The following is a 72,089-nucleotide window of genomic DNA, read 5'->3' on the forward strand; positions in this document are numbered from 1 at the left end:
CGCAAGCATGCATGGACAGACCATGCAGCAGCTCAGAACATGCATCGTAATAACCCGCGTTGGTGCAAAGATTGCATATCATATCGGTTAAAACGAGCCGGGCCTTTCTCGTTAACCGTAGAATTATCATTTTAATTGTTGTCTAAAAGTCACAGAAAAGTACCTTGGGTCTCACGCGACAAAAACTTGAAAAATTCATATGTGACTTATCACGTGACCTTCTATTAGTGTACGCACTTTCTGGTATTTTTCTCAGTATTGAAATGAAGTTCACTTTTGTTTCTTTTATAAGTTTTTCAAACTTACAATCTGCAGATAAGCCTTCGTTTGTAATGAATAAATAAGTGGCGCTGCCTTCGCCTTGGTTTCTGATGAGTTGGCTTGACTCGTCTGTCGTCGAAATAACAACAATGAAGGCCAGCCCGCCATGACGTAGGTGTGTACTCGGGGGAAAGTGTGGCGCAAATTTAATGAACATTTGTATAATAATAATATTTGGGGTTTTACGTGCCAAAACCACTTTCTGATTATGAGGCACGCCGTAGTGGAGGACTCCGGAAATTTTGACCACCTGGGGTTCTTTAACGTGCACCTAAATCTAAGTACACGGGTGTTTTCGCATTTCGCCCCCATCGAAATGCGGCCGCCGTGGCCGGGATTCGATCCCGCGACCTCGTGCTCAGCAGCCCAACACCATAGCCACTGAGCAACCACGGCGGGTAACATTTGTATAGGAACACAGAGTTATTTTACCAGTTTTTGTATTTTCAAAACTGGTTGAAAAGGTAAAAATTGAAGGGCGGTTAACCACAACTCCCCTCACATCTGTGAAAGCAACGCGATGGGCGGCTTTCCCAATTTGCGAGGCGGGCCATTGGCATCCCTCTCACTTCTCAGCGTTGCTCGAGGAGGGACTCTTACTTCCTTAGAGGCTGCTCATATGGAAAGATTCTGCTTATGGAATATCTGTAAGCTTTAGGAAATAACCGCTGCAGCTGTAAACACTATCGAGTGTGAGTTTTCGTTGCGCCATAAAAAAGACTAGATCCTGATGAACCGGTTGTCAGACCCTTTAAGGAAGGCATTGTAGTGAAGTAGAGGCGGCACTCTCGGAACTGTAGCTAGTGTCAGAATTCATCAATCATCAACATCAATCATGATCAATCATCAACATCTGTTCGTGAATGGCAACATATCCGACATATAAGCGATTCTAACAATTGAAACGATTGTACCTACGTGACGCTGTGTAATGTGCATGGTCGCGGCAGTTCCGTACACCCTGTGCTGTACGCGGATTTACACCTTTACGGGCTTTATGTGTCTATAAATACCACCCTTAAACACTTCGTAGTGTAAGGGTGTTAGTTGGGGAAAAAGTTGCACCCTTAGAGGCTAACTGCAACGAAATTCTGGATTGCTTAAGAAGCCCAGTTTTAGATAACTTGTACGTGCAGCAACCTCTTCGGAACATTCACGCTTCAAATTAGAACGAATGCTTCAGAAAACTCTCGCAAAAATGGACGATTTTCATACCAAAAGCTTTAAGAAAAACGCCGCCCCGATCACTCTCCGGAAGTGAAGCACATTTTGATTGTAGAGAACCAGCGCCTGGGTCGTCTGCTTCCCTTGCTTTTATATCGTCCCCGTGTACAAGCGAACGGGTCCCGCAAGACTGCTATAGCCACAGAGTTAGTGTACACTGCTATAGCTGCTTCACGCGCTGCGCCCACGATGTTCGTTTAATGCGATGTATTCCCGTTGTCTAGCCGGTTTCCTGTATCCGGTTGTCTACCTTCAAAGCGCGTGGAGCCTCGACGCGTTCTGTCTCCGCTCGCAGATCGAGAGTGCATTGGAGCGACCAAGCTAAAGGCGCGCATTTAGTACGGCGTAACGCGCCCGTGATCCGTGCGCGTCGCAGTTACTCTACGGCAGCGAATATTGCAAGCTCTACAGTCTAGCATGGCCGGCGCGGCAGTAGAACAAGTCCTGTCTCACGCCGGAGCCGCTGGAGCAGTGTGCGTCGCCCACTAGCTTGGCTGACCAGCAACAAGCACTGAAGCGAGCAAGAAGAATTCGCACGTTCGACAAACAATACAGTGCTCCCTCCCCACGCATTTCTGCGCTTGCGCTGTGTCCACAACTGGTATCCGCGGCGCTGCGGGCCGCGTTTAACGTGCTGGACTATACAGACGGTGAAAGTCTGGCGATCTTAACATGGAGGAAATGCACTAGAAGGAAGTTTCACGTGGCAATCTTGACGCCTAGTATTAAAAAATATAGAGGAGAAATACGCCATAGTCACGTGATAGGCAAGCGGTATATTCCAGGCGGGCTCGCTTTGGTTGCATCTGCTGCGGGGATTTCGGAAGAGGCGCACATGGTAGGCATGACAAACGCGCACGCCGCGGTTAGTGTAAGCTCAAGCGTGTGACGCAGACGAGTTTGTGTTGTGTCAGTCACGTAACGCACCGAACCACCATACGCTCCGCAGACGCTGCTCACCGCTTAAGCAGCAGACAGGAGCCAAGGCTTTATGTAGCCAAAGAAGGCCTCGGTTAAGCGCCATTGTGGCAAACAAACCGAGGACCACCTCAAGCAGGGCCCGTCGCGCTTCGGGGCGGTTTCAGCGAAACGCGGACACCTTTCGTGCCCGCAAACATGTACAGGTGATCAAGCAAGAGCCTAGATTCCGCAGCGACTCCTTTCCCGTGGGAAAAAAATCACAAAGAAAGGTGACGACAATCAAAGCTTCCAAGCGAAAAGCAAAGTGCTTTCGTTGCCATTCGATCTTCACCGAGTGGAATGGTTGTCATTTTTTGCGTTGCAAGTCTGGCGTCGTTGCTCGTTTGGAGGTGCCCGAGCTTGCGATTGTCGTTTTCGTTTAGCATCGCGGGAGGGTTCTTCATCGGTGGTCGGTTCGCGCCGTTTAGATTCTCGTTGTTGTTCCCTCCGGCGCTCCTCGTACGCATTTTGTTCTTCGCGTGCACGAAATATACATGTCCGGCCCATCGATAACGCAACTGTTTTTTTACCGCCGATACCTCTTCTGTTTATATGCTGCGATAACCTTGACGTCACGCTATTGTTCACGGCGGGTGTTCTAATCTGTCCGCATTTTGACATCTGCGCCGCCACACTTCACCCGCATTGGTTTGTTAAAAATTGCTAAGTTCGTTTCTGTTGGCGGACGCCGAAAAAAACTACGGAAGGTCAGTCATATATAGCTTTCGCTGTAAAATTCTTTCCTTCTTGTGCCCAAGGATGGACCGCTGAGCCGGATACCCCTAACATATTTAAGGCCGTGCAGGCCCATTGCTAAGGCAGGCGGTCCCAGTCGACGCTGTCATTCTGTACAAAGTCTTCGGCCTCTTAGCAGATCGCCAACAGCAGGCGCTTCTCAACAGCGAAACGACGTCGCACCACACAATATAACAAAATATTGCACGTAAATCTGCAGGAAACGCGACGACTTCAGCGTTTCGAGTGCAGACTAATGCTATCGATTTATCTCACAACGAAAGACGCACAGCATATCATTGTAGTAAACGAAAACGCGACAAGTATACTGCAAAACATCTCGTCTTTTCAGAGGTGCGAGACAGCGAGACAAAAATTAGCGAGAAAATACGCAACGCGTTTCAAGGTGCACAACAGCTGATTAGACGGAACAGTAGACCACGCTCGGCCATTCTGAACGGGGGTTTCAAGGCCAGAGCGCTGTAGACTCCAATAACCGCGGGTGTAATGGCAAGTGATGCTTTGAAAATTTTGTCGTCATGCGTAGGGCGCCTCAGTCTTCCTCCACATTTCAAGGCAGCGCATTTGAAACGAAGAACGACGGGCGCGATAGGAGAAAACCGCCCGTTACTTTCTGCTTGCATCCATGCTTGTGTCGGCACGCACCACTAAATGCTACCACGTACTAAACGATCTCGAATGCTCCGGCAACCATGTGGGCCGATTCGTACTCATTAGACACAGCGCACAAGGCCCCGAGAGTGGAAGGGGGAAATCAGAGGAGGTTATCTTGCCCTGGCTAGCAGAATAACGTGATGCTTTCTCTCAGTCTTGTAATAAAACTGAAATAATCAGTATGACAGGATAATTATCCTTGCTTAATGTAACTTCTTCCTCTTCTCTCTCAACCTTTAAACGACCACGACTAAGATTATTTTGACATACTCATGAGTGGAGTTTGCTCGTATATGTTTCTATATATGGCTGCAGTGTCATGAATTTCAGAAGGCAATATGCTTAGAATGACAGAAAGTTGAGCTTGTTGGGAGAGATTCCTCTTAGAAAGAGGTAAGGCGTGCAGATACGGCCACAAGTGAAAACGACAGAACAAACGCCGTACATATCTTTACATGGCGCTTGATCTGTACTTTTCTCTTGTGTCTCCGTCTGCACGCCTTACCTTTTTCTTCCATGAGGGCAACCTACTGCTCTTTCGTTCATGCAGTTAGCAGGCGATCCTGTCGGGCAAGTTTGTTCATTTGCGTTAAAAATTGTTCTCTACCATGAGTACAACTTATATTAAGTTTGCGCTGGCAGTCTCTATTTTATCTCCCTTTGCTTTATGATTACCTACCTGTCTGAAAAATTGCTGCTAGTCTTTAGTTAATGCTATATGTGCAAACTGAGCCGCGTCATGTGCTGTGCAGGCCATCAGTATTTCGTTTCACTGTTGTAACAGTTACAAATCAATAAACGTGAAGCTTATACACCTTAAGCTTATTATTTTCAACCCACTGTATATATCTTAAAAAGTAAACCAATCAGCTGGGGTTACAAGCATGCAGAGTTACTTTGCACATATCTTTGGACAGCAGCACTGTGTACTAAAGCATAAATCAACACAGGATCAGCCAAAATATTGTAGTGATTAAGCAATGCTAAACGAGAAAAATTTGAAATGACTGAAGAACACAATACAGAAACAAATACAGCCTCGTGCAATATTCATACTAAAAAGAGGCAAGAAAAAATTGAGAAACCATTCCACTCTGTGAAAGTGGATGACCAACGAAGCTGAAGCGCATCACGCAAGGTTAGACAAGGGTAATGTATTTATTTTCATCATTTGCTAATGGTTGTGACGATACCGTTGTGATTACTGTGATGTGAACTGGTTGGATTGTTAGAAGCTTAGTGAGATCCTTGGCTAACATAAATTTATGCACGATCGTTCTTGAGTAGCTGAATGGCTTGGATTTGTGTGCCACTCCAAGGGAAGCCCTTCTAGAACAGAGTTAGCCCTTTCTTGTCTGGTGTTTAAATGGCCACACTTAAATATCCAACGATGATCACAGGGGCACGGCTGATCTATCGAAAGTACGTGGTCATGAACTTGTGGATGTCACACTTGCGTTTGCCTGGAGATTCATACAAAGGGCATATGCAAATTCCGTCTTTCGTTTGTACGGCACAGACTTACCCACATTTGGTGGGACTCCTCTCTTGCAATTCAAGGGCGCATGGTTGTACGTACATTCGTGAGTGTGTGCGCTGTTCGCAAACAATTCTCATATGCCCATCGACTTGAAACAACGCATCTTAATTTATTGTCTCATTTATCATTCTTTATTATTATTATTATTAGGGGTGGAGTACTTGAAGCCTGCTTCACCACCGCTGCGTGTCGGCCAGGTACCGCGCCATCTCCGTGATCGGCCACGCTCACCCAGGTGTATTTTTATTCTTGACGCACAAACACGAAAAATGGACACGCACTTTCGCTGTAGTACAGTACAGACACAAAAAACGTCAGTTTCATGAGAACAATCTAATTTTGCGAGACGCTCTTATTATAGAAAAGGCTATGTACAAAATAACGAGATATCCAGGAAATAGTCAGCTTCGCCTAATTATCTTAACCTGCCGTAGCGCAGAGCTTGCTGCAGAAAATAATATGAAATTTGGTCTCTGAGCGCCGCGGCTGCAGGAGGTCGATTACTGCTGGACACTGCATTTGCTCCAGCCTTTGTGATGGCATGCCTCCAATACCAATCCTGCATTTCTCGCCGCACACTGCGTCACCATAGCTTACAGGGCAGTACGCCCAATCGACCATTAAAAAATTGAGCAGGCACACTGATGCGTTCACCAGCTCAGTGAGCAGCTCAAGTTGTCCCGCGGCAGTGCCAGGAAAGTCCTCCATTGTGACACTATGATTCTGAATGGTTTCCCCGCGCATCTTCACTCCTGATAATTCAATATTCTTTTACTGTCGTTAAACTACCTCCCTGGATACGGACACATTAAATATGTGCGAAACGGAAATGCTGCGTCGCCTACCATTAAAAAATTATGCAGAATCTCCCCTGGCGTTGTCTAAGTATTCGAAAGCGTACCCCAAAATTTAAGTTGGCCCACCCCCAAATTTCAGTTATGCCGTTCCTAGATTTGAAGCTGGCTCACTCCCAAATTTCAGTTGATCCACCCCTCAATCTAAAGTTAGCCCACACCTAAATTTCAGGTTGGCCGACTCCTAAATGATAAGTTCGTTCACCCCCAAATTTAATTTGGGCCACCCTAAAATTCAAGTTGTCCCACCCCCTAATTTCAATTTGGCCCACCCCCAAATTTCAGTTATGCCAACCCTAAATTTCAAATTGTCCCACCCCCATATTTTATGGGGCCAGCCCTCAATTTTAAGTTCACCCAACCCCAAATTTCAGTTGGCCCACGCCTACTGTAAGCCTTTCCATGCATATTTTATGCAGCCCTATGTACCCCCATGGTTTTCCATAAATCTGATTATATCTGTATTCTCTCTGACCAATCTTATTATTATTTCTTGTTTAAATTGTTCCTTGTCACTGATAAAGGTACCAGTCAACTACATTTACAATATTATGACGAATAATATCTTAACTTCGTAAATTACGCATTTTTACGCAGTACACTGTAAGGGCGCTCAATAAGCTGTGTAATATTGTTTCTGTGCCTAAGGTTATCTTTTGAGAAAAGCATTGCGCCAGTATTTAAAAAGGAGAGACACCAAACTAAGAAAAAAGCTGTAAAGAAATAAATGTTAGCTGGGCGATTTGCAGAAGTCGCAGGAAATTTCCATAAATTATTTTAATGCACGTGAAAGGGCAGAACTTCTCAGAAGCCTTTTGGTTTGATATTCGTGTACGTGGGGTAAATATGGTTTAGAATCATGCATGCACTAGCGAAACTTACGTGAATTCACCTGACACGCTTTTCCTCCTGATTTAACGTTCACTACGTGGGTACCATCGTATAGCTTTTGTGATTCCCATTTGTTTGATATCCATGTCTGCATGGTTGTGAATGACCCATAGGTCTGGCGAAAGTTACTTGAATTCATTCATGTGACACCCTTTTCTTCGTGGTTTGACGTGCACGACGTGCGTCCACCATCGCAGAGCTCCTTCGAAGCCCGATCGTTTTATATCCATGGTCATATGGTTGGGAATCAGGAATAAGCTGGCGAATGTTACCTGAGATTCCGTGACACTTTCTTCCACGTGATCTTCGATGCTCTACGTAGTTATAATAGGAGAGATTGTTCGAAGCTCGTTCATTTGATATCCGTCTCAATGGGGCTTGTAGAAAACAAAATTATGAGATGTCCCATGACGCTGTTTTCAGCTTGTTTTTATCAGATTTAGAAACCAATGGCTTGTTGGTGGAAGCCCCTTTCTTTCAATGCATGTCAGCAAAGTCATCGAACCGCTGCCTTCTCAGGACCTGTTCATGGCAATAACATAACGTGCATTATTGCAGTGCATTATTGGGATGATGTATCGCGTAGAAAAGCCATTTTCGTTGCTACATCACAAAGCTCTTCAAGAAGATTCTTCAGTTATTTATGGCCGCGCGAAATTATATGATTTCGTCGTGATGTTGAAGTGTCTACGACACCTCCGAAAGTGCATATTCACTTTGTATTAAATTCCAAAGTAAATATTTGAATTCATTTGCGTTAGATTAAAATATGTGGCGCGCACATTAAATTATTTGGCACTGGGATTAAATGCGTGACACCTGTATTAAATTGACTGGCGCTTGGTCTAAAATATCTGGCGCTTGGACGGTAAATTGCCGAATGGTCAAGCACGATCGCTTGTATACAAGCACGATCGGCTTGTTTTAGTCGGGCTATGGCTCTCAAAGTCGGCCTACGTTGCTTAGGCTGTAACGCGCAACTTGCGTTTTTTTTATACACAGTGCCCTGCATCGCATCCTTCAGAGCCATTTCACGACGGCTGTCAAGGAACATCCTGTGCAGCCCGCCAACGATACAATAATACAAACAGCACGGTCGGTGGGACGTAATTAGGCCACGCGCAACGACACAGTTACGCACAGCACATGCGAACTCATCTTGAATTACCCGGTATAGAAGCTTTGTTTAACTGTTTTCAACCGGCATTTATCGTGCTCGTCTGCTTTATTTTTCACTCGATACAAAGAAGATTCCTTCAGATGTGCAAGGAACTGTTGTGTACATTGTGGTCCTCGCCTTCTGCTATAATTTGCACTTCAAATTTATAAAAATGTAGCACACGAATAACCAAGTCTTAACCCTAGACCATGACTCCCAAAACAAGGCACGGTAACGCAGACCCGCGGCGAAACCAATATATATATGCTAGAACTCGAAGTGCACACGGCGGTAATAGCAGCATTTAGCACTTAAATTGCTGATGTACTAACATCTCTTAATTTTTCAGGAAACATATTACTGACAAGCCCTTCGTGAGGCATAGCTCTGGGCCACTTAATCGCCAAGCAAGAAGTTCCCTTATAAACAGCTCCTTAAACACGTAATTACGCTTTCTGCATAATAAAAATCATATTTCTTTTCAACAATACACGTAATTTGGGGTACTGTGTCATTTCTATAGATTGATAATTTCTCACTGAGCAAATACCTGAGCATCGCTTCTTTTAAGTCTTAGCAATATGGGAGAACTATGAGTCGCTGGGGTGATATGGTGTTTGGGCTGGCATTTCAGTTTCGTATGTTGGTGTAATCATAACTGTTGCTGCAGGTTTTTCCGGCTATAGAACTTACGCTTGAGAAGGTAACGCGGTCGACTCCATGCTGCAAGGATAATCAGAAACAAAAGCACACAATATAATGCAAAACTCCTAAAGAGCTATGAATGTTTGCGTGCACTTATCGATCGATTGACCGCCGCAGCGGAAACCTAGCTAGGTCACAAACAATTAACAGTTGTTTCTTTTACCTGCAAAGAGGCTTTATAATGTTTCCAAAAGTGTATTATCACGAGAGCCAATGTTATGGAGAAAGAAATCGATAGCATTTACGTCTACCTTAGCGTACTTATTTTAGTTTCACTTTCATTCCACCTTTATTTCGATTTTGCTTCATCGTCATCATCATCATCATCATCATCAGCCTATTTACGCCCATTGCAGGGCAAAGGCCTCTCCCATACTTCTCCAACTACCCCGGTCATGTACTAATTGTGGCCATGTTGTCCCTGCAAACGTCTTAATGTCATCCGCCCACCTAACTTTCTGCCGCCCCCTGCTACGCGTCCCTTCCCTTGGAATCCAGTCCGTAACCCTTAATGACCATCGGTTATCTTCCCTCCTCATTACATGTCCGGCCCATGCGAATTTCTTTCTCTTGATTTCAACTAAACTATCATTAACTCCCGCTTGTTGCCTCACCCAATCTGCTCTTTTCTTATCCCTTAACGTTACACCCATCATTCTTCTTTCCATAGCTCGTTGCGTCGTCCTCAATTTCAGCAGAACCCTTTTCGTAAGCCTCCAGGTTTCTGCCCCATATGTGAGTACTGGTAACACACAGCTGTTATACACTTTCCTTTTCAGGGATAGTGGCAACCTGCTGTTCATGATTTGAGAATGCCTGCCAAACGCACCCCACCCCATTCTTATTTTTCTGGTTATTTCAGTCTCATGATCCGGATCCGTGGTCACTACCCGCCCTAAGTAGATGTATTCCCTTACCACTTCCAGTGCCTCGTTACCTATCGTAAACTACTGTTCCCTTCCGAGACTGTTAAACATTACTTTAGTTTTCTGCAGATTAATTTTCAGACCCACCCTTCTGCATTGCCTCTCCAGGTCAGTAAGCATGCATTGCAATTGGTCTCCTGAGTTACTAAGCAAGGCAATATCATCAGCGAATCGCAAGTTGCTAAGGTATTCTCCATCAACTTTTATCCCCAATTCTTCCCACTCCAGGTCTCGGAATACCTCCTGTAAACATGCTGTGAATAGCATTGGAGAGATCGTATCTCCCTGTCTGACGCCTTTCTTTATTGGGATTTTGTTGCTTTCTTTGTGGAGGACTACGGTGGCTGTGGAGCCGCTATAGATATCTTCCAGTATTTTTACATATGGCTCATCTACACCCTGATTCCGTAATGCCTTCATGACTGCTGAGGTTTCGACTGAATCAAACGCTTTCTCGTAATCAATGACAGCTATATATAAGGGATGGTTATATTCTGCACATTTCTCTATCACTTGATTGATAGTGTGAATATGGTCTATTGTTGAGTAGCCTTTACGGAATCCTGCCTGGTCCTTTGGTTGACAGAAGTCTAAGGCGTTCCTGATCCTATTTGCGATTACCTTAGTAAATACTTTGTAGGCAACGGACAGTAAGCTGATCGGTCTATAATTTTTCAAGTCTTTGGCGTCCCCTTTCTTATGGTTTAGGATTATGTTAGCGTTCTTCCACGATTCCCGTACGTTCGAGGTTATGAGGCATTGCGTATACAGGGTGGCCAGTTTCTCTAGAACAATCTGACCACCATCCTTCAACAAATCTGATGTTACCTGATCCTCCCCGGCTCCCTTCCCCCTTTGCATAGCTCCTAAGGCTTTCTTTACTTCTTCTGGCGTTACCTGTGGGATTTCGAATTCCTCTAGGCTATTCTCTCTTCCACTATCGTCGTGGGTGCCACTGGTACTGTATAAATCTCTATAGAACTCCTCAGCTACTTGAACTATCTCATCCATATTAGTAACGATATTGCCGGCTTTGTCTCTTAACGCACACATCTGATTCTTGCCTATTCCTAGTTTCTTCTTCACTGTTTTTAGGCTTCCTCCGTTCCTGAGAACCTGTACAATTCTATCCATATTATAGTTCCTGATGTCCGCAGTCTTACGCTTGTTGATTAGCTTAGAAAGTTCTGCCAGTTCTATTCTAGCTGTAGGGTTAGAGGCTTTCATACGTTGGCGTTTCTTGATCAGATCTTTCGTCTCCTGCGATACCTTACTGGTTTCCTGTCTAACGGCGTTACCACCGACTTCTGTTGCGCACTCCTTGATGATGCCCATGAGATTGTCGTTCATTGCTTCAACACTAAGTTCCTCTTCCTGAGTTAAAGCCGAATACCTGTTCTGTAGCTTGATCCGGAATTCCTCTAGTTTCCCTCTTACCGCTAACGGATTGATTGGCTTCTTGAGTACCAGTTTCTTTCGTTCCCTCCTCAAGTCTAGGCTAATTCGAGTTCTTACCATCCTATGGTCACTGCAGCGTACCTTGCCGAGCACGTCTACATCTTGTATGATGCCAGGGTTCGCGCAGACTATGAAGTCGATTTGATTTCTAGTCTCACCATTCGGGCTCCTCCACGTCCACTTTCGTCTAACCCGCTTGCGGAAAAAGGTATTCATTATCCGCATATTGTTCTGTTCTGCAAACTCTACTAATAACTCTCCTCTGCTATTCCTAGAGCCTATGCCATATTCCCCCACTGACTTCTCTCCAGCCTGCTTCTTGCCTACCCTGGCATTGAAGTCGCCCATCAGTATAGTGCATTTTGTTTTGACTTTACCCATCGCCGATTCCACGTCTTCATAAAAGCTTTCGACTTCCTGGTCATCATGACTGCATGTAGGGGGATAGACTTGTACCACCTTCAATTTGAACCTCTTATTAAGTTTCACAACAAGACCTGCCACCCTCTGGTTAATGCTATAGAATTCCTGTATGTTACCAGCTATTTCCTTATTAATCAGGAATCCGACTCCTAGTTCTCGTCTCTCCGCTAAGCCCCGATAGCACAGTACGTGCCCGCTTTTTAGCACTGTATATGCTTCTTTTGTCCTCCTAACCTCACTGAGCCCCATTATATCCTATTTACTACCCTGTAATTCCTCCAATAATACTGCTAGACTCGCCTCACTAGATAACGTTCTAACGTTAAACGTTGCCAGGTTCAGATTCCAATGGCAGCCTGTTCGGACCCAGGTATTCTTAGCACCCTCTGCAGCGTCACAGATCTGACCGCCGTCGTGGTCAGTTGCTTCGCGGCTGCTGGGGACTGAGGGCCAGGGTTTGATTGTTGTATTCATATAGGAGTTTGTGGCCAAGTACTGCACCAGGGTGGCCAATCCTGCTCTGGTGAGAGAGTGCGTTACCGGTTCAGGTCACCGGAATCAGGCCGCACTCCAGGCCTGTTTGTGCAATGTTCCCAACACACGGTTTTTTTTGTATTTTCCGGTGGAGAATTGCGCGGCACCGGGATTTGAACCACTGTCCTCTTACACGGGAGGCGGATACTCTACCGTCCCCGCAGGAGTTAAATTAAAAATTAAATTATGGGGTTTTACGTGACAAAACCACTTTCTGATTATGAGGCACGCCGTAGTGGAGGACTCCGGAAATTTCGACCACCTGGGTTTCTTTAACGTGCACCTAATTCTAAGTACACGGGTGTTTTCGCATTTCGCCCCCATCGAAATGCGGCCGCCGTGGCCGGGATTCGACCCCGCGACCTCGTGCTCAGCAGTCTAACACCATAGCCACTGAGCAACCACGGCGGGTCCCGCAGGAGTTGTGCGCCTCATTTCACCTACAGTGGTGCCCTATTTGATCAGTCAAGGTGGACCAATCTGAGCTCGATTATACCGCACGGATGGCACTCGGCTAGAGAACCTGGTATTTATGACCTGCACATGTGTGGCCATATATAATTGACCATATATATCTTTTTTTAAGGAGGGTTCCCGTACAGTGATAAAAGAAAGGAAAAGACATTAGAAAGAAAAAGAAGAAAAAGATTTGGGGGAGAAAAAGCAACATAAGAGGTGATTTGAACTCGGGACCCTTGGACATTGCCCGGAAAGATAGCTCAGTCAGTTGGTTCGTCAGGCCCCAGGTAACTTTCAAGCGCCATAGCTCCTGCTCCGAGCCTCATACTTACGTGGAAAGGGACTCATGTTGTCCGCGATAGTCGCTTTTCGTGGTTCCGAGTGGTTGGAAGGCATACTTTCTTGGAAAAATGGCCGCCCGAGGAGAAGAGCGAACTTGAGCGGCTTTAGACACTAGGAAAGCTGCCTTAAAATGTTTAGACTTGAGGGAAAGTTTCGTTAACAAACTATAACACGGCATTGAGCCCTCGAATACGACGAGAGAAATTATTGAGACGTGGAAAACTCCCTTGAAATAAATATGGTTTGCGAGACAAATGCTTGTAAGTATTGAACCTCTTAAAAGACGAGGGGGAATAAGCGCTCACCGAGAGGGCATCGTCCGCGCGAGACCACCACCAGGCACCTTAATGAGACGGGGAGGACTCTGCGTCCGGAACAAAGCCTCCCTTCTCCGCCGGCCAAGAGGGGAAAACGCGCTTTCCGATCGCTCAAGGTTGCGCGGACCTAGTATAACTCTAGCGTCTAGGAAAAGCTTAAACAGGTGCGAGGGCGGCACGCATAGCGTGGTAAGCTAGCCGCCAGAATATCTATCTCAGGCACTGCTGCTGACGAGAGCGAAATACCTTCGTGTAATTATAATAACCCTGATAGGACTATGTTCGAAGAAAAAGGAAGGAAACGGCCTAGAGGGCTATACTACGAGAGCTATGACTGATAATTTTCTCTCTCTCTCTCTCTCTCTCTATATATATATATATATATATATATATATATATATATATATATATATATATATATTCATCTCATCTATGGGATCGCATGCGCGCGCTGTTGCTTTGCCTCTGCGTGTAGTAGTTAAGAGAGCCAGTTTAAGGGCGGAGAAGAAGGAAGGTAGGGAAAGTCTCTGAAGCAAAATTGCAGCGCCGTGGTTTTAAAGCGCACCCGGTGTAGAGAAACGGAAGGCGATATAAGCGTGCGTGGCCATGATACGCACACGACAAACTCCCTTAAAATATTTAGACATGAGGGAAAGCTTCGTTAACAAACGATAGCACAGCAATCAGCACTCGAATATAATTATAACCCTAATAATAACTGTATATATTCATCTCATCTATGGGATCTAATGCGCGCGTTGTTGCTTTGTCTCTGCGTGTAGTAGTTAAGAGAGCCAGTATAAAGGCGGAGAAGGAAGGAAAGGAAAGCAAAATTGCAGCGCCGTGGTTTTAAAGCGCACCCGTGGTAGAGAAACGGAAGGCGATATACGCGTGCGTGGCCATGATACGCACAGGACAAACTGCCTTAAAATATTTAGACTTGAGGGAAAGCTTCGTTAACAAACGATAGCACAGCAATCAGCACTCGAATATAATTATAACCCTAATAATTACTGTATATATTCATCTCATCTATGGTATCTAATGCGCGCGCTGTTGCTTTGTGTCTGCGTGTAGTAGTTAAGAGAGCCAGTATAAAGGCGGGGAAGGAAGGAAAGGAAAGCAAAATTGCAGCGCCGTGGTTTTAAAGCGCACCCGTGGTAGAGAAACGGAAGGCGATATAAGCGTGCGTGGCAATGGTACGCACAGGACAAACTGCCTTAAAATATTTAGACTTGAGGGAAAGCTTCGTTAACAAACGATAGCACAGCAATTAGCACTCTAATATAATTATAACCCTAATAATAACTGTATATATTCATCTCATCTATGGGATCTAATGCGCGCGCTGTTGCTTTGTCTCTGCGTGTAGTAGTTAAGAGAGCCAGTATAAAGGCGGAGAAGGAAGGAAAGGAAAGCAAAATTGCAGCGCCGTGGTTTTAAAGCGCACCCGTGCTAGAGAAACGGAAGGCGATATAAGCGTGCGTGGCCATGATACGCACAGGACAAACTGCCTTAAAATATTTAAACTTGAGGGAAAGCTTCGTTAACAAACGATAGCGCAGCAATCAGCACTCCAATATAATTATAACCCTAATAATAATTGTAAATATTCATCTCATCTATGGGATCTAATGGGCGCGCTGTTGCTTTGTCTCTGCGTGTAGTAGTTAAGAGAGCCAGTTTAAGGGCTGAGAAGAAGGAAGGAAAGGAATGTCTCTGAAGCAAAATTGCAGCGCCGTGGTTTTAAAGCGGAACCGGGGCAGAGAAACGGAAGGCGATGTAAACGTGCGTGGCCATGATACGCACACGACAAACTGCCTTAAAATATTTAGACTTGAGGGAAAACTTCGTTAAGAAACTATAACACGGCATTCAGCCTTCGAATACGACGAGAGAAATTATTGAGACGTGGAAAACTCCCGTGAAATAAATATGCATGGTTTGCGAGACAAATGCTTGTAAGTATTGAACTTCTTAAAAGATGAGGGGGAATAAGCGCTCACCGAGAGGGCATCGTCCGCGCGAGACCACCACCAGGCACCTTACTGAGACGGGGAGGACTCTGCGGCCGGAACAAAGCCTCCCTTCTCCACCGGCCAAGAGGGGAAACTTTAAATGAAACGGCCTTCTATAAGACACCGTGGAATATATGAAAGGACGTTCCATATATTGTACTTGTTTTTCACCGTATCTCTTAACACGCACAACAATAAATGCGTGAAACAATGTTCCATTGAAATTGCCACTGTTATCTGTAATTTTTATCCGGAACATTCCTTCGCCTGCCTCTTCTTCAAACCACGTGCGTGGACATCGTCCCGCATACTTGGACTTTCAACTCTGAAACGTCAGCTGGCGTATGTGCACAACGGATTCTGTTCTGATCTGATAATAGAAATTCCGTAATAAATAAATATGCAAGTTCATCTTCAGAACAAAGCGCAAACAAACAGGGGATGTAGAAAAGCAGAGAAACAGCAACGTTCCAGGCAAAATATAAACACTGTGCGTCACCTTGGCAAACGACCAGATAATACGCTTCGATTACACCTCCTGTGGCTCGCCGTTTGTGCCGTTGGAAGATCTTTGTGTCAACATACGAGTTGCGAAATGCAAAAAACCCGTCTGCCTAGATTTAGGTGCACGTTGAAGAACCGCAGGTGGCCAAAATTTCCGGAGTCCACTACGGCGTGCCTCATAACCAGGAAGTGGTTCTGGCGCGTAAAACCCCATAATATTTTTGAATGAACGAGTTAGTCCAGGTTTCGGTTATTTAATAAAGAGAAAAGTCTCCCTTTGCAAAAATAATTCTGCTTATAGCTACTGACACCGACGTTTCTAAAATTTTTGTTTGTCTCAAGTTTGAGCGCAGTGCGGAGGCATGCCGAGTAGGGATAAAGGCCAGCAAGACGTACACAGCAAAATTTCTGCATTTCTGCCATATGTTCCCGAGCTTTAGTCTTTACTAACTGACATAACTAATAAAACTGCCAGCAATTTTTCTTGCGTCACTGAAACGGTGCTGGTGCAGATTCACTTTTTGAATAGCCTTCTCCACTCCGGGATTTCGGTTTCTAACTTCATCATGAAAGCAAACGCAGTCATGTACACTACAAGACATGAAGAACAGTGCAAGCTACTTATAGCTCAGTGACATATTTTTCAAACACCTATTAAACATGAGAACAAACGAATTAACGATTTCCGTTTTAGGCAAGGACCGCTGCGGCAAAGTAAATATTTTGTCGCCTTTTTAGCAAGTGGAGTTTCTAATTAGGCTGTTGAATTTTTGGATCTTCTGTTCGGAAATGTTCTTCCAAACAAGTAGGTCGGTGTGATTCTTAGCGGTAACTCACGTGTAGAGCCTGTGGAAAGTGTTGGAGAACGGCAGATTTTTACACGGGCTATTTTTTTTTTTTACCCGGTACATACGTAACTATTTAAGGTCGCCTGTGGCAGATGACCTAATTTTAATCGTTGTGCCGGGCTATTCTAAGCAGTGGACATTACGTGCACAAGAAATCAAAATGTACGATCGATTAAATACCGAAATATAACTAATTAAGCTTTTAAAAATTCACGTTACGGTACACTTTGAAATACGAATTGTCGCAGTGAGTTCGCAAGGGATATTTACTTGGAACTAATATTGAAGATGGCATAGGATTCGACATCTGCGGTATGAAATTGAAGTAAAAAATGCACTGCTGTGACACTTGCGTTTTTACGAAACGCTCTTATATGCATCAAGCACCAAAGTAACTGGAACACGCACGTATTTCGTCGAACTCTTTGGGAATGAATATCTCGAAACTGCTGTCATCTGTATCGGACACGTGTAGTGACTATATGAGCGCGGATGCGCATCGGTCATGCTCAGTATGTACAGCGCGCTGCATCATGTCTTTATAAGCAACGCTCTCAATAAACCTGGTCCATTTCCTGCACTGGCTATGCTGCTGTAAGCGTCGTCTCCCTTGGCACGTTACATGGTGGTTCTCCCTCCGCTTGCTTTCTTGTCGCAGTCGGCAGTATGTACAACGCGCTGCATCATGTCTTTATAAGCAACCCTCTCAATAAACCTGGTCCATTTCCTGCACTGGCTATGCTGCTGTAAGCGTCGTCTGCCTTGGCACGTTACATGGTGGTTCTCCCTCCGCTTGCTTTCTTGTCGCAGTCGGCAGTATGTACAACGCGCTGCATCATGTCGTTATAAGCAACCCTCTCAATAAACCTGGTCCATTTCCTGCACTGGCTATGCTGCTGTAAGCGTCGTCTGCCTTGGCACGTTACATGATGTGAGAACTAGCCCCGCTGCCCGTCGACGCCTGAGGGGAATCGTACCCGCGAAGAACGCGTTATGGAGCAAAGTTTTGGTACGGGCTAGTTGGTATTCCATGGTATCAATCGTCACTTACAGCGCATACATAGACGAGGAACAAAACAGCGCTTGTTTTCGTCGTCCTTTTTTGTCCCTCGTCTATGTATGCGCTGCAAGTGACGATTGAACGCGTTATGTACCTGATGAAGGCACCACAGCCATTGCGGCTGACGGATAACGTCACAGAAAACAGCAAGCGTTTTAAGCAGAAATTTGAGTTATTGCTGCAGGCAACGGCGACAAAGGACCAGCCGAAAACTGAAGCATCGAAGGCAGCCCTCCCCCTGAGCTTGGCGGATGACGACGCGCTGGATGTCTTCAACAGCTTCCAGTTCACGCCGGATGAAAACAAGAATGATTACAGTACCGTGGTGAGAAAGTTTGATGCCTTTTGCGCCGAAGTAAGCAATGGAGTGCACGAGAGATATGCATTCCATTCAAGAAAGCAAGCGGAGGGAGCACCATTTGAAAAGTTTGTTAGTGACCTGGAGAAACAAGCAGCGCCGTGTAATTTTGGCATTTTGCAAGAAGTCGTGATAACGGACCATATCGTATTTGGCACGCACGATCCTAGACTACGTGAGAAAATGCTTCGTGACAGCCAACTGACTTTGCAAAAAGCTGAGGAAATGTGCAAAACCGCGGAGATAGCAGCACAGCGAAACGAAGTATGGCGTTGCGGGGAAGAGGGAGTCGATTCCATATCGAGGCGCTCAGCGCGACCCTCAAAAGAGCAGAAGCAAGGGAAGCAACAATTTCACTGTCGTAAGTGCAACTGCTGGCAATGACAGCGTTTGGAAAGAGGTGTTGTTCGTGCCACAAGCTGAACCACTTTAGAAGTAGTTGCGCGACAGCGGTAGTACGCGAAGTCAAAAAACAACAAGACGAGGACTTCGAAATTCTCGAGATCACGACAGCTAGTCACGAAAGCGATCGGACGATTAAAGCCCAAGTTCGCAATCGCTAGATAAGCTTTGAAGTGGAAACTGGGTCGCAGGCAAGCATGTTTCTCATGTCAGTTTTACCGCCAACTGAGGAGAGCTGAAGAGTTGAAGCCAACGAAATCGGTGCTGACGGCGTATAACGGTGGTACCATATAGTGCTTTGGAACGTCTACGCATGAAGTAAGGCTTGGTAGTTCTTCTGCTACAATCACATTTTTTGTTGTGAAAATGGCTGGCAGGCCTTACTTTTACTAGAAGCTAGTGAGGCTTTGGGGCTGGTCCAGCGTAATGTAGGCGCCGTAGACAAGATTTCCAACGACGGACTTGTCAAGAATTTCAGGCACGTCTTCGAGGGCCTAGGTTGTTTGCAGCAGGCCTACAGCATGGTCCTGAAACCTGAAGCGGTGCCTGTCGTTCAACCAGCTCAACGAGTTCCTTTGGCGCTGGAAGAGCCTCTAAAGGAAATTGAAAGAATGCTACATGCTGGCATAATTGTTAAAGTGAACGAGCCTATCGACTGGGCCAGTCCTTTAGTTCTGGCAAAGAAGAAAGATGGCACGCTAAGGGTGTGCATGAACCCCAGAGCTGTTAACAAGTACATAAAGCGGCAGCATTTCCCGCTTCCTAGGCGCGAAGATTTGGAAGCCCGTTTAACCAATGCCGCGTACTTCAACTGTCTGGACGCCTGAGGGGAATCGTACCCGCGACGTTCGTTTTGAGTTCGCCTTTCGAACTCACAGGTTAGAGTTAGAGAATTGCAACATGTGGCCACAAGTTGTTAATAAAGAAGATTACTGTTTTTATATTAGTTAGCCGATCAAGCATTTCAATTTGTCGTAATTTCCCCCTCTTTGGGTAATCCAGTTCAAGGACTATACCCCATCTCACAATTCGTTTGCAGCACCACCGAAAGTACGACGCGTAAACTGGTAGTATCCTTGGGCAGCGGGATATAGTTCCGGGTGCAAATCTCTTGATTATTGGTGGGGTTAGAAAGTTTTGTATTTGCTTGGCACACAATAAGTTACAGCGATGTGCGTGACTTGGTACAGGCTTTGTGGGTCCACGTCCTGTAACGCAAATTACTGATGGTGAGCAGAAGACGCGGCGCGAGTAAACAGATCTCAGGCTGCAGTCTGCACTCCTATTGGCTAAGGAGTCCTGCAGCTGCCACATTGCTGCAACCAACTACTGAAATGGAGTGTAGATGCATGCTCTCTGCCATAGGCGATATTTTAAAAAATCTGCTTACTCTAAAAGAAACAAGGTATTGGACATAAACTTCACTGACGCTCGTCATGCGTATATCCCGTATTCATGCGTTTGCTGCCAAATACTGGGTGCCATCTGTATCTGTTATAAATTCATTTTTGTAACGTTTTCTTAAGGAGGTTCCAGAAATATACTCCTTCCTAGCAGTGAGACGACCAAATGACTGACAGCACTCAAGGAACTGCAGGTCAACGGGTCTTGCTGCCTCGTCATCCATCCGTAGAAGCAACCAGTTAAGCTATGCAGGAAGCGTCGGACAATAGTGAGCGCTCTACGAAGTGCAACTGCGAAAGTCGCATGAGCTCGGAATTGCGCCGCGTTAACACACGAAACACATGCGAACAATGTTGACTTTCTCTGAGTGGTGCTGTCGACGCGGAGGCAACGCGGCTCCGTCTGGATTACCCTAATATTTCACTTCACTAACACGGCGTAGCGCTCTGTAAGGTCCAAAGTATCGACTAAGGAGCTTCTCAGATAACCCTTCGCGACAGATGGGAGTTGGCACCTGCACTTGGTCACCTGACTGGCATTCATCTTGCCGAAGCCAAGGGTTGCAGCGCCTCGCGTCTCTACCCGGCTGCTTTGTAATGTATACGGCACCAATTGACGAGCTACTTCTGCTTACTAAGTCGCTCGGCGGCGGAAGCAAGTGAAACGCTGATGTCGTGTGGAAGCATGGCGTCTAGCATAGTCTGGACCTGACGCCCGTATACAAGACGGAAGTGTGTGAATAGTGTGGTTTTCTGAGTGGCTGTGTTGTACGCTAGTGTAATGTACGACAGGACCTGATGCCATCTGTAATGCGTAACGCCTACGTACATCGACAGCATGTCAGCTAAGGCTTTATTTACCCGTTTCGTCAGTCTGTTGGTCTGCGGGTTGCCTTGCTATGCTGTGTGCAGCTCAGCTTGAAGATGTCCTCCATCAGATGGCTGCAAAAGCAGTTCCTCTGTCGGTGGTCACAAACAATGGGGCACCATGTCCGAGGACTATGTGATATTTAAACAATTGAGCAACATCGTAGGCCGTGGTTCGTTGTAGCTTTTGTCTCGGTGTAGTGTGTTAGGTAGTGTGGGGCGACTATATTCCACTTGTTTCCGCTGAATGACAAGGGAAAACGTTCCAGCAGATCCATGCCGACTTCATCAAACGGCGCACTAGGCGGTGCGATGGGTTGGAGTAACCCTTCGGGGCTTTAGAGACGGCGATTCTCTGCGTTGATATTCATGGCAGCTTTGCACGTCGCCATTGACAGTTGTAGAATTTCCTGTGCCAGTAGTGCATCTCGCGTACTCTGACAAGAGTACATGAAAAACACACAGGGATTTGACATGAGCTCACCAGACCTTCCACTAGCAGGCGACCTTCTGCCAGCCACCCTCACAAGCCAGGCAATGATCAATGGTGGCAATGATCCACCTCCACGTGCCGCAGTTTTGCCGAAATATCAAGTAAATGTGCCCCGGCCAACTGGAGGTGCAGTGCCATCTTTAGCGCAATACCTCGGAGGCCACAACGCACACTAGCACTTCTTCTCATCTGCTATCAGATATGGTTCAAGATGTGGCTAATGTTAATACCGAGCCGTCGGGTAACACAGCTTACAAAAGACTCAGGTAGAAGATCCTGGGGCACAAAATATTAACCAAAGCACGTGCGGCCTTCACAACTGATCAGAGCATACGGCGTATTTTGGTAGGAGCGACATGAGCACGCACAGCACGTCCCTCAAATTGTTCCTACAGCGTATGCCCTATTCCGTCTGGCTCGTTCTGGCTGTCACGGACGAGTTCTATCTCGATCGTCTTGCTGCGTTGGCTGACAACGTCTATGACGTCGTCCCTGCAACTGTAATCGCTGCCTTGGAGACCGCAGGCTATTTTACTGTTTCCAGGTCATACGAGCGCATCGACCAACTCGCTGCTTCCGTAGTCACACGCCAGACGCCGTAACGTTACCAGCATTCACCGGGCCCAAGGCATCATTCTTCTTCCTGCAACGACGCCTCGCGTAAGTCGAGTGCCTCTCCGATCAGCTGGTATCACAGGATGTTCCAGCAAAAACACCAGAAAATGCACTTCGCCTTGCGGCTGGTCGAAGAAAGACCGCGGGATCACTGATGGTGGCCTGTGACCTTCCTGCTCAATCTGGCCTTTTCTCTATCATTACGGGCCGAATCTCTGGGATAAGGTTCCTCGTGGAAACAGAAGCAGAGGTAATCGCGGTACCACCTACAAACACGGATTGCTGGTGCAGGTCCACAGGACGAACCCTACGTTACGCTAACACTTCATTGATAGTCACGTACGGCCCTGTTCAATGACTACTGACCTGGGCCTGCGTCGCACGTTTCGGTGGGTGTTCCTAATAGTGGACGTCGTCCAGCCTATCACTGGATCCAACTTCCTGTCACACCTCAAACTGGAAGTTAGTATGCGACGTCATCATCTTATTAGCAGCATGACCCTCCTCTATATGTCAGGCGAGGTCTGTGACGTCACGCCCACCGACATACGCACGCCCATCCCAAGTTCTTTATGTAAGAACCTGCTTGCCGAATACGCGTATTTGACGAAGCCCTGCAACCTCAACCAGTCGCCTAACTTTGCTGGGGCCCATCACATTGTTACACGTGGTCCGCCTGTCGCTGCCTGTCTACGTCGCCTATTTGCTGACCAAGTGGAAATAGACAAATTAGAATTTTACCATATGTTGTAGCAGGGAATAGTACGCCTACCATCGTGCTCTTGATACTCACCACTGCATCTCGCAACCAAAGGAGAACCCGGGAGACTAGTGCCCGTGCGGGCACTACCGCGCCCTCAGCACCCAGACCGTCCACGACAGCTACCCGCTACCTCACATTCGGGATTTTATGTTTAACCTGATTGGCAGCACTATGTTTAGTGAAGTGGACCTTGGTAAAGGGTACGAGCAAATGCCCGTGTTGCCGCATACATCCCTAAGACGGCCATCACAACTCTGGTTGGCCTGTTTGAGTATGTGCGAATGCCTTTCGGAATCCGCAACGCCGCTCAAACTTTCCAGTGGTGTATTGCAGAGGTGACGCGCCGCCTCCCAATTGTACTCGCCTACATCGATGATTCTTGTTGCGAGTGCTCTTGCAGCAGACCACATAGCTGCTTCTGCCACTCACCAAACTTCGAAAACATTCAGTGCCATTTCACTCTATAAAGGTGGATGGCCAGTGTATGTGGGCCACTTAATGGCGAACTGTCCGTTGCCATGCGTCAAACGCAATATCTACATAAATGGAAGGACAGGCGCGACTAGTCGCTCTTCCACGACGTTGAGCCTTGGATGATGATAAGTCACTGGGGGACATACATGCGCGTGTGCAGCATAATGCGGCACGACAACTTTTACTAATGAATACCGACGCGTAAAACAGACACGCACCCCACCGCCCTCCGAGGGTTATTGCTTCACCGTAACCAAGGTGGCGATCGTGCGTTGGTCGACGTCCCTCAGTGCAGTAATTGTTCTGAGGTCACTCGAAAATCACAAGCGATCACACACAGGCTACGCAAAATTGGTTCCCCACAAACTCCCTCTCAAACCTGGCCGTTGCTCCGCTGAAACGTTACAAGTTTGCGGGATCGGGCCGTGTGGACGGTTCGCATTTCTTTCCGCCTCATTGTCCTGGCGGGCAGCACACTTACGGGTCTGCCACCACGGGAGAGCGGAAGGAAAGGAAAGGAAATGCGTAAGCGCTTGGAACGCCGACAAAGAGAGGGCGGTGCGAACGTAGGCATGACCGACGTGGGTCAATGTGTAGTATGCGTTCTTACCAGCTTAATATTTGGACCTGAGATATTAAAGTTGTTTTTGCAAGTTGGCGGTGTGCTTCAAGCCTACTTCATCTCCGCCACTGGTCGCGCTGCGATTGCAGTATCTTCGGGATCGGCCCACATATGGGGAGGAATTCTTGATCTACACGGCTCTTGCCCACGGACACATGTTTCATGAAAAACCAGCCATATACAACTTCGCTTTAGAACAAGCAGCCCGTATGCGACAATCATCTACACTTCGGAGGCATCTTTCACCTTCAGGGCCACAAAACAAGCCGTAGCAGACGCGGTGTTTGTCACTCATCCCAGATCGCGTGTTCCGCCGCGAACCATAGTGAACGCTTCACGCGTGGCCATGAGTGCTGTACTTCAGCAATCTACTGACTTCGAGTGGCGTCCTCTAGAATTTCAATACGTAGCATTGTTTTACTAGGTTCCCGGGGTAATTTTCTGCTCCATTCTGTTCGGTACTTCCTATTTAGCATCCCTAGCGCCATCTAGGCTCGGATATGTGAATACGTAAACTTGTTCCCACACCATCAGCGCGCTTGGCGTGTCGGCGTCGTGCCTTATGACCGGATCACTGTGGCACGTAGTAGTGCGCTAGTGGAATCGTCGAAATCAGGCTTCTGCCTGATTGAGCAGGCTCTGCGAAAAATTTAATTTGGGGACACCAGGCACCAATGTCTGTCTGGTTTTTCTTCACCCACAAATTGGTGAGCTCGGGCTTCGCGTCATTGCTCAAAGCTCCGGGTGCCGCAGCCGCTTCGCTTCGCTCGGCTTGCCGCCGCAACAAGCTCAAGCCCCGCTGTCTACACAGTCCGCCTTCTATCCACTCAGTATGACCTCGCATTCTCCCCATCAGGTGATTCCGTCAGCGCCACTACCCCAAGATCCTTAGGTCTCCGCTCTCAATCTGACGGAGTTCTGGTCGTTGGACTCGGAGCTTTGGTTCCTTACCGTCGAATCCTTGTTCCATCGCCACCACCTTAGTTCGCAGTTGGAAACGTTCGACCACATCGTTGGGGCGCTTCCACTTACTATTGCTGCGATTGTTCGCGATGTTCAGCGCTCCCCGCCCGTCGACCGCCCCTTGATTCACTGACCGCACCCTGCGCACCGCTGAGGCGCATCAGGATCGAATACAGCAGCTCATTACATTGGAGGAGCTCAGCGGCCGCAAACCTACCGACTTATTGCGTCGCATGCATGCTTTGGCTGGTGGCTTGGCTCCTTCAACCAACAGCGTACTTCTCCGGGGGCTTTTGCTGCAGCTCCTTCCACCGCAAGTACGCGTGATTCTGACCACGTCTTTTGTGCGCTTTCTGCCACCTACTTGTGGGCTCACGAGCCTTCGACGTGATGTTTTGTCACAAAGCCGCCAGGTGCTGACACACATCCGACCAAGGGCCGTACTATAGAGCTTCATACAATAATTGCAAGAGGGAGGTCTGGCTCTGGTGCCTACAGGATTTGGAGGCGGAGTGGTCCTACCCAGCATGGGAGTGATGGTTAGTACACATATTTACCTAAACCTCGTCCTTCCTGGAAATGGCTTTGTGACTTTGGAAGCTCTTCATGTTAAAAAAGTGCTCTTTTATAAATAAATACACCACTCAGCCCACTGAACACAAGACGTTTTGAAGACGTCTTGGGCCGGCGAAAACGAACTAAACCGTCTACAACTATTTGGAACAGCTGCAAGATGTCTTCTTCCGCACGTCTGGAAGACGTTCTGCGAACGACGGCTGGGAGGCGCCTTGTTAAGATGTCTTCTGCTTACATCTTGCTAAGACGTCTTTAAAACGTCGTCAGAAGACTGCTTGAGAACGTTCTGCATAAACGTATGGAAGATATCTGCGCTAATATATTTTTGGATATGTCTCAAAAAGAGACGTGTCGGTGCTTTTCTTGGCTTACACGACTGTTACAGATCCAAAAATCACTATATCTAGCATAAATACGTACACTTCTCGGTACCCTGTCATAGGATCTACACGTACGTCATGGAAAAAATCATGGATAGAACGTCAAATTAATTAAGGTAAACGCTATTGACAAGGTGTACGCGCATAGGCCAATATCAGTGAAAACTTAAGTAAATGCGCAATTTAGTTTATAATAAGTACAAAGACTTGCGTAAATGCTCGCGAAACACGTACACACAGGCGCGAATAACGTTCTGTACACTGTTGAACGCATAGCTATTCCAGTGTATCAATGTTTTTTTAAAGAGAGTTACCTATATGTGGCTGGCTTTATTTTTTCTACTTTGTCATAACGGGAAATAATTCTACATCGATACTATACCACTATTTGTCGACCCATAACTATTGCTGCTCTAAGCGCAATACACACGGGCCCGGATATATATCGCAGCATTTTTTTACTGTCGCCAATGTGGCGACTGCACGAGCGTGGCGCCAACTCATATTGGCGAGATATTTGCACGTTCTCTCGCGACAATATGCGGGCTTTGCCTTTGCTTATCGCTTTCTTAGTGGCAAAACCCAATACGGAGGTTGGTCGAAGCGGAAATGTCGATCGTCCGAGCGCGTAGTATAGTCACTCTGCATGCCACCTAACAATTAACAAAATGCAAAACCTATCTATTGGTTTACGTAGAAAAAGCATTTAAGTAAATGTGATGCTACTACTGGGATATTGAACACGGTTTACTTATTCGCGAACTTAAAAATACATTCGAGCGCATAAATCAGTCCCCTCCAGCTTAAAAACATGATCACCTTTGTGTGGAGTACGGCAGTCGTGCTTGATCGCGACTCGTGGCATCAAAAACTAAACCAATCGCGTAGACAATGGAGAGTAAAATATTGAATAAATTCAGAAAGGATCTGCCCAAATACATTACAAGAACAGCACATTCAACGTACCCTTACAGCCAGGAAAAAAATGAATACATTTGCCGAAGGAACAGAATACGGTAAAAAGAAGCAATGAACATGGCAACAGTACGACCGACCGCAAAAGGCTAGATAAGCCAACGAAAATCGGCATAAGTAATAGGCGCAAAAAATGACATGTTAAATGGAAATGACAGCACACACGCACCTACGATTTTTTTTTACTTTGGAGAAGAAAGTTAAATTATTAATTAAGCAACGCGACTGGCAAGCATAAACTAAATTTTCTGAAGCGCGCAATTCGGTGCCAGGTTAAATTAAACTTGAAACTCCGACAGTTTAAAGGCGCTACAACCTCGCAAGTTCTAATTAGGAATATATTTGCGCCATTTATGAAAGGTAAGGCAGCTATCTGTCAGATTTCATTCGATTGCACTGCTGATAAAGGAACAAATTGCGGCGAAAGTCACCATCATCAGAACGAATAGATGCTACGCATGTTAGACAGATCGCTTTATCATAAGGCGAAGGAAAGAAAGCTTTGCATAAGTCGCACTATAACACAGTGCATCTCTAATTTCGTCACTTTCTTTACAGGGACACAGCTGTCAAAGCACAAAGGCTAACATCCTGAGGTCACGAATAAGCGAGCTTTAGCCTAACACAGCATCAAAGCACAACTAACTGTTCGATATCCTATTACAGATGTGAACATGCTTTGAATCTAGTTCATCATTTCGCGACGACAGGAAGAAAAGAAAACCCATAGAAAGGCACGAGTCACCTGCAAATGCACACACATCTAAGTACACCCATTTGTACGCACGCATGCCGTACAACACACCTCTAGGAACAACCTCACACTGCGCAGCGAATGCAAAGGTGTCCGCACCAGTACAGGCAATTCTCTGAAATTCAACACCAATACGCATCCTCTGCTTCAGCAAGCATGCAGCCGTGCCGAAACGATAGGATTAGCGCTTGCTGTTCCACACGCTTGTTACCCCTCGAAGAAAACGCTGGTATGGTCTCCTCTAGAGACACACAAGACGCACATTCTTCAAGCGCATCGGCCATTTGGCCGATTTATCCAAAAAGAAGTATAAAATACGAAAAAGCGACAGCGAAGTTGGTGCACCCGTCAGCGCTTAACCATTTCACGGTCGGTATAGAGGCGCGACGGGACGCGCCCGGCCCTGACCATAAACGATTATCAGCGCCGCCACAGAAGATAAAGAGAATAAGATAGGAATTTTGTGCTTTCCCTCACGCCCGACAGCCCGGGCGGTATCTCGACGCCTCGATCACGTGACCGAAAGCCATGAGAGAGGGCGTTGCTTAAGCTCGCCCTCGCTCTGCCTTTATCTCTCCCAACCTTCCCTTCCAATCTTTCGCCCTTTCACAGCTTTCCAGGGGCAAGCGGAGCCAGTTGCCCGCTGGAGTCGGTTGGTTCGGGTTGGCGTCTGTGTACGTTGGCGCCAACCCAAATAGCAGGAGAGAGTTATTAGTAGAGTTTGCAGAACGGAATAATATGCGGATAATTAATGCATTCTTCCGCAAGCGGGATAGCCGAAAGGGGACGTGGAGGAGCACAGATAGAGGGACTAGAAATGAAATAGACTTCATACTCTGCGCTAACCCTGGCATCATACAAGATGTGGACGTGCTCGGCAAGGTGCAATGCAATGACCATAGGATGGTAAGAAGTCAAATTAGCCTAGCCTTGAGGAGGGAATGGAAGAAACTAGTACATAAGAAGCCTATCAATAAGTTAGCGGTAAGAGGGAAAATAGAGGAATTCCAGATCAAGCTACAGAACGGGTATTCGGCTTTAACACAGGAAGACCTTAGTGTTGAAGTAATGAACGACAATCTTGTGAGCATCATTAAGGAGTGTGCAATAGAAGTCGGTGGTCTCTCCGTTAGACAGGATACCAGTAAGCTATCGCAGGAGACGAAAGACCTGATCAAGAAACGCCAATGTATGAAAGCCTCTAACCCTACAGCTAGAACAGAACTGGCAGAACTTTCTAAGTTAATCAACAAGCGTAAGACAGCTGACATAAGGAAGTATAATATGGATAGAATTGAACATGCTCTCAGAAACGGAGGAAGCCTAAAAGCAATGAAGAAGAAACTAGGAATTGGCAAGAATCAGATGTATGCATTAAGAGACAAAGCCGGCAATATCATTACTAATATGGATGAGATAGTTCAAGTGGCTGAGGAGTTCTATAGAGATTTATACAGTACCAGTAGCACCCACGACGATAATGTGAGAGAGAATAGTCTAGATGAACTTGAAATACCACAAGTAACGCCGGAAGAAGTAAAGAACGCCTTGGGAGCTATGCAAAGGGGGAAGGCAGCTGGGGAGGATCAGGTAACAGCAGATTTGTTGAAAGATGGTGGTAACGTTGTTCTAGAATGACTGGCCACCCTATATACACAATGCCTCAGGACCTCGAGCGTACCGGAATCTTGGAAGAACGCTAACATAATCCTAAACACTCCCATACGAAATGCCAAGCTCCCGGGAGAGGCCCTTGACTTGCACACGCCGATCCGCTTTCACCATTGCATCCACGCGGGAAGCGTCGTCAGTCAGCGACGCATGTGGCCTCCCTGAACGCTCACTGTAATGCAAGTCTTCACGGCCTTTTGCGACCTCACAACAGCATCACCTCACACTTCTCAAAGCGAGACAGCTTTCCTCATACGTGGACTGCATTTCCCTGTGGATATCGATGGGCGTTCCTCCCTTGCTCCAGAGAAAACGAATCACGCTTGGTTGTTCGTACGCCGTGAACGTGTGAAGCACAGCCACTATCTTCAACAACTGGCAGCAGCGCCGTACCGCGGAGCGACCGGCAGATAAAGCCTCGCCAGTCCAAGAAAGGTCCACTGCTGGGGATCACTATGTTGACTTTGCATTTACAGCCGTAACTTGACTAAAAGATAGAGGCAAAGGCTTTCTAATTCGCCCTCGTACCTATTTTACCGGTAGGTATCCGGCGTCATTTCTCGTTTGCCTCATGCCTCACACAGCAGCGGCGGACGCTTGACTATTTTGCCAAGGCTGTGGTCTACCAACAAGGAATGGCCAGAGACCCTCGTAAATCTTTATAGGGCCCCCGTTCAAGACGAGAACCTCCATCAACAACCAAGCCCGAGGTGCATCTCTACCCGTAGAAAAAGCTGGTAGGTCTCCGATTAGAACACAATGCCTCCCGCATACGAGGCGGACGTCCTACCATTTCACCACCGCTGCGGTTACACGAGACTGGCGGTCCCGTATCTTCCCATCATCTCGGTGGCCTTCCAAGAGGCTGTTCAACTACTGTTGCAATCATGGCCCGGTGCAAGGCACGCTTTCAGGTACCATAACTTTCTCGTATGCTGTCGCCCATTATCTAGTGAAAGAATTGTGCCTGTAATCAATGCCTGCACCCTAGGTGTAACATCCAAAACGTGCGCGAGCGCCAGCAATAACGCTATAGTTAGGCAGTGCTTCGAGGGCCACAACTATGAATCGCAATCTGCACATCCATGCTTAAAAAAGGTATCGGCGCAGACGTGTCTGGAGGATCAGTTTCTGCCGGGGCCACCAAAAAAGCAGACTTTCTATCGCGATGGCTGTAACTTAGTCTTACCCAGCGTGCGAAAGGCATCGAAAGTAGAGAATGTTGCGGGGACATCTGTCAGAAGAACCTTGTTGCCAGCGTTACGCGGACTTTTCAGGAGAACCACAGCACCAAGGAGGACAGCTGAATAAGGAGTGTGCCGCTTTGGAAAGAATGATCACAAAGCCTCTCGCTTGCCCACGCCAGAACATGGTTGAATAATATCTGGTAGCCGCCAAAACACGGCGACGAGGAAGTACATAATCCACCTACGTTCGACATACGACAACGACAGCATCTCTTCTGCGGAACAAACACGACCGGCACAAGAAAAGACCGCTGCATCTGTCCAAAGTTAAACTGTTCTTCAATACGATAAAAATTACAGGAGTAGAGGCGTTTTCTAGAAGTTACGTACAAAAGTTCGTTGAATAATTAAGCCCAATATCACTGTCATACAAACGCCACGACGCCATGTATCTATAAAAACAATTCGCAGTTTCGCCCGGAAGGCGAAGCCCAGATTGCGATAGCAAATTAGTAGACAGTTGTGCGAAGTAAGGATAGTAGTTTCAGCGGCCGTATAAACTACTAAACATTCGCTTAGTAACTTAATTAACAATGATAGAATGTATAAGCACGACTGAACGAGGACGTAGGAAGAAACAGACACCCAGAGACAGCGGTGTCTCTGTGCGTCTGCTTCTTTCTACATTATTGCTCAGTCGCGCTTACACATTCTATCATAACTTCATACCAAATAACACGCCAACATGCTTTGACTAAATAGACAAGCATGGTGTCACGCGCGCATACGTAAACATGAACACATCTCAGTCGATGAGCGTGGAAACTCACCAGCAAAGTGCTGGAGTGACGAATCGCGGCAGCAGCAAGCGAATTGTGCATCTCTCGCTTCAGCGCGAACGAAACGTCGAAAGCACAGCGCATACGAAGCTACTGGCACTATACGTACACTCTGCAAACGTCGCAGATCATTTGAAGATGAGGCCCGCGCGGACGCGCACTTTGGCCACATCGCAGATCGTTTTCAAGACAGGAGCGCCGGCAACGCGTCCCTACGGCGTCCGCCAATCGCGTGCCCAATGCCGTGCAAGACGCCGCGGTTGTCTCAACTGTGCGGAGTGGGGGGACAAGTATGACATCGGGGCACCCTAGCCATACGGCGCGCGACGACAATCTTATCGCCCTTGGAATTTATACGGAACCTTACAGCGACGCCGACGGCAGCAGTGTGCCTGGAGGGCCCATATATAATAATAAAACGAATTAATGTCCAATTGAACGCCGTTCAGAGATCCTTCGAGCTTTGAACCACTCACGGGCGAGCGAGCGCGTTAAGACGCTTAACGCGTTTTTCGGCGCAGTTACAACGGAGGCCAGAGCTCGCGCGTGGAAGGAATAAAAAAAAAGAAAGAAAAAATGTTTCACCAAAAGCTTTCGCATTCCTGCACGTATGTAGTCTTAAGTGTTGCTGCAAAGTATTATCTTAATTTAAAATATTTGGGGGAAAATTCATTTCTTATTTTTAATATGCATAAAATCGGAGATAACTGACAGCGCCAGTTGTGGTAGTTAGCATGGAATCACCCACAACTGCAGCAGAGCCGATTGAATGGTGCGTCCAGTTGGCTTCGCAGTTCCTGCAGCCAAACGCACGGCGCGTTGTTCGTACCAGTCTGTGGACACCTTGTAACACTCCGCGCGCTGGCAGCGCATGGCCCGTCGAGGCCGTGACAGCACGACGGCGACGGTGGCGTAAGCGCGCCTCGAGTATCGGCATTGTTGTTATCGCAGTAATAAATCTTCTTTCGTGAGTGAGCGCTTGCGTCTGTCCGCATTATTTCGATCGCATCCCTCGACCCACAACAGACTATTTCCTACCTCGTTACCAACGTTACTGGAACGTAAAAGCCCTTGTTCGACGTTTCTCCGGCCGCGGAAAAGGTCATGGAGGGCAAATTATCAGAACCCCCGATGCGATTCTCGACAATGTCGAATTTTGAACATTGACGAATTTTCTTATGACAGTATTTCCAGCCTAACGGAGAAGCCGCAGCAAAATCGCGAACTCAACGATATGACCGAATTTGACGGCGAACCCCGACCGAGTGGTGGGCGCTGGTACCAGCCGTGCCACCGTGGCCCATTGGTACACGGTTCGCTCATCTCGCAGAGCGAGCGGTGCTGTACAGCCGTTGGCACCTGCAGCTTCTACCGGCGACCAAAGCTAGGGAATGGTTTCCCTGCGGAGCTGTGAATGTCAGCTGGTTATTTAACCGTCGTGCGAATGTGTGGATTGTAAGTCATATTGCAAACGCCACTAAAGGGAATGACAAAAACAATGCAGATAGAGCAAGAGCTGACTCACAGGACAATGTTTATTATTGTGATGCGGCTTAGGCGGTACACTCGAAGCACGGCTGTGCGTCGTCCGCGATGCAGAGAGTGGGTGGTGTCGTTGCCCTCGCATCGGACGTTCCATTGAGCTGTGGAAGAGCTACACTTTCCTTTGCTTAGTGCTGTCGACAAATTCGACTTCGTCCTGTCATCTGCTGGCCGCCTGATTAGCTCAGATGGTAGAGCGGCTGCCCCGGAAAGGCGGTGGTCCCGAGTTCGAGTACCAGACCAGGATGAATTTTTCTTCAACTATGAGGCTATTCTTTCGAGGAACCCGTATGGGTTTCCTTTGTAGCAATTGCTACGAACTGGGTGGATGTCTGATTTTCCCTTTATTCTTTATTCAGCAGTTGCCTGTTCGTACGTATCATGTTGAATATACAGGGTGTTTCTGATGCGAAAGTGTCAAATGGTCCATTGAACGAGAAAGCCGTCGTCTGTAGCAGCAAAACGGCACCTAAAATCACATTCCCATTGGCTGCGACACCACGTCACGTGCCCGCCTCTACAATGGGGGGAGGGGGGGGTATTCTGTAAGATTCCACCTAGTGGACTGTCAATTTCGGTCGCTGCTGATTGGCTAGGGCCGTTCGTCTCCTCCTCACTCGACCGGCTGCATCCAATCAGCAGCGATCGAAATGGACTGTCCACTAGGTGGACCCCTACAGAATACTCCCCCCCCCCCCAGAGCAGAGCGGGCGAAAGGGAAGGCCTATAGAGGCGATAGTGCGTCGGGTGTTGCGCCAGGTTTCATTTATTTTCATTCATTGAAGCCTTAAAGGCCCGGAGGCATTACATAAGGCGGGGGCAAACAAAGTATCAGGTACTCTTCATCACGCTAAAGAGGGAAAAGAGGAAGAAAAGATAGACGAAGAATAGAAAAGGAAACAACGCTCAGGAGGGAACCGAGCAAGCAGTAGATCATCAAAATCACTGTAAAGAAACCATAATATACAACAAAATATATAGTACATAAAGACTATTAAAAACATATTATGCGTGAGAACGAATCACTATCAATTAATTACTTAGAAGGGGTCAATAAGCAAATGTATTTGAGACGAACCATTCTAGGTGTAGTGGATTGTTAGTTTCTCACGGAATGTCGTGTGGTCGGCGGAAGAAACAATACTGTCGGGCAGAGTATTCCACAGCGCTATTGCATTTGGAAAAAAAGAATCCCTCATCGAAGACGTACGGCACTGAATGTGCGCGATTGGACAGCTGTGGTTGAGGCGGGGAGAGATTCTAGGCGGGGGTTGTAATCGAGGGTGTCTGGCTATTGGGTGATAGTAGTAAGAGTGAAGCATGCATAGACGCGATATAATACGACGTGATTGGAGACTGGGAAGATCGAGTGTGCGTTTTAGTTCAGTTATGCTGGTTTTACTTGAGTAGTTTGACATGATAAAGCGTGCAGCACGATTCTGAATGGCTTCTAATTCGTAGGTGAGATATGCTTGCGAGGGGTGCCAGATAGATGATGCGTACTCCAGTTTCGGCCGAACGTATGTCTGATATGCAAGTTTTTTTATAGCGGGCGATGCAGATTTCAGATTGCGACGCAAGAAACCAAGTGTGCGCGAGGCGTTTGCGCATATTGTTTCAATGTGAGTAACCCATGATAATGATGATGTCAAGTGAACACCTAGATACTTATAGCAGTCTGTTCGTGGTATTGTAGTTGAGCTTATGTGGTACGCGTAATTTGTAGCACTGCGCTTACGTGAAAAGGGCATAAATTGGCACTTATTAAGGTTAAGAGGCATGAACCATTTTTCACACCATGAAACGATAGTGTCTATGTCTTCTTGTAGGCCAATGGAATCACCAGGGTTATGGATGGCGTTGTAGATGACGCAGTCATCAGCAAGAAGACGCAGTCTAGTTTTTGTGTTACATGGCAGGTCATTGACATAGATTAAAGATAACAGCTGGGATAAGCCTGCTCCCTGGGGGACACCGGATGTAACATCAGAAAGGTGTGAGTCATGAGAGTTAGCGGATGTGTATTGTACGCGTCCTTTTAAGAAATGTTCGATCCAAGTAATCAGTGATGGGGGGATTCCAAGAGTAGATAATTTGGCAAGTAGGTGATTGTGAGGGACGCGGTCGAAGGCCTTCGAAAAGTCTAAGAAGATGGCGTCAATTTGTAGGTGATTGTCCATGTGTTGTAAGATTTCATCGGTGAATTCAGAGAGCTGAGTTTCGCAGGATAATAGTTTTCTAAAACCGTGCTGATATGAATAGAAGAAGTTAATTGATTCAAGGTAGTGCATTAGATTGGTTGCTATGATATGTTCCAGCAGTTTAGAGGGGATACTGGTTAGAGAAATTGGACGATAGTTACATGCTTTTGTTTGATCACCAGATTTATGGACGGGAATGATTTGAGCCTTTTTCCAATCGTGGGGAACTTCACCAGTACTGATTGATTGTTGGAAAAGTAAGTTAAGTATTGCGCTTGACAGGGAACTGGTATTTTTAAGTAATTTGCTGCTGATTTGATCGCAACCAGCCGAGGAGGATAATTTTAGAGCCTGTATTAGCCCAGCTATTCCATCAGTGTTAATCTGGATATCGGGCATTGTGGACAGCGAGTGGCATGCTAATTCGTCAGAACTGAAGTTTATAGCAGGAGAAAATACTGACGTGAAGAAATTGTTAAGGGCTGTAGCACATTTTTCAGTGTCAATTAGTACATTGTCGTCGTCTGATAGTTGCAGCTGAGTTTGGCGCTTAGGCGGGGAGATAATCTGAAAGAATTTACGAGGGTTCGACTGAAGGATTGATAAGAGGTCAGTTGAAAAAAATTTGTTTTTGGAAGCTTTCAATTCCTTGATGTATTTTTTGACGCTTAGTTCGTACCTATCCCAAGCTCTGTGGTTATTAGTTAACTTTGCTTTCCGATAATGGCGTTTTTTATTATTAAGTAGACGTTTTAGGTGCTGCGTGAACCACTGGTTATTTTTGTCGGTATTTATAAGGATAGTAGGGATATATATGTTTTTTAAGTTTAGCATAGTGTTTTTATATAATTCCCAATTGGCGTTGACCGAGCGAGCAGAGTATGACTGTCGAAAATCTTCGTAGAAGTGTGCAAGTTCGCGGTTAAATGCGTCGAAGTTAGCTTTCTTGTAATCAGTGATTAATTTTTGCGTTGGGGCTTTCTTTTTTAATGGCAATGAAATGCCGATATGAAGTACGTTGTGGTCGCTAATGCCAGGGAGCGAAGTCAAATTTTTTATGTTTTCCGGGCTAGATGTTAATAAGAGATCCAGGGTGTTGTCGCCCCTAGTTGGGCATGTTATTATTTGGTGGAGGTTAAAGTCTAGTGTTAATTCAAGAAACTGTTTGGGTTCACTACAGGGTGTCCTGTTGGGTACTGAAAGTAGTGGCCAATTGATGCTGGGATGATTAAAGTCTCCAAAAAGGAAGATAGGTGTAGCGAGCATATCTTTTTTTATTTGTTCTAAAGAGAGGCGTAAGAAATTGCAAAATGAGGGGTTACTATCTGGTGGACGGTAACAGATTCCAAACACTATTTTGCCAATTGTACTGTGCAGGCTTACCCATGTTAGTTCGATGTTGTCGTCGTGATTTATCAGGGATGACGGTAAGCTGTCTTTAACGGCGATTAGTACACCTCCCCCTCGCCTATCATGCCGATCGCGTCGGTAAACTGTTAAGTTAGGGTAGGATGGAAAAACTTCGTGGTCGCCGACGTCCCTATTTAACCACGTTTCCGTTAGTAAAATCATATCGGCTGTGGTGTCGTCTATGAAGCTTTCGAGTTCGTCACGTTTTGGAATTATACTGCTGATGTTAGTGAAAACCACGCTTATGTTAAAAAATGAATCAGGGCGGTTTTTGAATGAAGCAGGCACGGAATTTCTTGTTTGTCACTGCGGCTGGTCAGATAAGGTGTCAGTCGGAGCTGGCATTTGATTGCTGTTAGGTGTTGTGGTATGTTCAATGACTCTATCGGATGTAGTATCATAAAAATAGCATCTGCTGCCTACATGCAGCTTGTCCAGGCTGAGCTTAAACGCGCATTTTTGGGGCTTGATAAATTTTAACAATTTTGAGCGTGCAAGGCGCTTACTTGGGGCAAAATCTTCTCTGACGGCAAAACATGTACCTTTTAGCTTACGCCCACATGCCATTATGTTTTCTCTCGTCTTGAAGTGGGCCAGTTTTACTACTATAGGGCGTTTTCTTGTTTCAGAGAATCTTCCAAGTCGGTGTGCACGCTCAATATCGCTGGCGTTCAATGTTAAACCAAGATTATTTTTGCATAGGTCTAGAATTTTGTTCTCTGAATCACTCCAAGGTTCTTTATCGGAATCGTCAATGCCAAAAAAGAGCAGGTTGGCTCGCCGCATATGGTTGTTGGCGTCAATGTTCGCGGCTTTCAGGGTAGTGATGTCGTGCTGTAGTCGGCCGATAATGTTAACAGTGGTTGAGGTGGTTGGATCTTGTTGGTCTGAATCTGAGATGTTTGAACGGCTCATAATTTCAGCTATAAGTTTGTCTTGGGTAGTTTGGGTTGTTTTGAATTGCTCAAGCTCTACACGAATTGCGGCTTGAACACTTTCTAATCGTTTGATAGCGTCGAGGATAGGCAGGAGTTCAGCAGTAGGGGATGGACCGGGGTTAACCTCAATGTCACCGGATAATAACAACATAATTTCACACAGAAAATCGAACGCAAACACATCGCGACAAAACAACACAACACCGCGACACTTCAAGTCGTAGGGGCACGACACCGCCACTATACATCTATCATCACTTCTGAATTCCTTAGAATGGGTTAGATAACAAACCTGGAAGGTTAGGAGCGTTGTGAACATCGTTGTTCTGGCGGTGTTGTGCCCCGTGTAGTCGGCGATTCCTTGCTGTTTATATTGAGCGCAATGTGGTCCCGTGGTTGCTGACGTCGGAGAGTTCCAAGGTTGCCAGGCGGTGTGCCGGGCTCGTGCTGGAAACAGGCGGCTGATGCCATTAGGCTTGATAGGAGGCAGTGGGGTTGGCGGAGAACTTGTTTCGTGCAGGTAGGCGGTTCCAGGCGGGCTTTCGGCGGTCAGGGAAGGGCATACGGGTCCAGGTATCAGGTACGTCAGTACCTGGAAGGTTAGGAGCGTTGTGAACATCGTTGTTCTGGCGGTGTTGTGACGACATTGCTGCGACAACACGTCGTCCTCGCTCTCGGAAGCGTGTGTTCTCCGCGCGTTCCTTGTCCGCGCGTTTCTTGTCCGCGCAAGCCCTCGCCTGCGCTCTAAACGCGCCTCAATAAGGCCCAATCAAAACGCGCCAAGCGTCTCAACGCGCTCGCCTGCCCAGGAGGAGTTCATAACTTGAAGGACCAGTCAGCGGCGTTCAAGTGGGCATTAATGTTTTCGAATTCACAACTCGTAAAAAGGGCTTAGGTGTCCACGTTTATTTTTTATACAGAATTTTCATGAAAACGCTATAAGCTCAGCGAATAAGGTGTTTCCGCACACGAGTTACTATGGGACGGGGACATATATTGCCACTAAGTGAGCTTCGGGTAATGAGCGAAAATTCATTAATCAACTTGATTACTCGTGCCTTGGGGTGTGTTTAAATGGCGAAATTGAAGGCAGTCACATTTTAAGAGAAGCTCATTGTTAAAAAATATTCGAGGTCGCACCTAAACATACATATTTATCATTGGATTTCAACGGTAAACCCAGGCCGAGAGCCGAGGCTCGAGAGCGTCATGAGCTCAGATCAGACCGATATCAGACCGAAAGGCTCCATGACAAAAAGCACGAGGAACATTGAAACTGAACGTCGCGGCCCTTAAAAGGTGCCCGAACCGCATCCTCGCACTTGGTGAAAAAAAAAGCGCTGTCCGAGGACAGCATACGCTGCCGTCAACATCTCAGCCACATTTTGCAGTCGTGCGCGGCGCGTGGAGCTCGCAAGCGGAGCGCCAAGTCAGCTTTCTCTCAAACGCTCTCTTCTCAACAGAAGCCTGTTCCTTGCTCTTTTCTGGGCGCTTTCTTTCGTCATGTAGAATATGCGCGGCTGCTATTGGGAAATAGCTATCAATCGAGAAGGGTGTTTGTATCAGTGTGCCTCTTCCTACTGCTCCTGTCGTGCGACTAGCCACTATGCGTTTGTTCGCCAGCTTTCTTCACACTCCGGAAAACACTTTTATGTAGCGTGTAGTGAGCGACAGAAAGCTGTATCGAGAATTTTTCATCTCGCTCTACAATTTTCTCGTCGACTCTTCACATCTAATTTTAATATTGGAGGCGTATATTGAATAATTCAGACTAATTATGTAATTAGGCGCAGGGCGAGAGATAAATTGAGTACCTTCAAGCGACAGCAAACGACATTACTTTGCTTGCGTCCAGCTACGTGACATTTGCCTACTTTTTAAATCTTGTTGCATGATAGTTTAACCACCCTGCATATATATATATATATATATATATATATATATATATATATATATATATATATACACACAGTTGGGTTACTTTCGATTCGTCTGCCAGTGTAGTGTTTCTGCCCCAGACTGCCTTCAATTTGGAGCCATATGCTTTCTATGCCTAATTCACTTTTTTTCTCCAGGAAGCGAATCCATCGTAACGCCATGAGGCACAAGGTGAAATGGGAGGACATCGCGACGTCCTGGCACTCGCTCCACCTTTCTCGCTGGTTTTCTGTGTCTGTGCAGGCGTTCGAGTTTCTTTTTTTCTGATTCCAAGATCCTGCACTCTCATTTATCGCAAGAAAATTAAGGGTAAAAAATATCAGGTCAGTATTTCTTCAACGGCCCTTCTTTTTCGCATAGTTTCATACTACAACTAGAGGGAAAACTGGCGATGCACTGCGTTCAACTATCACGGGAATGATGGAAAGTGCATGGCTACGGATTGCTATTCTATTGATTGGCGAACTAGTCGACAGGTGCGTTTTTTTTTCAGTTTTGGTTTCCCTCGAAGCGCAGTTGCTATACCTGCCGAGGGGCAGTGCGGCGCAAAGCTCTCTGTCTTTGTTCCCTTGCTCTAAGTGGCGATAGCGCGCTGGGCTAGCGTCTGAAACGATGTTTGTGCTGCGCTGTAGTAACGAAGCCCTGAAGAGAAAGCGACGGCATCGTAAACGTTGAGAGAACATGTTTTGACTGTTTTCGCCTTGGTTTGTTAAGTGTGTTAGGTTGGCGCTGTAGCCTTACCTGCTTTATTAAACTTCCGAAGAGAAAAAGAATGTACTACTAATACAAGCACAATACTATACATATATATGTTCTATGCTTAGAACCATTAAAGTACGTAGGAAACGTGGGGTGTCTGCGCTTAAGTAGGGCATCGATAAAAATGCGTCGCGATTCTGCATCTGCTGAGGCTTTTTTGAGAGATCGCGCCGGCGTTCACGGGTCCACCGGTTACATGTCCGACGCATTACACATGGTCTGCCCTACTCGATTGTTTTCTCTTAATGTAAAATAGAACATCGGCTTTCCCCGTTTGCTCTCTGATCCACACTGCTATCTTCCTGTCTCTTACTGTCCCACGTAACATCTCTCCTTCAGTCGCTGTTAGCGTCGTCAGTATGTGGAGACAACTTACTACTTCGCTACACTTGTTTCGCGTCTTGTACATGCTTATATTTGCAGTGCAAGCCTTAAGTTTGTAAAGTTTAGCTGCAAACATGTGCTGGGTTTTTAATCACCTGCCATAACTTTTGTCTCCTAGTGATGCAGAGTGCAATAGAAAGACGGCTGACTGCTTGCATAACACATTTTGTTTGTTACATATAGACACTTGCGCGTCTAGTGGCTTGACAATCAGATTCAGGACTTCATTACGCATTCCTCATTTATGCATGCTCATTGAACTGCATTTCAGGACATTTGAGAAGACAAACTTACTTGTCGTAGGGCAGCTTGGTGCTTCCTGGCTAGTATGCTGTCGCAAAATGGGTAAGCGCAAAGCCACGCCATAACAGATACTGGCGCGCGCTTCACAAGAACCGGTACTGCAGCATAGAATATAATGAAGCATACTCGTAGGAGGGCTCAAGCGTCCCAGCTAGCACTGCAGTCACCATCATCATCATCATCATCATTATCATCATCATCAGCCTGGTTACGCCCACTGCAGGGCAAAGGCCTCTCCCATACTTCTCCAACTGCCCTGGTCATGTACTAATTGTGGCCATCTTGTCTCTGCAAACTTCTTAATCTCATCCGCCCACCTAACTTTCTGCCGCCCTCTGCTACGCTTCGCTTCCTTTGAAATCCATTCCATAACTCTTAATGACCATCGGTTATCTTCCCTCCTCATTACGTGTCCTTCCCATGCCCATTTCATTTACTTGATTTCGACTACGGTATCATTAACTCGCGTTTGTTCCCTCACCCAATCTGCTCTTTTCTTATCCCTTTACGTTACACCTATCATTCTTCTTTCCATAGCTCGTTGCGTCGTCCTCAATTTAAGTAGAACCCTTTTCGTAAGCCTCCAGGTTTCTGCTCCGTACGTGAGTACTGGTAAGACACAGCTGTTATAAACTTTTCCCTTGAGGGATAATGGCAACTTGCTTGCTGTTCATGATCTGAGAATGCCTGCCAAACGCACCCCAGGCCATTCTTATTCTTCTGATTATTTCAGTCTCATGATCCGGATCCGCCGTCACTACCAGCCCTAAGTAGATGTATTCCTTTACCACTTCCAGTGCCGCACTACCTATCGTAAACTGCTTTTCTCTTCCGAGACTATTAAACATTGCTTTAGTTTTCTGCAGATTAATTTTTAGGCCCACCCTTCTGCTTTGCCTGTCCAGGTCAGTGAGCATGCATTGCAATTGGTCCCCTGAGTTACTAAGCAAGGCAATATCGTCAGCGAATCGAAAGTTACTAAGGTATTCTCCATTAACTCTCATCCCCAATTCTTCCCAATTCAGGTGTCTGAATACTTCCTGTAAACACGCTGTGAATAGCATTGGAGAGATCGTATCTCCCTTCCTTACGCCTTTCTTTATTGGGATTTTCTTGCTTTCTTTATGGAGGACTACGGTGGCTGTGGAGCCGCTATAGATATCTTTCAGTATCTTTAAATACGGCTCGTCTACACGCTGATTCCGCAAGGCCTCCATGACTGCTGAGGTTTCGACAGAATCAAACGCTTTCTCGTAATCAATGAAAGCTATATATAAAGGTTTGTTATATTCCGCACATTTTTCTATCACCTGATTGATACTGTGAATATGGTCTGTTGTTGAGTAGCCTTTACGGAATCCTGCCTGGTCCTTTGGTTGACGGAAGTCTAAGGTGTTCCTGATTCTATTTGTAATTACCTTAGTAAATACTTTGTAGGCAGCGGACAGTAAGCTGATCGGTCTATAATTTTTCAAGTCTTTGGCGTCCCCTTCCTTATGGATTAGAATTATGTTAGCGTTTTTCCAAGATTCCAGTACGTTCGAACTCATGAGGCATTGCGTATACAGGGTGGCCAGTTTCTCTAGAACAATCTGCCCACCATCCTTCAACAAACCTGCTGTTAACCTGATCCTCCCCAGCTGCCTTCCCCCTTTGCATAGCTCCGAAGGCTTTCTTTACTTCTTCCGGCGTTACCTGTGGGATTTCGAATTCCTCTAGACTGTTTCCTCTTCCATTATCGTAGTGGGTGCCACTGGTACTGTATAAATCTCTATAGAACTCCTCAGCCACTTGAACTATCTCATCCATATTAGTAATGATATGCTGGCTTTGTCTCGTAATGCATACATCTGATTCTTGCCAATTCCTAGTTTCTTCTTTACTGCTTTTAGGCTTCCTGCGTTCCTGAGAGCATGTTCAATTCTATCCATATTATACTTCCTTATGTCAGCTGTCTTACGCTTGTTGATTAACTTCGTAAGTTCTGCCAGTTCTATTCTAGCTGTAGGGTTAGAGGCTTTCATACATTGGCGTTTCTTGATCAGATCTTTCGTCTCCTGCGATAGCTTACCGGTATCCTGTCTAACGGAGTTACCACCGACTTCTACTGCACACTCCTTAATAATGCCCACAAGATTGTCGTTCATTGCATCAACACTAAGGTCCTCTTCCTGAGTTAAAGCCGAATACCTGTTCTGTAGCTTGATCTGGTATTCCTCTATTTTCCCTCTTACCGCTAACTCATTGACTGGCTTCTTATGTACCAGTTTCTTCCGTTCCCTCCTCAGGTCTAGGCTAATTCGAGTTCTTACCATCCTATGGTCACTGCAGCGCACCTTGCTGAGCACGTCCACATCTTGTATGATGCCAGGGTTATCGCAGAGTATTAAGTCTATTTCATTTCTAGTCTCGCCGTTCGGGCTCCTCCACGTCCCCTTTCGTCTGTCCCGCTTGCGGAAGAAGGTATTCATTATCCGCATATTATTCTGGTCTGCAAACTCTACTAATAACTGTCCCCTGCTATTCCTAGTGCCTATGCCATATTCCCCCACTGCCTTCTCTCCAGCCTACTTCTTGCCTACCTTGGCATTGAAGTCTGCGATCAGTATAGGGTATTTTGTTTTGACTTTACCCGTCGCCGATTCCACGTCTTCATAAAAGCTTTTGACTTCCTGGTCATCATGACTTCATGTAGGGGCGTAGACTTGTACTACCTTCAATTTGTACCTGTTATTAAGTTTCACAACAAGACCTGCCACCCTCTCGTTAATGCTATAGAATTCCTGTATGTTACCAGCTATTTGCTTATTAATCAGGAATACGACTCTTAGTTCTCGTCTCTCCGCTAAGCCCCGGTAGCACAGGACGTGCCCGCTTTTCAGCACTGTATATGCTTCTTTTGGCCTCCTAACTTCACTGAGCCCTATCATATCCCATTTACTGCCCTCTAGTTCCTCCAACAGCACTGCTAGGCTCGCCTCACTAGATAACGTTCTAGCGTTAAACGTTGCCACGTTCATATTCCAATGGCGGCCTGTCCGGAGCCATTGGAATATGAACCTGGCAACGTTTAACTGGCAGCACTGCAGTAGAGCTGCTTGAAAGTGCTTGCAGACCTTCAGCAATCGTGACAGCCGACGCAGCTTTTCGAAAGAGCGAGAGAGTTCACAAGTGCCTGTCGTCTGCGAGGAAAGTCTCGCGTTCGCAGCGAGCAGGAGTGGTAGCAAACGACACTTGTAGCACTTCTCTCAAAAGGCGCAACACTTTCTCACAACACAAAAATTTTATTTCCATAAATATTTGATGAGTATTTTTGTATAAGCACATGCACGGTTGTTATTTCTGTTGTAAAAATTAATTAATATTCACTGGCGCCAAATGGCTACAGAACTGCAGAATGATGCATACCCTGGTGTGCCCTGGTGGTGAACCGTGCTTCGATATCAAAGTTACATAAATTTTATGTAATGTATTGTGCATTATATAAAATACTGCAGAAGTAAAATTAGATCTTGCGCGAAAATATTTTAATATAGCTTCGTTTAGAGCGCCGCAAGGGAATGGTACTAGTTTTAAAACCGAAGTCAATCCGAAGCCTCTACTTCCCGTCATTCTCATGTAGGTTGAAGCAACGCTCAGGAGAGGCCCCGTAGACACTAGCGCCACATTTCCCTCTAGGGTATGTATTTAGAAACTCTATGCCTACCGTTTCTATTATTTTACCGTAATACCTATCAGCTTCCTGGTTCTCTTTCTCTACTGTCAGTCGACGCTTTCTTCCTTTTTTTTACAAATACGTAATGCCGTACACGGCTGTTTATATATATATATTCCCCCGTGTATTTACGACACTATCAGGTTTCTCATCCGACTGGCACCTTCAAGGGCGCGTGCAACACCCGGGACGTGGAAGAAGAAGAACAGCTGCCGCGAGCGTTCGCACGAGTCCTCACCTCTCGCAGAAGGCAGCGTCCCGAAAGGCGTCCGACGTCCTGCACAAGACGGCGTCTACCGAACCCCGAGGAAAACGAATGTCGGCCAGTCCGGGCAGCGCCAGCAGTCGGGCGGCGTCGCCAGCGACGTCACCGCCACGGTCTGAATGGGCGACCCCTGGAAGCGCGGCAACTCCGGCGACCCCGTCGTCCGCGCTGACCCCAGAGAGTCTCATGCCTGGCTTCGTCGTCCACGACAACTGTGCTGCCGTCCAGGAGAGCATCTACATCGTGCTGGGCCACGGGCCGTACCAGCGCCGAGTCCTGCTGTGCAGCGTCCTGTCATTGATCGTGGCCCTCTCGCAGGCGCTGTCGGACCGCCTCACCAGTCGGCCCGTGGACCACTGGTGCAGACCACCGGAAAACCTGGGCGAGCTGTCTGCCGACGCGTGGAAGAACATGTCCATCCCCGTCGAGGCTGACGGCTCGTTCAGCAAGTGCACCGTGTATGACCCGGCCGTTACGGTAAGCGTTTTAATTTTCTGGACTGTCCCACTCTACTATCCAGTGAGCCATTATGAAACCGAATTGCACTACCTGCGACAGTTCCTAACTTCATATTATAGAGACTCACATTTTAAAGCGATGCTGTTTTTTTGCGGGGGCTTCGTAACCATGGCTGCCGGATGCTGCCTACTTGTCAAGTGGCTCATACTTACGAAGGAAGCAGAATTAGGCGCCCGATGGTAAGGTCGAACATCGGTCCCCTAGCACGGCACCACAATGCGCTAACCATTAGGACACAACCGCACGAATGCCTTTACTGGGCCAACACGCACTAGCTATTTGAGATGACCGCCGCGTGTGTGACATTGCACACCACTGGTGCTCGAGAGCACGTCCGCGCGCTCCACTTGTCTTTTACGCCGAAGGCGCGTAACATTGCGGTGAAATTATGCATTGCGGTCAAATTCGTAGCATTGCGGTGAACCTACACAGCTTTTTAAAGGTGAGGTCCTTTCACACAATTCAATACACTATATTGGTTTTATTAGAGGTGCAGATATCAAAACGGCGAAACCTAAGTACACGCTTCAAAAGCACGACTGAGTTTAAAATGAGATGGGGAACGCTGACGTTTATATCCCAGTGTGAAGCAGAGTTCTTGATATGCCTGAGTTCTTATTAGCAGCACCTATCAAGTCTGCACGCGATGGATTCGCATAAGTGGTCTTCGAAAGTGCTCTCCTAACATGATAAGCAGTATGTCACATACATGCGATTTCATGGTAAGTACAGGTTGCGTAAAAACCTTTGGGGGTTCTCATCAGCACGGAATTCCGAAATCTGTTTTGATAGTGAGCGCTTTGAGCTACAAAAAAACATAAGTTTAAATACTTGTCAAGTACTACCACTGCGGCACTGCATGCAATAGGCTTCAGCTGGAAGCGAGTGCCCGAGTTTTCCGCCGCTTCAGTCTTAATGCAGTTATTACGCTGTGAAATTCGGCGCCTAGAAAAGTTGTTAGAGGCTAATTGCAATTAAATTTTGCACCGCGTGAGAAGCTTAGATTAAGATGCTGTATATATATAACATTTCGCATTTGAAATACGAGCGATAGCACCAACAAAAGCACTCAAAGATAGCAATTTCTTGATACCGGAACTAAAAAGGAAAGACGCTACCATTGGCGTTCGCCGGAAGTGACGAATGACCTAGACCACGCATTAAAAGTAGACAGGACTGCCAACATGTATTGGGGGCGAGGAGTTACGGGGTCGCAATCTGTCGGAAGCGCCTCCCTAGCGTACTATGAGGGATCACGCGGCGTGCTCCTCATATAGGTTTCGCTTGCGTCTCTCAGGAAAAACACCACGCGGCAGCCTTCCTGGACATTTATGTAGGCACTCTCAAAACGAGGGAAGTTTTTGATTGTCGATATAATAATCTTGGGCAAACTGAAAGCACAGAATCGTTTACAGACGCTATCTCTTTACCGAATACGTACAGTGAATGCTACTGCGCGCGGTCGAACCGAACCGGCTTCTTGCGGGAAACGTAGGCAAACGCTGAGAGTAAACAATGTGAAATATGATCTTATAGTGGGCGATCTGTATAGCCAAATGGGGTCATAGCAGAATGAAGCCTCAATGCAGCGATCGCACGGGTCCGTGGCGACCGACTGCGCGTCTGCGTGCATGTCTGCGCACAATGTTTTGCTTTCGCTGTGAGCACGTTTTCGCACCGTGCCGTGAGCTTTAGGTCGTAGCATATGAGCATTTGACAGCACACTAGCAACGATTGTTGCGTGGACGCTATCAGAACGGTCCAAAAATAATTTCGTTATAGACTTCTACGCCTACGGCGACTGTGATGTGCCGTCGCGACGATGCAATCATTTTTTCTCTTCTAAGTTCGTGGACATTTCAGTATTATTCCTCGAATTGCGTCGCACTGAATGTTTATCGGTCTTCTCAGCGCGCGATTTCCCTCTGCTTCTTTTTCGTAATCCAGTGCAATAATTCATAAGACAAGCATGATTATATGCCATGCCTTTTTTAATGTGCGTCTTACCGCTCCCTTACGTTCCAGTGAACCTGCCAGTATCTAGCATGAACAAGTTCATAGACCAAACCGTCATGACTTTAGCCGGGCGCGGACGGGCGTCTCAGTGCGCGTTTTCTGCTACTCACCAAACATCGCAGTCCCGGCGCAGTAGCAGAAATCTTCCTCGCGCCTGTGCATCTTGCATACCCGAGTTGTAGCCAATGGCTGTCTGCCGGTTCTAAGTTTCGCCAGCCAAGCTTCACGCAGCTCCTTGCACTGCGGCTACGTGTGAATAAGGCTGAAACCGCGCTCCGTTGCGTACGTCCGGCACTGCGGCACCGAGCAGTAGCCTACCGTGCTGCATGCCTCCAAAGGCAGCCACTACCTATTATAGTGCTTTCAAATGTGGTCAAGTAGACACCCAAGGCGGTAAAGCCTCAACCCTTAATCATAACCGCGGCGCAGGTGGGACTTCAATCTTTCGTCTTCAGCCCGCCTCGGCGCTTCAGAAGCAGCCGACCCGGCTGCTTTGTCCACGTGATCCCTCATGCCAAGTCACGCCGACGGTTGCGCCAGCTTTTCCAGTGGTGTAGCTCGCCCCCAATAGTGTCTCGGGCGAACTTGATTTTGTGGCGAGGATCATAGATGTCGCTGGCTTTATTTGCCCTCGTCTGAAAAGCAGTGTCTGCAGCGGTCAGCTTCGGCGGATTTTCTCGTAGAACAGTAATTCGGCTCTATGCATGATCAACGGCTCGCCAATAGAACTGTGCGCGCCCCTGCCGATACTCTGGCGGCTCTATGCGCTTGCTCGCGGCCGCATAATGCATCTATGTCGTGCGCTACCATTCGAGTGCGCCGAGCTGCGAAAACCTCAGTGGAACATTGATGGCGGAAAATAACCTTGATCATCTTTCCTTAATACGTACAGTTCCTTCGTGAACGAAAGCAAGCAAGAAAGAAAGAACGAAACAAAGAAACCCACTGAGATTACGCAATAGAATTTAACGAGCAAATCGTGCAAGGTTCCTAGCAGCTTGTTCATAATATGCGTTTTACGTGTGTGCCAAATATTCAAAAACACGAAGACTGTTTCCTCACAAAGGAGAATGCCCCCATTTCATTCTGCCATCTTTCTTACTCCGTGCACGAAACTAAATGCTCACACAGAATGAAGCAAGTTTTATTTCGCATTTGGTGTCATGACTAGCTATAAGAACACATAATGTACGACTGTTTTATATGTGACAGCAACATCGGTTTACCTCCAATGGAGCACAAAACACAACATCTTTATTTTAGGAAATCGGCTTGCAGCCGTCGTTGCCTATACGGCTAATGTCACTTCGCTCCTCATATGGCAGGCTCCTTTAAGGCGTGAGCATTCTTTGGCGAGAACCCAAGCAAAATCTGTCGCTCACACGAAAAGTCTAATGCCTTGCATCTGCACATTAAATGCGTAATTTGCGAACACATTTAATCGTTAAAGTAGCGTAAATGTAGATTATTGGTACCTTCATAAGCGACGCAGAATAATTCAAACCAAGAAATTAACAGAGAAAATGCCGATATGATTACGTTTATGCATACCCATGTAATACATAACGCTCTAAAGGGAATGCATGGGCAGGCCTGTAGTAGAGCTGGGCCAACTGAAACTTGGGGGTAGGCAACTTGCAATTTGCGGAGAGCTATGGAAAGAAGAATGATGGGCGTAACGTTAAGGGATAAGAAAAGAGAAGATTGGGTGAGGGAACAAACACGAGTTAATGAGATCTTAGTCGAAATCAAGAAAAAGAAATGGGCATGGGCCGCACACGTAATGAGGAGGGAAGATAACCGATGGTCATTAAGGGTTACGGACTGGATTCCAAGGGAAGGGAAGCGTAGCAGGGGGCGGCATAAAGTTAGGTGGGCGGATGAGATTAAGAAGTTTGCAGGGACGACATGGCCACAATTAATACATGACCGGGGTTGTTGGAGAAGTATAGGAGAGGCCTTTGCACCGCAGTGGGCGTAACCAGGCTGATGATGATGATGAACTTGCAATTTCGAGGTTGACCAACTTAAACTTGGGGGTGGACGAAGTTAAATTTGAGGGACTAAAAGCAATCTAAGTGGCATCGGAACGACAATATGCATGAATAGCCTGTTGCGTTCGCAAAGCCGAGCCACATATCTGTCTGGTATACCCAAGATATTCGGTATGTATATATCTGCATGTACGTAATGGGCACATAAACGCGTCTCTAATGAACTGAGTGAATATACGTCTGAATGCAGTTTCAAAACGAAGATGCTTTCGCCCGGTCACGTCTTGTAGGACTCTCCGGCGGCCAACAGGTCAGCGGCGCCTTGCCATAGATGGGAGTACGACATCGCGAACCGAGGCGACAGCATCGTCAGCCGGTTCGGCCTGGTCTGCGGCCGCCAGTACCTGCTCAACATTCGCATCGGGGTCTTCTTCACTGTGGCCGCTCTAGTGACGCCTGTGCTAGGGTTGGCGTCCGACCGAGTGGGTCGAAGACCCGTCACTCTGGCCTCCGTGATGGTTCTGCTGGCTGCAACCATTGGCAACAGCGTCTCCGGCACGTTCCCCTTTTACGTCTCAACGAGGACTGTGGTCCTGACGACCGCCAACGCCGTCTTCGTGCTCACCTTCATCCTGCTCTACGAGGTGACAGGGAACGAGTGGCGGTTGCTGTTCACCCTCCTGGACACGGCCGTCGGGGCCACCGTGGTGCCTCCATTCGTAGACGTTCTCAGCCTGCTGGAACCGCGCTGGGCGCTGATGCACGGACTCGTCTTCGTGCCCACGGCCATTTTGGCGGCCTGGTGCGTCTCCCTGCGGGAGTCACCCGCCTGGCTGCTGGCCACCTGGAACGTGCAGCGTGCCCAGGAGGGCGCCCTGGAGGCGGCCAGCATCAACTGCCTAGACGCCACCAAGGCGGCGGCCACCTTCCGGGCAATTCTCGCCCAACTGGTGAAGCTCGACCGGAGCCCGCACACGTCAACTGGGCTCGTCGTGACCGAGGACTCCATGCAGTCCGTGAGGATGCGTCGCCGGGCCGTGTCAGTGTTCCTGACCAGGCTGACGCTCAGCGCCGTCTACTTCCCCCTGGTGACGACGGGACGGGCCCCCGGCTACTACTGGGCAGCTGTGCACGCCCTGCTGCTGGCGGCGTCCTACGTGGCCGTCGGCTGGGCCGTGCTCAAGCGCGGACTACGGGACACGCTGATCGTACTGCTGGTCGTCGTGAGCGCCTTCTGCGCCGCGCAGACGCTGCTGATGTCCGCAGGCGTTCTCCAGTTGGCCATTCCTGTAGTGCACGCGGTGCTCAAGGTCGCGCTGTCGGTTGCCATCAGTGTTGTCCTGTGCTACTCGGTTGAAGTCTTCCCCACCAGGACCCGCTGCACCGGCGTTAGTGCATCGACGTTCTTCGGTTCCGCCGGTTCACTCCTTGGTGTCCTAGCGTACGCGCTGAACGGCCGCAAAGCGGGCGCTTACTTCCACGCGACCGCAGCCATCATGACCGCCCTGAGCGTCTTCGCGGTGCAGTGGCTTCCCGAGGTCCTCGTCGAGACGCAGAAAGCGAAGCGTCGGTCGGCGCCCAAGAGCGCCCAAGAGCGCAAGGAGGCGCTCAAACAGTCCCTGTCGCCGCCTGCTGACGGCGCGAAGAAGAGAAGACGGCGCAGGGGAATGGCGAAGACGCCAACCAAGTCGCCGGCCTAACAATGGTAATACTTCGAGTGCACGGAAGATACTGATAAACTGGTAAATACGATGGACACATCCTACTAATCGTTAAATAGACGCACTGCCATTTTGAACTTCATATACAGAGGGAGAAAATGGTGCAAGTTAACATTTATGTATAAGTTGTAAAGGTTCCTCTAGTATTTTAGAAACACGAAGGAAGTTCTGTATGGAACAACCCGCTGAACGTCTCATTTTCTGTGTAATTGCATAATTACTACCGGCTTGTTCTGTCTCGCTTGTGGAATCGGTGACACTCACTGACTGGAATAGTGTTAAGGTGCAAAGAGCACTACGTTCGTGAGTTGTAAATTGTGCCTGCAAACTCTCAACAGGCGCCTGAACTGCGTACGTTGCGCTAATATATATATATATGTGCGCGACCTAATACAATGCAGAAGAATTGCTAAAATTGCTAAAATTAAGTTTCTTAACTGCTTCTGTTTGTAAAACTAGGCAGTCATCCCAAAAAGTACCCCACAATCACTTGAAAAATCTCGTCATAGGCTTCAACACTTTATCGAACCTACTTTTGCTCGTACAAATGTTTATAAGTATTCATTTTCCCCAATACAATCACAGATTGGAATACACTGCCGCATGATTCTCCCTTCCTTGCCCATGATGAGTGATTTGAACCGTCAGAATGCGTTGTCTGAGATGTGCTGCGTTTACGTTGCTCGTTGCTTGTTTTATGGCGTTTTCTTATGCGTGAAATATACCGTTGTTTTGTATAAGCATGCATCGTCCATTTTTAGTGCCTTTTTGTCAATACGCGTGCTTTTTTTCAAGGTCGTGTAATTTTGTCTTTCTTGTATTATACCTTTCCTGCTTGGACATATTCGGTCCGCAGTATGTGATAATATATATATATATATATATATATATATATATATATATATATATATATATTGAACAGGTGCTGGTAGGTTGAGGACGCACGTACGAAAAAAAAAAAAAAGATGCTAATTTTCTACGTTTCAGCTGGGGTCCGTCCTTCCCTAATGAAGGCCAGCCCCTTCGTCATATATATGACGCAAGTTTGGTGAAGAAACAAAAAAATGATTAGAGCAAGACGTAATCTGGGCAAATCTGTCAGAAAAATATATTGCATACGTACATTTCCGTTAATGTAACAGTGCGGGCAGCTGCTTTGTATTATGAGATAGCGTTAACTACTTCGGCCATTTTGCACAGTTGGTCGGTTTCGCAGTGCAAACAGTTCAACATATGCAGTGACCTTAGTTGTCTACTAGTTTGGGCCTCAGGGTATGTGGTTGCTTTTTGTCTTGCCGAGCAGACATGGGCATCGAGTACGTGCCCGAATAGACAACACACTGCTCTAGATGTGCAGTGGGACTCGTGCTTTAAACTGCGGCGCGTTTTCGACCTGTGCTAACGAACCACCTCTTCGTTACGAGCAACGGAAGCGTTGCTGGTGTCTCTGAGGCACAAATGCCTCAACGAAGCCCTGTGAGTTTATATGTATTCTGTGTTTGCGTGATCAGTGTGTATGTCATAAATATCACGCAGCAACTGGAATAGCGTGTGAGACGATCAGCCACTCTACTGTCTACAGCATATCGTTGAAGTTGTGACCCCTCTCTGGCGTAGTAGGCAACTTGGTCGCTGGGCATGCGCACTGGGTATGAGGCCGCGCAGACAACTATGGCATAGCGTATTTAATATTAATATGTGCTCGTTCTCGGCCAGTACCCAAGACTGAATGCTCCAAGGTCACACACAGGGTACGCAGCCTTAATATAAGGAGACTACCGGTAGCGCCCCATCCGCAACAAGCACCTCAGGGTCGAGCGCGGCCGTTAAATTAGCCATAGCAACGAACTTCCAGCCCGGATAATAGGCATGGGGGGAGGAGGGAGGGGCTTACGGAGTGGCTGGCAGTGTGAATGCGACTTCGTGTGTTACCTTAGCTTTCCTGATTCATGGACGGCGTAGAGATATGCAACGGATTACGCAAGCAAAGTTATCGTGAACTGACGATCGTCGTCTTTTTATTGTTTCTGTATTGCTTCTTTTATTGTTTCTCCCCATTAGGCCTACGTTGCAAGCGTAATGTGTTGGTTGTCGTTCCAGCTTCCCCCCACGGCAAGTTGTTCGCTTGTCACCTTTAGTTAGGCCATCGTTTGTACACTTTAAAAATTCAAAGGGCACTTAGTTACCCCTACGTGGTTGAATTCCAAAGCATTGCGACCACCACGCGTTGCTAAGAAATTATGTCACAACGCAAGATCGAGGGTTCGACTCCCACCAAAGGCCAAGGGATTGACTCCTACCAAAGGTCCTGTGGTTGAGTGCTCTTATTAACTCTTTCTTAATTGTACCCTAATTAACTTTGCCTTAGCACCAAAGCTCGCAGGTTCGACTCCCACCAATGGCCGTGGATTCGTAACCTTAACACCAATGGTCGTTGGTTTGACTTCCATTAAATGTAGAGGGTTCGTAGCTTTTCTGTACCATTGTGTGATCACGGCGGTAGTGCCGGATTTTGCGCCTCATGAACTATTTAATGCTTTCGCATTAAAACAGTTTCCCCTATGCTTTCTTCGACTTTCTAGTGCTCTCGACCCACCGTGGTTGCTCAGTGGCTATGGTGTTGGGCTGCTGAGCACGAGATTGCGGAATCGAATCCCGGCCACCGCGGCCGCATTTCAGTGGGTGCGAAATGTGAAAACTCCCGTGTACTTAGCTTTAGGTGCACGTTAAGGAACCGCAGGTGGCCGAAATTTCCGGACTCCTCCACTACGGCGTGCCTCATACTCAGAAAGTGGTTTTGGCACGTAAAACCCCATGATTTAGTTAATTGTGGTTTCTGATTGCTTCATATTGTGGCTAACAAAAATAGCGTTCCTCAGTCCTCTTTCTAACGCATATATATATACATATTGGTGTTTAGGTTGCGAATCCACGGCCATTGGCGGGAGTCGAACCTGTGACCTTCGATGCTAACGTAAAGGTAATTAAGGCAAGAAAGTTAAGCAAAGTATATATATATATATATATATATATATATATATATATATATATATATATATATATATATATATATATAGAGAGAGAGAGAGAGAGAGAGAGAGAGAGAGAGAAGTGTAGAACAGGACGCAGGATGCTCAGTATCTCTGCATTGGCTACCGGCACACGTGGGGATCCCGGGCAATGAAGAGGCGGACACTCTGGCAAAAAGTGCCCGCCACTCAAGCGTCCCCCTCAGCCGAGACACAGGCTGCGCCGGCACATCATCGCCTGCCACCCGGACAAACGGGTATCCCTGGGCCGGCCTCCACGGCCTCTTCCACAGCACGGCCTCCTACGAAGGGATGCCTCGTTGCTGCTCCGACTGCGAGTTGGCTGCTACTGGACGGCAGCCCGCCGGCACCGCCTTGGGAAAGTCACCTCGCCAGACTGTGCCTCCTGTGCTGAACCAGAAACTCTGGAGCACCTCCTGCTGGCCTGCCCTGCTCACCTGCAGCACCGCGGTCGACTTCTGCAAGAGTTCCACCGCCTGGGGCTCCCATGTTCACGGCAGGAAGATATCCTCCTCCCCTGTCGTAATCAGCTACCAGCCTTCCTAAGTGTCGTCGAGTACCTCGACTCGTCGGGGCTCTCGGCGAGACTATAGGACATTTCTACAAAGACGGGTGGCCTAACAGCCATCCCACCACCTCGGGCTCCCTGATCGGCCACTACTTCGCTTCCATCTCTACGACCCTCTACCTTTCTCCATCCTGCTTTCTCTCTCTTTTAACCCCATCCCCTCCACCCTGCTGGCGCTGAGCGGTGCTCCCGCATGGGTTGCAGAAAAGAGCGCTAGCCTTTTCTCCTTCCCCACAATAACCGCTTCTCTCTCACCTACGGGGCAGAAACCTGGAGGCTTACGAAGAGGGTTCTACTTAAATTGAGGACGACGCAACGAGCTATGGAAAGAAGAATGATGGGTGTAACGTTAAGAGATAAGAAAAGAGCAGATTGGGTGAGGGAACAAACGCGAGTTAATGACATCTTAGTTGAAATTAAGAAAAAGAAATGGGGGGGGGGACATGGGCAGGACATGTAATGAGGAGGGAAGGTAACCGATGGTCATTAAGGGTTATGGATTGGATTCCAAAGGGAACGGAAGCGTAGCAGGGGGCGGCAGGAAGTTAGGTGGATGGATGAGATTAAGAAATTTGCAGGGACAACATGGCCACAATTAGTACATGACCGGTGTAGTTGGGAGAAGTGTGGAAGAGGCCTTTGTCCTGCAGTGGGTGTAACCATGATGATGATGATGATATATTGTCACGCAGTAGTGACGGCGAAGGAAGCAGCAATACTGGGAATGACGAAACTAGCGTTTTATTGGCCGAACTTTTCCGCTCGAAAACAGGCTGCACTCAAAGAGCGGCGACAGCGGCGGACACAGTCGGCTATCGTCGAAAATCTGATCAGCGGAGTGGCGGAGTGGTGTGGCAAAGTGGTCGAGAGCACTCTTCGGTTAATATGCGATGTTTGGGACTGCTGTTTGTCGAATCCTCGATGACGTCGAAAATCAGTTGTCGAAGCAGACTTCTGAGCTGTTGCTGCTTAATCATGGGGAGACTTGGATTTATGTCGAAGTCTGGCTCGGGAACTATGGTCGTCAGGGTTGATGCGGCAAATTCGAAAGGACAAACGTATTGCTGGTTTCCATAATTTCCTCAATGTACGCAATCGTCGTGTCCTTGTTGATGTGCTTGAACTCCTGGCTGAAGTTTGTCAGCATTGCTTTCGCTTTCCCACCGTGCAGTCGAGCTATCCCTCTTGCGGTGCAAATTTCACTTTTGAGCAATAGACTTTGGTTGCCCTCGATGACGCCTTGTACGTGTACGCGTGTTTCGGTGCCGGCGGAAATTACAATGCAGTAGCGAGGCTGGATGCTCTCTTAATCTTCGAGCACACTCAAGGCATGGTGACTACGAAAGTTCTTCGGCGGTATCTCTTGATCTTCCGACAGCGTTATCAACTTCGACTTCAGGTCGCTGATTGCGCCGTGTGGGTTCAAGAAGGCCACTTCTAGAATGAAGTCTCGTGAACGCTGTTGGAGGATAACAAAGGTGGCAAAGTAAGTCCGGTCATGAACGGTAATTCTTGCCGTGCAGATTCCAGTCGGCATTATGAGGTGTCCTCCAGCGGTCTGAATTTGAGAGCCTTTCCATGCAGTCCTAAATTTCTTCAACTCGGCGGCGATGTGTCCACTCATGACGGAGTAGTCCGCTCCTGTGTCCACTAAGGTGGTGACTGCGTGGCCGTCGAGAAGCACGTCGAGGTCGGTAGTTCTTTGCCTTGCGCTGCAGTTAGGCCTTGGCGTCGGATCACGGCTGCGTCGCGTTGACTTGTGGATGGTAAGTGGCGTGGTCAGGTCGTCTTTCGCCGGCGTATGCCTTGCGTCTCGTTGATGTGTAGTCGAGAGAACATTTTCGACGTCTTCGCCGGTGGTGGAGGATCTTCTTCAGTTCGACGAAGAGCAACCGCGCCTCCATCGGTTGCTGCTTTTAGTTTTCCGGATATGGGCTCGCAGACCGGCCCCGAGCTGGGCCACTGTATGGTTGGCGTTGCGGCGACAGGTAGACGCCTGCTGAGGGTGAACGGGGTAGTCCTCCAGAACTCCCCTGAATGGCGGCGAGGTAGTCGACGATGTCAAGAGGGCGCTCTCCGAGCTGTGGACGTGGCGCGTTGACGGCGAACCCACTGAGTCCCATATCGCGGTATGGGCATCGGCGGTACATATGGCCGGCTTCTCCGCAGTGATAGCAGAGCGGGCGGTAGTCGGGGCTCGCCAAATGTCCGTCTTCCTTGCGTAGCTGCGCTGGGCGACGGGTGGGCGTGCTGGCGGCGGCGACGGCGGTGGACGACGGAATTGCGGTGTTGCGACGTGGAATTGCGGAAAGGCGACGGTGGCGTAGGTCATCGCTTCCGGCACGGGAAGCGGTGATTCGGGTTGCACTTTGCTAATTCCCAGTGACATCTTTAAGTTCGCCCTTTACCATGTCAGTGACCGAGGACACCTGAGGTTGCGACAAAGGTAACATTTTGCGCAGCTCTTCGCGCACAATGGCCCTGATGCTCTCTTGGAGGTCACTGGAGCTCAGTGCTCGGGTAACGTAATACGGCGTCAGCACCTGGCCGTTATGTTGCCGAGTGCGCATATCCAGAGTTTTCTCAATCGTCGTTGCCTTCGCCAAGAACTCAACTTTGGTCTTCGGTGGGTTGAAGATCAGTCCGACGAAAAGTTCTTCCCTACGCCTCGCATCAAGAAGCGGAGTTTTTTCTATTTGGACATTTCCGGGTCGGCGTGCCGGAAGATGGTCATCTCTTCGGTGAACATGGCAACGGTGACATTGGGTAGCTGTCCTCGGGTTTCCAGCAGAACTTCGGCGCTTTCTTTTCGGACAGCGCTCGTGAAGTTCCTAAGGAAGTTACTGCTGAACAGGTCCCACGTTGTAAAGGTGGACTCCCGGTTCTCGAACCAAGTCCTCGCGGCATCTTCCAAGGAGAAGTACACATGGCGTAGCTTATCCTCAGAGGTCCAGTTGTTGAAGCTCGAGATCCTTTCGGAGGTTTGGAGCCAGGTTTCCGGATCCTCCGACGTAGCTCGACGGAAGGTAGGGGGCCCTCTGGATTGTTGCAGCACGATGGGTGATGCTGGGGCTGCCATTGTGGTTTTCGACATGGCCACGATCTTCCCGCTCGTGTCAGGCAGAATTTCGTGCTCCGGGGGCAGTCCTTGCTGTCGGCGGCTAGCTCGCTGGTCTTGGGCGACGTTGGTGTTTTCCTCGGGCTTCGGGCTTGGATCGCGGCTTTGCGGGGGCTTTCGGTACATGAACGCAATAGCACCTCCACCAGATGTCACGTAGTAGTGACGGTGAAGAAAGCAGCAAAACTGGGAATAGTGAAACTAGCGTTTTAGTGGGCGGACTTGTGCCCTCAAAAACGGGCTACACTCAAAAAAGGTGGCAGCGGCGAACACAGTCAGCGATCGTCTAATATCTGATCTGTGGGTCAAGCGCGTCGGCTTTTATACACCAGCCATCGAAGGTTCCAGAATAATTGCTGGTACCCGCGTGTCTTCCAGAGAGTTCTACACAATTCGCGTAGAGCATACAATCAAATTACAAGACAATTGCAAGTGATGACAATCGAAACAAGCGTGAACGAGACCAAATCAAGCAAACGAAACAAGCGCGAGCGAAAGCTTACGCGAGCAGACGATAGTACGAAATGAGCGGTTCGCCTGACACCAGATACGAGTACGCATCGAGCGGTCGGGCTGGTCCGCATGAAACCAATTTCCCGCGCACGTCACTGAAGGGGCCGCTCTCATTGGTCTCCTCCGTTCTCGGCTCGCGCCTTTCATCTGCCGCTCCGCATCCTCTTTCATCTTTCGCTGTTGCTCGTTCTCGGTTACGCCGCCTCCACTGGCGCCGCTTCCTGCAGGAAGGGACCATTAAGGGCTGCGCTCTAACATCTCCGGCGTGTTTTATAGCGCCTCCAGGACGGAGGATTCAAACATAAGTTCGAGAAATCTTCCTCTCTCGCAAAAGAAGTTGAGTACTTGGGCCACATCACGGACCCCGAGGAACCTGGAGACACATGTAAGAAGATGAAAACAGTGGGCAATGATCCAAGTCCCAAGGACGTGACGCAGCTTCATATGCACAAAGGCCTGGTGAACTTTTAAAGTCGCTTCCTGCCGAACTTGGCAACAATGCTCCGATATCTGTAGCTCCTCCTCACGAAAGGAGTTGCCTGGAGAAGGAGTAAGCACGAGGAATTGGCTTTTCGGAAAAGTTAGAGGCACTGAAGTATGCCTATTTGCACTGAATGCGAAAGCATTCTGACTCTTCCGAGTCATACTTTTCCCTTGGCCATCCGCTAGAATCGGACATAGTGAATTGTGAGGGTGGGCCACCCATGTATGGGGATGGGCCAAGTCAGTTTCGGGAGTGGGCCACGTTGGTTCTGAACGTAGGTCAACTCCAATCTCGAATTGGCCAAGTCAGTTTTGGGAGTGGGCCAGGTTGGTTCTGAACGTGAATCAACTCCAATCTCGAATTGGCCAAAGTCATTTTTAGAGGTGGGTCAAGTCAATTTTGGGAGTAAGCCAGGTTGGTTTTGAACGTCGGTCAACCCAATTTTCGAATTGAGCACTGTCAATTTTTTTTTTCATGCGGGCTACCAAATTTTGAGGGTGGGCCAAGTCAATTTTTAGAGTGGGCGAGGCCGGTTTCAACGTAGGTCAACTAAGTTTTCGAATTTCGCAAAGTCAAAGTTTTGGGTGTTTGAACAGCCACGGCCTCCGTCCGATGAGGTGGCTGTTCACCACGAGATTTTGCAGTGCCAGCCGCAGCACGTCCAGCACAGGGAACGTGACGTCATCACTAAATCACGTGGGTGCTCTGGCGCTCGGATGCTAACGCAGGACGCTCGCCAGATTGTTTGCTTCACGGGGCATATTAGGCTTCCGCCTTAACAGCAAGAATATCCTTACGTCTGCACCTGTATTGCAACATTTCGACCCATCCATGCCGCTTGTCCTCAACTGTGATGCGTCACCATACAGTCTTGGAGCTGTTGTCGCACTGCGAGATTGAACATATCAATCCGTTGCTTTCACATCAAGATAAAACTACACTACTACCTAATTTTCCGAATTTCAATGTACAATCAGTTTTTGTGGGGCCGTTTTTTTTTCGTTTTGATGGCGATTATTCAAAATGGGTGGAGGTGGTTATCGCTCATATCCCATTTGCGGAAACGACCATTCGATGCCTTCGGAAGATACGTTGCGCTCACGTATTTGCCGACATTATTTTTTCGGACAACGGACCCGTGTTTACGAGCCAAAAGAACGCCGGAACACTATTCATTGCATTCTGGTTCTTCCATACCACCCAGGTGGTCGTTAGCGGGGCCAGTGTGTTCTGGAGCGACCACCTGGACGCGCCCATACAAGCAGCAGAAGTACGTGAAGCCATCCTCGCACTCCGCCCTAACTCGGCCCCAGGACCTGATGGTATTACTAATAAAATCTTTGGAAACCTAGATGAGCCCGCAACCCGCACAGCTCATTTTTACCCGTACTGGGAAACTAAACACCTCCCCTCACAATGGAATGAAGCCAAAATCATGGTGATTCCCAAACCAGGGAAACGCCTCCTATTCGAAAACCTCCGCCCTATCTTCCTTACTTCATGTGTCGGAAAGGTCCTCGAACACGTCATCCTCACACGCTTACACAGACATACGAACGACAACGACCTCTTCCCCAATACCATGGTTGGCTTCCGCCCTAAACATTCTGCTCAAGATATCATGATTCAGCTCAAGCACTAAATTATCGATGGCGATAAAAGCTCGAGACTGGATGCCAGAGTCCTCTTGGGGCTAGACCTAACCAAGGCCTTCGATAACGTCACGCATGAGACCATACCGAACCAAGTGGCAGAACTCCAGGTTGGACATCGAACATATAACTACGTCAAGAATTTCCTTACGGGTCGCACGGCCATCACCACTATTGGCGGGTTACTGTCGCCAATTATTCACTTCGGCAGTAAAGGCACGCCGCAAGGATCAATTCTGACCAAACCAGCTGGCACAACTCCAGGTTGGACATCGAACATATAACTACGTCAAGAATTTCCTTGCGGTTCGCACAGCCATCATCACTATTGGAGGGTTACTGTCGCCAATTATTCACTTTGGCAGTAAAGGCACGCCGCAAGGATCAATTCTGTCCCCTTTTCTGTTTAACGTCGCCTTTCTCGGACTACCGCCTGCATAATAGCTAGCATCCCCCACCTCAAGCATAGCCTCTACGCAGACGATAGCACCCTGTGGGTCACCGGGGGCAGCGATGGGGACATGAAAGACACACTGCAGCAAGCCATCAACAAGGCTGTTGCATACGTAGAACCGCGCTGCCTGGAGTGCTCCCCGCAGAAATCGGAGCACCTTCTATACAAGCCTTATTGGAGAGGTTGACGTCCAGACTCTCACCCCCCCCTCCCACGAGATAGAACTCCACGTGCATCAGCAACGCATACCTACTGTATCTAGTATCCGTATCATTGGCTTACGCATCCAACAAAACGGCAGAAACACGAAGACACTCAAGCAATTGGATGCTCATGGACACAAAACCACTCTCCTCACTGCACGCATCGCAAATCGACATCACGGCATGAAAGAAAACAACCTTATACGCCTCGTAACCACCTATGCCATGAGCAGGATCACCTGTCACCCCGTACCTTAGCCTCAATGCAACTGCCAAGCTCAAACTTAATACCATGATCAAGAGGGCCTATGAACAAACCTTCCATCTTCCCATCTCCAGCTCTAACGAGAAACTGGACACCCTCAGCATTTAAAACAACTTAGACGAGTTTATTGAAGCTCAGCGTATTAGCCAATACGAACGACTCACCAATTACACCATGCGCAAACACATTCTAGACATCCTAGGCATAACCTACACCACCCAATTCGGACAAAAAGTACTCGATCCTTCAAACATTCGTGCCCAGCTAGTTATCCCGTCCATACCTCGTAATATGCACCCTGAACACAATCCGTAGCGACGTGCAGAAAGAGCTAAATGACTACAAAAGCGCTACGACCAAGCCGCTACCATGACCTACGTGGACACAGCGGAATACCCCAACCAAAACGCCATGGCGGCCGTCGCAGAGGCGGGTTCGCCGTACCGCCTCATTGCGGCCACATCAATACTCACCACGCAACCTGAAGAAGGAGAAGAAATGGACATCGATAAGGCCTACGCCGCTACCAATGCACACTGCCTCATCAGCGATTCAAAAACGGCCATTCGCAACTACACAAGAGAGCTGATAGCGCCCCAAGCGCAGAGGTTACTCTCTGGCACTACTGCCTCAAGGCAACGCCGCGTCCAGATCATCTGGGCCCCTGGTCACTCGGGTCTGGCTGGAAACGAAGCCGCCCATGATGCCGCCTGTGCTTTCGCACACCGGGCGCGTCATCCTTCTCCTGAGTCTTCCAATCGTGACCATACCTCTGTTCTGCATCGCGGTCACGCGCGAGACCGAATGGTCACGTTCAGTGCAATTCTCCTTTACAACCGCAGAGAGTGGTTACGCAACCCCCCCCCCAGCACACAAAACACTGAATAAATCTCAATCCACCATTAGTCGATTACTTCAGACACAAACTTGCCCAAACCCCTTGCTATACAACCGCATTTACCACCATGCATACTCCTCAGTCTACAAAGCATGCAAGGCCCTCGCTGACCTCGATCACATTAACTGAAAATGCCCCAGAGCCTCACTCACCAACACCTACCGCACTAACACTACACGCATCAAAACTACGGCCGAGCAGTGGGTGACTTTGCTGCTCAGCTTGGAACCAGAGGAGCAGCTCAGGGCCGTCCGGATGGCCGTAGACGCCACCAGAAAGCAAGGACTGGCCATCATGTGGAGAAGCGGGGGGACTGGGGGTTAGTCTCTCAACCTCCGCTACCCCTGGACCCCATCAAGGCTACAAAAAAGTTTTATCTCTCTTTCTATACCACCCAGCATCTAACGCATCCGCAGAACGCGCGTCGTTCAAACCATCCAGGGGTGCGATTTTGTAGGAATGCCTTTTTTCATGCCAATGACTTTTCGCGTGACGTCATCGATTTTGGAAATTGTGTATACGTAGGCACGACGTTTCTTGGATCGTCCAATCACTCCCTTCATTGGCTGGATGTTTCTTTCGTATTCTCTTCTCTTTTTCCGGGACTGTATAGCAAATTTGTTTTGTAAAACGGCACTTAATAAAAGCGGACTTCCATGCTGCGTAAAGCAAATTCATTTTGTTACATTACAACGCAAAAGCTGCCGCAGTCCAAAGAAATGCAAACGCAAGTGCTCTATTTTTGAAGCCGTAGCCACATAGTAGTCGGATGTGCATCCAATCCATGCCGTTGAGCGCACGCAAAATGGCAGCCTTTGTTTACCTACGAACAGCTGACAGCCCCTAGCGTGTCTGTCTGAACAGCTGACAGCCCCTTGCGTGCCCGTAATTGCGGCCCCGCCCCCGTCAGATACTGATTAAGGTGAGTAACTATTGCTCGTGTAGTGCTTCCATTGTCGTGTGGTTTTCGCTGTATGTCTGACGTGTGATAATTTCTTCTTTAGGAAGCGCCAAGAAGAATTATCCGTAGCCCCCGAGGTCAAACTTTGCAACATAGTGGATCGAGAACTGTCAAGGCATTTTCTATAGGCTACCGCCATGACATAACGATAGCTTCGTCAAAGTTATCGCTGCATCGGTAATACTTCCTGCACTGATACGCTCCGAGAAAGAAGCTGCTACAACATTAAATGTGAGTAGTGACTTCACCTTTTTTTACATTAGTGGTATAAAAAGGCAGAAATGAGTCGTAGTGAGCACTTTATGCAGGCGCTTAGCTTAGACAGAATGTTTGCCTCTAAATTTCTTACTGTGCTGCGGGCCGGCTGAAATTCCCAAGTTGACAAAGAGAAAATGGCAGCAAAAGGGCCGCGGGTGTCGAAAGAACAGGCGGCTATTCTCGTGCAGTTCATCGAGCAGCACCCATACCTGGCGAGAGCTTCTACAGAGTTCTCGCCACGTATGACTGCTGCTCGAAAAAACGAACTGTGGGAGGAGGTGGCGGCGGTGCTTAACGCACAGGGGCCAGCCGTAAAGACCACCAGCCGTTGGCGCAACCATTGGGCCAAGATGGCCCATAAAGCGAAAAAAGAAGCGGCCAGGGCCGCGAGCGAGAAGAGGTGAGCTTCTAATGATGCTGACAGTAACGTCATTTCACGTTGTCGTTGTCGTTGTTGCCGTGTTTGCAGGGCTACTGGAGGTGGCAAAGTGGGTGGCGTCGACGGCCGCGACCTCGACGTCCTTATGAGGACAAGAGGGGTCCTTGTTTCCCCCCCTGAGTACTTCGTCGATAGCGAGGTGCGTACATTGGATTTAAAAAAGTGTTGTTTGTGTGACCTGCTGTGACCTCACAAATTTTCAGCATTACATTGTAACACAATATTGCAAAATTTTTAAGCCCTTTTTTTTGTGCAAGTGACAATATAGGTTATGTACTCTGAGCAGCAACTTGTGTACATGATCCGCATTGCACACACTGCTCGCAATGTCTGAACACTACTCTGATTGCAGGACGGCATAAGTTCAGAGGAAGCTGCAGGGCCCAGCGGTTCCCGCAGACATCCACCAGCGACAACTGCCTTCGTGGTGTCGGGCCCTGCAGCTGTTGCTGGGCCAAGTGGCCTTACACGTAAGGCAGTGACCTAGCTTTTGTAGTAGCATTGTTGTTTGCAGTTGCTGTATGATCTTGCTATGAAGTAAAGTACGTCCTGTGCTGTTATTACCTCTGTGTCCAGTATCCAGCTCTTATTCATGGAGGAGAAATGCAAGACTACAAATGACATGATGTTGTAATAGAGATTGCTTGTGCATTTTATAGGTTACTGCTACCAGCAACTTCTTTGGCATCTTTTGCTCTAACTACCTGTTTTGTGTATCATTATTGTAGCTATGCAGCTATAATGACATTTCAAAGTGACTGGTTAGGACAATCTATCTGTGTAGGTCGGATAACAGTGAATGAGCAGTCTTTGCTTTTGCCTTGCATGAAGAGCCACCGGCTACCCCCAGGTGCTGCGGCCTACCACCCAGGTGCCGCGGCCTACCACCCAGGTGCCTCAGCCAACGTCGCAGGTGCCGCAGCCAACCCCGCAGCTGCCACAGCCTACGCCCCAGGTGCCTCGGCCTACCACCCAGGTGCCTCGGCCAACCGCGCAGGTGCCTGGGCCAACCCCGCAGGTGCCGCAGCCTACCCCCCAGGTGCCGCAGCCTACCTCTCGAGAGCCACGGGCACCCCGTAGACAGCCCAGGCAGCAGGAACTCGATGGTGCTGTGGTGACGGCTACTGCCGCATACATTCGCCAGAGCCAGTTGGAGGAAGCCAGAGTTCAAGAGGACACCCGCTTCCGCCAACAACTGCTGGAGCAAAACCGGCAGGTGTGTGTAAGGCCACAGATGTATATTTTTCTGCGTATGAAATTGATGAGCATATGACCTCTCTAAAAATTATATTAATCAGTGAACAAGCATAACGTATACGTGTAGTCCTGTGGTGATATCTTGTACACATTCGCGTGATATAACATGTGTAAATATCTACGCAATAATGTGGCAAAAAGAAAATAGTGGCGTTGAGTTCAAGGAAGCAGGTATAGGAATGGAACACATCTTAATAGAATGCGACAGCACAAGTTTAATGGGCCAGAAAGATATTTCCAGTATTTGAATATACAATAACAAGACAATAGCCTGCAAATGCGGATGAATGCAACACACGAAGGACTTGTTACTGAGCTTCTGTAATTAAACTAATTACACGTCTTTGCTAACAGCACCACGAGGCCCACATGCAGAGCCTGCGGCAGCACCACGAGGCCCACATGGAGAGCCTGTGGCACCTCGGGGAGGATGTGGCGGGAATGCGGGAAGTGCAGTCGCAGCGCCTCGAAGTGCAGGGGCAGCGCCTCGAAGTGGCGCGTCGGTCGCACGAGACCAACGAGCGCCTGTTTCAGCTGCTCCTGGCTGCACTGGGGCATGGTGGCAGCCAAGCCCCTCCCCCCTCTCAGGCCCCACATAATTAAAGGATGCAAAGGTAGCTTAGGCAAGGGATTTGTAACTTATCTTAAAATTTGCTGATGTATTAATGATATGAAGGGCAAATATTGCTAGTTTGCAAATAAATAATTGCTGAAGTCACCCTTTAATGCAACCATAAGTAGCATAGCCATTGCAGCATGAATTTTTTCTTCAAGGTTTACTTCAGCCATAAGAGCGTGCACACCATCAGGCTCACCTGCAAAAATGCCTGTAGGCCTGGTGTGTGCGGGCATTCCGACTGTGGGACTGCAATTTTGAGGTGCCTAGTTATTGTCATGTCAATTTAAGCACGACGCCACACTGCAAGTGTTCTACAATTTAATACTTGTCATCGAATGGTGAAAGTTTCAGGCCTTACTACAATGTCGAAAGCAACCTGTCAATATACACAGCAAAAAAGAAAAAAAAAGTTATGAAAATTCCTTGCCTATGCTCCTTCTTTTCATTTGTAATGTTTATTTTTTGTTTGTTGCATATTTGTTTGTGTGACTACCTACTGAGCTGGAATGTCTCTTTTCTTGCACATCTGTCTCATTATCAAACATTTTGTTGTCATTCAGTAATCTTTCAGGTTGTGATACATTGTATTTTAGTCCTTGTAGTGCAATTTGTGTGTAATATTTATGCAGTTTGTCTTACTGAATATCAAAGTATGGTGCTATGGCTCTTTCAGTTTCAGAGCGCCACAACAGCATGTTCCTTTCACATATAGTGCTGTACCTATACATTTTGCTGTGATAAATATTCGGTTGGCGTGTGATTTAAGCACCTGCTCATTTCTGTTTCTGGTGCAGTTTAAGCCATTTGTTATTACTATGTACTTGTGCAGTGTACAACAGTTTTCTTAAACGATGCATGTCGTTACTGTGATATATTATGATGCAAGAACAATGTGATCCAATATTTATTCCAACGTGTCTGTGATATGTTGCATAATGTCTCTACTACTGAGTACTCACACTTCTTCAATGTAGAGACTGTCGCATGTGATGTGTACATAAACAAGTGTACGTTGAAGGCTGAAATACAGAAAGGTGCAGTTTTCCTGTAATGCTTTTATTTACACATCGCAACCACATTTCTAGTGCTAGCTTGCACTGTACAAATATTACTGTATAACCTTGCTGAGTTCTGCTATATACAACTGAGGTCACTTTGTTGAAATCTATCAACTGCTCGTGCGTGCACACACTTCGCGGGAGCCACAGCGTTTGACATGTCGGATGACCAGTTGGACGGCATTTTCGTCACTCGAAAGGAACTTTGCCGTTGTTGCGAGACAAAATGGTGGAGGACCTAGAAGCTGCGCGTGCAACAGCACGTTCCATGGAGCGGAAGGTGTGACGTGCACTGTACATCTTGGCTTTTGTGAGCTTCTCTGTGCTAGTAGAAAGCGAGGAGACAGGCGCTTATATCCATCAATGCGTAAGGGGATACGAGTAAGAATCAGGCTACATGCATCTAGATGACGACAGCAGCAACAACCAAATTGTGGCAGACACTTTGAATATGCACTTATGTTTAGCTTGCTTTCAATCTCATATGTAACCACTAATGATACTGTTTTACTTACTATAAATGCAGGCTTTACATAACCGTTCACTACACAACTTTTATGTGCCCACCGTGGTTGCTCAGTGGCTATGGTGTTAGGCTGCTGAGCACGAGGGATCGAATCCCGGCCACGGCGGCCGCATTTAGATGGGGGCGAAATGCGAAAACACCCGTGTACTTAGATTTAGGTGCACGTCAAAGAACCCCAGGTGGTCGAAATTTCCGGAGCCCTCCACTACGGCGTGCCTCATAATCAGAAAGTGGTTTTGGCATGTAAAACCCCATAATTTAATGTTTTTAACAAGTTTTACATTTCTCAACAAATCATGAATGCTTCGCATTACGCAGACATCAACTACAACTTAGCACGGGAAATGTATCTGCAATTTCACAGCATGAAATGCACAATGCAATTACTTAAAACTGTGTGCATGCACCTAGCGATGCCGACGCTGCTGTTGACGTCGGAGCTGGCACAGGTTGTGCCAAACATGCCAATGACATTGTCGCGAACAGCCCGCCCTCTCAAGTAGTTCATTCTAGAGCCCGTGTTTCGGGGCAGACTGTGTGGCATGGGGTCGCCGTTATTGTCAAGCTCGCTACTACTGCCGCTGCTGCTGTCGTCATCGCTGTCATCGCCTGATTCGTCGCCTTCAGAAAGGCGAAGGTTGTGCAACACAGCACATGCCGCGACAATGTTGGCTGCACGTTCCGGCTCGTAGAGGAGGGTGCGATATCGCTGAAGACAGCGGAAACGGCTCTTTAAGAGCCCAATGCACCTCTCCACTACGGAACGCATGGCGGCATGTGCTGTGTTGTACTGCCCCTCGGCTGTGTGCACTGGAGGATGGCCAGGAACCGGGGTCAGGAGCCACGACTCCAAGGGGTAGCCACTGTCACCTGCACAAAGATGGAAATAGTACATTGAGTACTCCGCTGACGCGAGGCAAGTTGTCAACTGAGGAAAGCTACAGCATCATTCAACAAAGGTAGACTTCAGGGTTGCAAGTCCCAAGTAAAAGCATGAGTTGAGCATGTCCATAACCGACACAAACTCTTAACCAATTTACAAGTGCACTACTCGGTGCCTGCCACAAACAAGAAATCAACACTTGTTGGTGCTATCAATGACAGTAGTAGCAGTAATGTGTGTTCATTTCTTCAGCTTCTGGCAGTCACTAGGTGCAGTAAGCACTAATACGTGTTGCTTTCGTCAGCTCCTCGCAGACACATAGTGTGCTTGTAACTTAACACTTCGAACATCGCCAATGGTGGCAGTCAATGTCTCAATTTTCTTTTCTTACTCCGGACTTACTCGTGTTCTTGTGGTTTGGTTAAAAGTTTGGGTTGAGCGGACACGGCGTTCTGCGCTGCTGAAGCGTGACTGCGCCAAAAAAAATGTTTTTTTTTCTCACCGAAGAGGTATTCCCCGACATTCACGATGCGCCCCGCTTGGAACCGCCGGCGCAACCATGTCGTCCGCCAGACGAAAGCGTCGTGGTCCGACCCCGGTCGCAGAGGGTCCAAGGCCAAGATTTTCATGTCCGCGTCGCAGATCTGAGGTGAAACGTAAACCAGAGAAAGTGCCCGTTGGCGAGAGCAACGTAACTCTCAAAAAGGATCGCAGAAAACGTGAGTTTTACTTACGAACATGTAGTTGAGGGCGTAGTATCCCTTGCGGCACATGAACACAGCCTTGCGCTCACCCTTGGGTGCGATTATGGCTATGAGGCTGCCGTCTACGCATCCGATGACGCCGGGGATAACGCCGCGCCGAAGGAAACCCTCCTTCATGGCTGCCTTTTCCTCGGCTGTCTTTGGAAAATGGACCCACTTGTTGCGGGCCCCTGCGTTCACGACAGCCTCTGCCACACGTCGCACGCACTCGCTCACCGTCGACTGCGACACACGGATCGTCTCCTCGCTCCCGACGGATGCTTGGAAGCTCCCGGTAGCAAAGAAGCGCAGCGCACACAACACTTTCCGCTCCACCGACAGTCCCGTCGCTCGCTCAGCTTCTAGTTCCCCCGCCAGTTCATCGCACAACAACCGCACCGTTCCCTTCGACAAACGAAAACGCCGTCGAAAATGGTCATCCGGCATGTCAAACGCGTCGTCTGGCTCTCCCTGTTCACGTCGGCGACGGCGAAGAGCCACGGCCATAGCGATCAGAGGGGCAGCCATTTTTTTATGCCTTCGGAAACGACCCTGCCTCTGGCCGTGCCAAAAATCCGTGGCTTTTGCTCCCCATAATGAGTGCGTCAACGTCACGATGACGATTACACTTTTTGCGGGTTCCTGACGTCGCGTGATTGACAGACAAAATGGGCGCGGCCCGGTCATTTTCGACCAATGGCTGCGCAGTGATGGCGGCAAAAGGCATAGAAAAAGTAATAGAATTCCTACAAAATCGCACCCCAGGGCAAGATTAAGAAAGTGACGCCAGGAGATTTTAAAACAAAAATTGGAGGACGCTTAAGCTTCGCCTTCAAGAGTGGAACGCGACAGCGTTCCCTTCGACCCGCCAAGGGGTGTAAGACAATGAGCTACGGCGCAGCGACTACGCGCCCCGCATCGGACGCGGTGAGCGTCGAGCAACGCAGCGTTCGGCACGGCAACGAAATGTGCGCCTGAGCAAGCGACGCACGCCTGAGCCTTAGAAACAGCTCGTTTCTAAGGCAACACCGCGTTCACTAGAGGCGCTTTTGTACCGCTTTGAAGCATAGAACTCGTGGCTCAGTGAGTTCGATGCTTCAAAGCGGTACAAAACTCGTGGCTCAGTGGCTTACTGTGGAAGCCGAGAGGCTTTGGTTTGGTTATTCTGTAATCGCGGCTCATCTGAGGTCGTGATGGGGAGGTACTCGGTTGACCCGGATAATGCAACCAAGTCGTGCAAGGCACGGCGCTCCAACCTCCGGGCGCACTTCAAGAACACCCGTGAGACGGCACAGGCGATCAAGCACATGCCGCTGCGTAGGGCCCAGCGCTACCTGAAGAACGTCATCGCGAAAAAGGAGATCGTGCCTTTCCGGCGGTTCAGCGGTGGCGTGGGCCGGAAAGCTCAGGCTAAGGCTTTTGGCTGCACTCAGGGCCGCTGGCCAAAGAAAAGCGCTGAATTCGTGTGGCAGCTGCTTCGTAACGCTGAGAGCAATGCTGACTACAAGGGTCTGGATGTCGACCGTCTTGTGATCAACCACATCCAGGTTAACAGAGCTCCTAAGATGCGCAAGCGCACCTACCATGCCCATGGACGTATCAACCCCTACATGAGCAGCCCCTGTCACATAGAGGTTATCCTGAACGAGAAGGAGCAAGTTGTTTCTGCACCATCAGCTGAAGAAGATGCACCCAAGAAGAAGCAGTCGAAGAAGAAGATGGCACGCCAGAAGCTGATGCACAGGGACTGAGCTCGTTCCACAACTGTACCATAAAATGATTAAAAGGAAATGCGGCCAGAAAAAAAAAACTCGTGGCTCAGTGGTAGCGTCTCCGTCTCACACTCCGGAGACCCTGGTTCGATTCCCACCCAGCCCATCTTGCAAGTTGTTTTTTTGTATTCATGAAGTGCCTGCTGGGATTTATCGCTCACGGCCAACGCCGCCGACGACACCGGCTTTTCTGCGACACGAGCTCCTTAACGCTGTCGCGTTAATGTCGACAGAATTCTTCTGGCGTACAAGACAACACGGCCCTCACTTACGCGGTCCACCCCGGCGAAGCTCTTAGTGGGTAGACAGCTGCAGACAGCGATTGAGCGCTTACATCGAAACACGCACAAAGACGTGGAATACAACCAACTGAGGCAAAAGCAGCTCTGCGACGCATCAGCGAGGAAGGTTTCTTTGTCACGGCCAGGAAGTCGTGTTTTCGCAAGAAACATTCGACTGGGGCCTACATGGGTGCCCGAAACTCCAAAGAACCATACGAGCTTGTCGTCCATTGAAATACAGTTTAATAATGGCACCCTCCGCAACACGCATATCCGTCGTGCGGTAACCAGCCCACCAGCCGCCTGCATGACCTGATAGCAGCCCGCCCACTTCTACGGTGGTGCAGACACCCAACCAGAGCAACGACGTTGAATGCAACCCTTTGCCTCACCTCCCTTCTCTGTTGTCTCCCCAACAGCCGGCCACGGCTTCTTCGACGCAAGGCGAAGAGCAGCCTACGTTGGGGCCAGAGCTTACAGCCTCACCTGCGGACTTCCTTGGCCCGCAACTTCCGCGGTCATCACGGTCGCGGAAGCCAGTGACATTTTACAGCTCGCGAGCGAATTATTAACGCCCCGGCGAGCAGCTCACTAGGGCGGAAGGTAGTGTTAGAGAGGTCCTTATTGTGTGCGTGAGTGCACCTGTGTTCATCCCATGGCAGCCAAGTGCGTCAAGGACGGAAAACACGAATACAGTCCATAAGGCGAAGCATGAAGAACAGAAGCGGTGCCACCACCGCTGTGTTCCGGAGACCGCGCCGGGTAGGCGAAGGAAAAGGAAGCAATGAACGCTTCCTGCTTTAGGCGTGCAGTCTGACACGCCAAAGCACGAGTCCAGTCTATTCATTCCGATCCACCGCTCGACTTTTCCCTTTGGGCACTTTCGTGCGCTTTTCACAACATCAAAACACAACAGCCCGCCCACCGCCAGGAAGAGGGGCCAGATCATCGCTGCTCCTTAAAGAGGCCTTGGCCGCTCAGCAGGCTCAGCTCCGGCTCGAAGTCCCAGGCTCGCCGGGAGGATCACGTTCAGGGGCAATGGCCATCTTGGAGGGAGGGTTGGTTGCAGGTCGTAGGCTGGGAACTG

At 48.1% G+C, this 72,089-nt stretch overlaps 1 protein-coding gene and 2 pseudogenes across 1 annotated transcript; all 3 read left to right on the plus strand.

Moving 5' to 3' along the window:
* The first annotated feature begins 23,900 nt into the window (after positions 1 to 23,900).
* On the plus strand, positions 23,901 to 24,064 carry LOC142580645 (U2 spliceosomal RNA; annotated as a pseudogene).
* Positions 24,065 to 44,628: 20,564 nt separating this feature from the next.
* On the plus strand, positions 44,629 to 51,719 carry LOC142580036 (carcinine transporter-like). Its single transcript, XM_075690773.1, has 2 exons — positions 44,629 to 45,227; positions 49,570 to 51,719. Exons 1-2 carry the CDS (start codon positions 44,802 to 44,804, stop codon positions 50,977 to 50,979), a joined length of 1,836 nt encoding a protein of 611 aa, XP_075546888.1. The 5' UTR covers positions 44,629 to 44,801; the 3' UTR covers positions 50,980 to 51,719.
* An 18,364-nt stretch (positions 51,720 to 70,083) lies between these two features.
* On the plus strand, positions 70,084 to 70,759 carry LOC142580037 (large ribosomal subunit protein uL22 pseudogene; annotated as a pseudogene).
* Positions 70,760 to 72,089: the final 1,330 nt, after the last annotated feature.

Source organism: Dermacentor variabilis, chromosome 4, assembly GCF_050947875.1.
Source record: "Dermacentor variabilis isolate Ectoservices chromosome 4, ASM5094787v1, whole genome shotgun sequence".
Taxonomy (NCBI): domain Eukaryota; kingdom Metazoa; phylum Arthropoda; class Arachnida; order Ixodida; family Ixodidae; genus Dermacentor; species Dermacentor variabilis.

Excerpts from the sequence above, each read along its gene's own strand:
- LOC142580036 (XM_075690773.1), top strand. The coding sequence starts at position 44,802 with ATGTCGGCCAGTCCGGGCAGCGCCAGCAGTCGGGCGGCGTCGCCAGCG. Across the intron at positions 45,228-49,569 it reads TGTATGACCCGGCCGTTACG|GACTCTCCGGCGGCCAACAG; the intron begins GTAAGCGTTTTA and ends CACGTCTTGTAG.